This window comes from Cygnus atratus, chromosome 20 (genome assembly GCF_013377495.2).
Source record: "Cygnus atratus isolate AKBS03 ecotype Queensland, Australia chromosome 20, CAtr_DNAZoo_HiC_assembly, whole genome shotgun sequence".
Classification (NCBI taxonomy): domain Eukaryota; kingdom Metazoa; phylum Chordata; class Aves; order Anseriformes; family Anatidae; genus Cygnus; species Cygnus atratus.
The window spans coordinates 4,507,927-4,580,015 of record NC_066381.1 but is presented as its reverse complement, the minus strand read 5'-3'; the positions used below and the strand labels follow the sequence as shown (position 1 = coordinate 4,580,015).

Below are 72,089 nucleotides of genomic sequence, written 5' to 3'. Positions count from 1 at the left end.
CTGATCTTTCAGGAAAACGACACCAGAATTGTACCCAGCTTCACAGTTACGTGTTATGCACATCTAAGAAGATTCGTGGTTTTGTTTGCTCTTGATTTTTCTCTTGCAGCTGGTAAAAATCAAAGGATAGTAAAAAGAAACTGCAAGCAGGCAATTGTGTCAGCCCCAAGTGTTCAAAATGGGGCAAACTGGATGTGGGGAGAGGTGAAAAATGGGGGCAAATGTGATAATTTTAAGAGCAGTGTGAGAGAGGCAGAGAAACTCCTTGGGAGCAGGGGTAAAGTCATCATCACATTAAGTGAGTATTCTCTTACGATTGTGCTCTGATGTGAAATAGAGTGAAAATGATGGGATTTTTTTCCTTTAATTTATTGAAAATGTGAACAGTTCAGTTTAGCTTTAACATATTTTGTATCTGCTTTATTGAAAGTGAGCTCTAAACAGAGCTTTTTGGCTTTGTACTCCTGTAGATTTTGCTTCTTGCCTCACTTGTTGTTTTTGTTTGCTGAAAGTAGAGGCTTGGGTGAAAAGTAGCCATAACATTTCTGATACTAGAAACGCACTAAATTCATTCCTCATAAGCCAGGGATGATGAAACTCCAAAACTTCTCAGGGTCACTCAGGAGGTTCTGCTCATGAGATTTATATCCAAGCTTCTCTTCCAGCCCCTCCTGCATGCCACCAGCTGGGCAGGCCTCAAAGCCCAGAGCTCTTACAGCAGCAAGCCCACTCTTCCCTCGTGCTGGCTTTCAGTCCTGCTGCCCATTGGAGGACATAGCTGCCTGCAGACTAACATCTGAAATGGCTTCATTCGTGAATAAGCAGCACATTGTGGTCAGCTGTGAGCCAGACTACTGCATTCGTGAAGGATGAGGAAGGTGGGTGACTCACGTGGCCCAAGCAGATGGAAAGCGACCTCTGGGCCAGCCCTTGCTGTCCAGCAAAACGTAATCTCAGAGCTGAACAACTCGTAGTATGTCTGGGTCCAGTTCTGAGCTTTTTGGGCAGAAATCAGACTACATGCAGCTTACGGCCGAGTTTGTGTTTAATTAGGAGATTAGCTCCAATCTGAAATGGAGCTGCTTTGGAGCGTGTGAACCAAAGCTAGATAAAGACTCCCACAAACCCCTGCAAACTGGAAATTTATAGGTCTCACCCTGTATTTATTTGCTGTGGCTCAGTTCGGGGTGAAAGGTACAGCTCAGCTGCCACAGCTGGCCTTTTTTTTCTGGTCCACGTTTCTTTCTGTAGCCTGCTCTACTTTGTTTGCTAGCAGATCATCTGCAATCAGATTGGCTGGGGCTGGAATCGCTCTGCTCTGCTCCCTTAGCAAACACACGAGGTCTGAGAGGTGTCTGGCTGCGTGTAATGAAATGAGCTGACTGGCACTTTAGCGTTCCCCTGTGTAGGAGCGTCTTAGGAGTAAGACACTTAATTATTATTAACATTCTAATTGGCCTGTGCGAGTGCGGATGTGCGTGCGTAGCTGCGCTGCCTGGCTCGCCGTTGGGGCAGGAGCTGCATCCCGTGCTTCCCGGCCCAACCGGCTCCCCCTGAACCCAGCAGAGCCTCATGGCTGCTGCAATCCCTATCTCCTAACCTTCTGCCGCTTCCAGTAGCAAAACCCCAAGCAGACTAAATGTGAAGGGAGGGGGGAAGAAAGTAACTATAATAAAGAAACATTAACAGGAAAAGAACATCTTGGTAAGGTCTACAGATAAGAATGGTAAGAATTGTTCTCGCCGAGTATTGTCTGCAGTACAACATGTCCTGTATGCTTTAGCTGCTGATCCGTGCCAGCATATAGGGAGGACATTAGCTCTTAATGGGAAACATTAGGTGTTTAAATCAAGAACGTTTTTCCACAACGCCAAATTCTGTCAGGTGACTGCTGAAAGCCTCGGTTGAGGCTCTCTCCCCGAAGTTACTTCTTTGTTAGAGGCTTGCCACCTAGTGCTGTACTTCGGTACTGCTCTTCTCTTCCTTTTGCCCGGACTTGGTGCTGGAAAAGCTGATTTAAAAATTTTTTATTTAACAGGAGTGGCAGTTGCTACATGCATGGACTGCTTGGCTTTTAGCTTTTGCAAAGAGCACTGTTTGCTCTGAGACGAGCAGCAGTACTTGTTCCAGGGGAAGGTGCTGCTTGTGCAGACAAAGTACATGGGAACAGGGGAGTTATTGCAGTGCTGTCCCTTTACCCTGCTTTGGCAGTGGAGCAGCCTGAAAATGGATGGCTATAATTTATAGCAGGGTGCTGCCTTAGTGTGAAACTGCAAATGACGGTCAGTTCTGCAGGGTACAAAGATTTTTTTGATGCTTCCACGATCGTCTGGCAGAGAACAAACACTATTCTTATAAGCTCACACTTTGGAAAAACATAAAAGAAACTGGCAATTTAAAATAGCTTCCTTTGTGTTCAGACCATCTCTCTGAAAGACATAATCTGACCATTCAACTGTATTTACAGCTCTCCCCTTCTGGTGAGTTATAATAAAAACAGAAGCAAGATCCTTAGCTTCCTGTATCTGCACTTAATTTAGCATTAACACTAAAACCATCCTACTCTTTTATACTGCAAGAATGATTTCTACTGTCTTTATCCTTGTTAAGAACAGCACCTCACACTACGGATTGTTTTTACAAAAATCAGTAAGACTTAACTATTGTTATGGTACAGCTTATGGTGCCACAATTTGACCTGGGGTTATTTTGCTAATGGAGATATCTCTGCTTTGGCAGTGCCGGATTTCTCCCTACATACTGCAAAAAATACTTGATCTCAAACTCTGAAAGGTGCTGAGCAGCTGCGGTTCCCACCAGAGCTGGTGACTGTAGAATATGTTCCACATCAGCCCAGGCTCTGCTCATCATGTTTATTTGACAGGCAATAACCTTTTTATTGAACCCAGCACATTACGCTGATGATCCACCCTTCAGCAAATATGATTGTAATAATCACTCGGTATTTATTTAACAGCCAATTGCTGTCTTTTGGGAAAGAGTCGATTTACATAGTTCCAAATTACAATTAATATATTTTGTAATGGTTATTTAATAAAGGCCAACGTAGGGGAGTTGCCTACTGGTGAGAGGTAAGGATGGGAGACCAGGCATTGGTGTGCAAGCCTTGATTCTGCCACTGCCTTGCTTAATGACCTTGGGCAAATCACTTAGCCGCTACATCCTTTTATTTATTCCCTTGTAAAACTGGTATAATAATACCCTGGTGCCACGAAGCTTAATTACTGTTTGCAAAGGATTTTGACCTCTCAAGCAAGGAACTGCGTGAGTTATACTATAGCTAGCCTGCTGACCCTGAGTGAGGGGAACGTCTGCAGCTGTTTATCTAGAGGAATGCCTAGATAGAAATACATTTTAGGCCGGTGAAGTATCTTTCATTGAAGATAAAAGAACACCTTCCTCCTATGCACTCCACCAAATATCAGAGCTTCCTATTGCTCTTAAGTACAAAGTCTAGTTTTCCCTGTATGTATGTATTCAGGAGCCTGGCCAGCTCCCTGGCTATTGATTGCACGGCCAATTGATGAGGCATGGAGGGATTTCTTTCCTACTGCCTAACTTGGGCTTTCCTCCTGTTGTAGTATCAGACTCCAACTCCTTGTCCTCTTTCTTCCCTCCCCCTCTCCCACTCCTCCTTATAAAATTTAAAGCTCTTCAGAAAGAAGACTAGGTTTGTAATAAGTTACTTTAATTGGATTTTTTTTTTTGTATTGGTATGCACAGGTTATCTTTAAATGATTTACTGATGTACTGCCAAGCACTGCTCATTTAACCTCCTTCCTGCTCTCTTTGTATATGGATTCCTCTAATGATACTGGCAAACAATCTTTTAGAGAGCATGCAACACATTTATGCAATGAAAATCCCAAACGGAAAGCTAGAAGACACTGCCATTTCGGAGGCGGTGTGCCCTGCTCTCATAGGTTTTGGCACCCACTCGCAGACAGCCTTGGTGGGCACCCAGCGCCTGGAGGGTGGGGAGCTTCCCCACCCCGTTCCTGGGAGGGTAGAGGGGAGCCTGCTTTTTTTTTCCTTTTTTTTTTTTTTTCTGCTGCTGCTTTTTTTTTCCTTCTTCTTTTTCTTTTTTCTTTTTTCTTTTTTTTTCTTTCTTTTTTCTTTTTTTTTCCCTGTGATCGTTGAGCCACTCCGACGTGAATTTATGTGTGTAATCATCTGTGTTGTAATTGGCAGCCTGGCATATGAGTCACTAACCAAATTAACTGAAGTTTCCTTTGGGGAAAAATGTAATCAGTTACTACACTGAGATACATTGCACCAAATTAACTCTTACTGTTTGCTGGGTTTGGAGCTAGCGGGCTGATGGTTTCCTTCCCCAAAACAAAGGGCAACCGCTGCGGGAGGGACTGACAGCGGAGAGGGGGAAAAAGCCCAAAGGGTAGAGGTATCTTTCTCGACAGCTCCTGGAAAGTCATTGGCAGTATTGTCTGCCTGAAGAGTTAAACAATCACAAATAAGATCCATCCCAAATCATGAAGTTCAATTTTTTTTATTTTTTATTTTTTTAAGTTATAAGGATGGAAAAATAAACGTTTTGCTTGTTTGGGGGTTTTAAGCCTTTAGAGCTACACTCTACAAGCTTTTTTTTGCAACCCAGATTATCAGACATTTACTTTCAGTGGTAATGAAAGCTGAGATTTTCATGTAATCACATGATTTGAGAAGCTGGGGCTTTAAGAAAAAATCCACTATTGCAGAACTAAGAATTAATTGGTCAGAGTTAGCAATACAGCACTTGATTGTTTTTCTTCTGTACTGAAATCTATTCAGAGCCCAAATCTAAGCAGCACTGTGGAAATAATTGATCTTTTTTTGTTTTGCTGGCTGAATCGAAAAATGAAGAAAAGTTTTGTTTCAAGTCAAATGAAATATTTTGAGATGAAATGAAACCTTTGTGTTCAAAGTTTGTTCAGTTAAAAAAGATACTTTAAAATAAAATGTCCTCATCTCTCACTCAAAAGTATTTTTTTCTGCAAGTCTAGCAAATAGTCCCAGTTGATCTTTATCAGCAATTGTCAGAAAACAGATGCCTGAAAATATTGGGTCATACTGGCCCACTGAGTGCTCCTGGTCCGATGGGTGGCTTGGATGTTGGAAGACTCACGCCCTTTAAGTGATAATCCCTGCTTAATAGTCTCAGGGTCCCAAATACACAAATGTGTAGATGTCAGTATCTTAATTTTAATCTATGAGGCTTTAGTATCTGGTATCTAACTATTTATTTATTTATTTAGAATCATAGACTGGTTTGGGTTGGAAGGGACCTTACAGACCATCCAATTCCAGCCCCCTGCCATGGGCAGGACACATCCCAGTACATCAGGTTGCCCAAGGCCCCATCCAGTCTGGCCTTGAACACCTTCAGGGCTGGGGCATCGACAGCTTCCCTGGGCAGCCTGTTCCAGTGCCTCCCCACCCTCTGAGTAAAGAATTTCTTCCTAAGATCTAATCTAAACCTACCTCTTTTAGTTTAAAGCCATTATTCCGTGTCCTATCACTATACTCCCTGACAAAGAGTCCCTCCCCAGCTTCCATGTAGGCATTTATTTTCCTTTTTACTGCCTGAGGGCTTTTCCTTGCTGAAATATTGGTAGAAGGTAGGTATGTTAACCAGATGTGTAGTAATGCAACGAGGAAGGAGGTAAATGGTACCTGAGGGACCAAGACAGCTTTCAGGAGGACTTTGCATCCTGTGGCCTGGAAGTCCAACTGCAGCTGCCTGGACAATTAAGATTTTATAGTGTCTTCTGTGTAGCATTGAACTCAGTCAGTTGGAGAAAAATGGTGCCTAGAGGAAGAGGGCAGAGGAAGGCTGAAGAAGATAACTATGATGGGTAAAATCTGTAATTTAGGCATGAAAAACCCGTACCGATCAGAGAATGCACTGAAACTGCTGGAGGTATAAGCAGAAGAGCAAAAGCTCTTGGCCCATTCTTGCTCTCACTGAAGTCAATCCGTTAGTGCAGTGCACGTTATCAGAATAAACGATGACATCTGCTGAATGGCAGCCGTTTATTTTAACCTTAAACTGCCTCGAAAAAGACTCTCTGAAAAGAGGTGTGTGCATGGTTTTATTTTATTTTTATTTCTGCTTGGTGCTCCTGCATAAGTGTAACACCAGTGTTTGAGTACCACTGTGATTCTTTGGAATGACTGTTTGACTTTTGACTACTTTAGCGTTTCCTTTTTCTTTTACTTTTTTTTTTTCATATGTTTATTTTAATAACTAGAACAATCTATTTCTGCAGTTGGAAGAGTGCAAAATTCAATTTATCTCACAGAACACCTAAAATTAATTCATGCAGAAAGGGGGTGGTGGAAGATTTAGGTCCTGACTGCAAGCTTTTGACTGGAGTCATTTGTCATTTTGTTTCACGGATTGGAGCAATGAAGGTTTTATAGTGTGAGCCCTTAGAGTGACAGAGCTGCATGTGATTTCACACCGCTGTGTCAGGATTTCCTTTTCCAGGCCTTCACAAGCAGCCTGTACAAATTCACATCTGCTTGAGACCGGTGTTGAGGGGACTTGGAATGGACATGATCCTTCTGTCTTCTTTTATACTTGGCGTGAAGTTGGCTCTCCTGTGCTGAGGATGTGCATGAGGTGTCTGCATCACCTGTGGACTGCTGGTGGCTGTAAGGGGATACAGACATTGTGCACGTGGGATGTTCGTGTGAACCTCTCAGGGGTCTAACTCGGTTCTATAAGATGGTCACTGAAATGTTATTGCTGCAGAAATCAGAGCAAATAGCTACCTAGAGGTGTGTTGGATGCCGGGGCTTGAAGCCAAGCTGGGGATGCATTCAGATCTTCAATCACATGGTTGAAAAATACTTTGAAGGCATTGGGTTGCTCACTACTTCCTGCTGGTTGGTTCCACTTTCAGCTGGTGGTACCAGCTTGCTGTGGCAAAGCGGTCCTGGGGCAAAGAAGCAACATCAATGGAGCCTGGCCTTACTGGCAAGGTGGCAACAGAGGGCTGGGCATATCTTCATGGTAGCTGCCATCAGAAATCCTCGTGAGGAGAAGCCTTGGAAGGGCTGGCTGCAAGGGCTGATTGCCTATGTCAACCGTAGCAGAGCTTCCCTGAAATGCCTTGTCAATGGAAAGGGAAACGCGGAGAGCAGCCAAGGCTCTGATGGAGCGGGTGCTTTGAGGCTGCTGAGGGAGCGGGGAGAGCTGGGTGTGCAGGTTCCTGATCCTTCCTGTCACTTTCCACAAGTCTCTGCTTGTCAACACCCCATTTCCCAAGGTTATTTATCTTTCTGTCTGTTGTTGAGAGCTCTTGGATCCAAACGAATTGAATTACTTCACACCTGCCATATAAACCAGTAATACTGCAGTAAGTGAGTGGGCTTCGCTCCTGAGGGCTGTGTTTCAGGTGGGATGCAGATCCGTGCCCTTCTCTGCTCCTCGGTGATGGAGAAAGCAGGGCAGGCTCAGGCCTCCCCCCTGCTGTGCTGTGCAGAGCTCGGGGATGCTCTCAGTGACAACTTCCTTCCCTGTCTCTTCACAAACCTGCTGCTTTTCCCTCCCCACTGAGCAGTGATGGTGGGGGAGGCAGTGCAGTGGTCAGGTTTGCCTCACGAAATCACAGAATCACAGGAGGTTAAAGCTGTGGGGGACCTCTGGAGGTCATCTGGTCCTCAGCAGGGACACCCAGAGGGGGTTGCCCAGGACCACATCCGGCTGGCTTTTGAAGATCTCCAAGAGATCCCCAACATCCCAATTGCCCCTGTGTCTGCTAACAGTGGCTGACGCCTGGCCCCAGCACAGCACTGTAACACCAAGCAGCACCCAAGTCCTGTCACTTCCAGGCAGCGAAGGGGGCGGAGGAAGAGCTCGGAAGCAACTAGGCGATGCTCGGGGAACGGTCCCTTACTAACACAGCTCTGTCATGTTGCAGCTTTCTGCCTGCCCTGCTCCTTCCCTGTGCTTGCTTATCAGGATTTGTGTGGTGTCTCGGAGTGTCGAGCGGAGAGGAACGTGCCATTTGACTTTGTCCAGAGGGGCTGCCCTGTTTCTTTGGCCTGCTGGTGTTGCTACATTAGTAGTGTTATGCCAAAGTTTGGAAGGATCTTTGAAATGTGCATTATAATCGATGCAAGGCAAACTTTGCACTTGGTGTGGTACAAATAGTGCATAAATATCCTTCTTGCTGTCTGCACTGAGGTGAGTCTTGTCTCCAGAGCTTCCACTGTTTTTATTGCCTTTTTTTTTTTTTTTTCTTCGCAGTACAGAATTGACTGACTTTATCTTGGCACTTTCTGTGTCTTGCCAAAAAAAACAAACTCAAAATAGCTTTCTGGGGTTTGTTTCAGATGCTTTTCAGTGCCAGTGAAAGAAGAGATGGCTCTTTTAAAGAATGCAATTTATTTTACCCACTTTCATCCTGAGTTTATACATGGGCCATTAGCTGCCAGCTGAGTGGTAAACACATAAATGGTGGTGGCTCTGCCTACATCTTAGATCTACTTTCTCCCCCCCCAAAAAGCTTTTCCCTTCTCCCTAGCTGTGGTTGTGAGCGAGCAAAACTCACTTAACCCTTTTTCAGCAGCAGAATTAACTTCCTTCCATTAATGTTACAAGTGCTTCAGGCAAAAGAGCTTTATTCTGTTGCACCTCCTCTGGGATGCCTCCTTTACAGAGCTGAATAGGTTGAATGACAAAGCAGTCATTAAAAACTGTTTGACGATCATTTACCAAGAAAGGGGAGTCTTGTAGCTAAGTCATTTGGGAAGTGGGAAGGCTAAATTCAGCTCCCAACTCTTTAGCAGTCTCTTGGCGTGACCCTGGAATGTGCAATCTCTGGTTTTCCTGACCTTCATCTTTTTTTGTAGCAACTTATTCCTCTCGAAAAGGCTATCAGTGAGCTCAGCTGGGTGAATGGCAGTGGAAAATGTAGTCCTTTATCTCCCTGAGCTCTAACCCTTTGTTTATGAACTAGAAGATAACACTACTTCCTTGTGCATCGTCAGCCCTTTATTTAGAGTGGGAGACCTGATCTCAAACGGGAGTGTAAAGTATAATACAAATAGAACATGTAAATGAATGTCAGGCTTTTATGATCCCTTGCCCATGTAATTGTATAGCTAACTGGTATTGGTAAAGTGACCACAATCGCGTGCTCCACCTCTGTAGGTCATGTTTATGTGCAGGTCTCATTGTATTTCTGCATAGTTGTGAGGTCTTGAGGAAGAGCCAGAGTCCATTTTACTTAGTAATGGAGTAGGTTGTGAGTAGGTATGTTGTTGAAGCATTTATTGTTTTTCAACTTAAGTTATGGTTTTATATAAATAATATATGTAGCTAGTCAATGCTTGGGAAATGCATTCTTTTCCTTGTGAAATATTTATGGACATCAGTGCCTACTTAGTACCCAGTCAATTTTGAGAGTACAGCTCTAGTAAGAAGGCTCGGTTGTCTTTAAAGCCTTGGCCAGAGATTGGCCGAGTGGGACAGGCCTGTTAGCTGGAAGGTGCTGGAAATGTGCCATTTCATCTATCGGTTCCGCCCCCCTCCCTCCCCCGGGACTTTAAAAATGGATTTCATGTTGGTGAAACTTTCTGTACCAGCAGCGCAGAGAATGAAATCTTCCTTATTGCTGGGGGACAGGTACTGTACAAGCAGGAGCAAGGACACTTTCTTTGTGCTCCGTCCTGCCTGTGCCTACAAACAGTCCTTGGAAAAGGTGCGAAGGGGAAGGCTCCTCTTTATGCTCTGTTCAGATCTGGCTCGCTCCTGAGCAGGGCACGGACAGAGCTGGAAACAAAGGTAATTTGTACTGCAAGAGGAATCTGTTGGCATTGTCACTTGTATTCAATCAAAATTATCTGAGTAGCTCCTATAAGAAATTACAACCTCCAAAGTGCTGTCACGTCTCATATGCAGTGCAATTTTGCCCAGTGTGGTATTCCCATATGTGAATTCTGCATTTTTCTAGTCTTCAGGGTGGAAATGAGAATTAATCCAGTTATGGGATTACCAGTACAATAATCCAATGGGGCATGCATAGTGGGGGTCACCTGAGACCTGCTCTGACTTTTCTAGCCTGGTAAGAGGTGGTCTTGGTTCTCACCATAGATGATATTTCAGTCTTTAGATTAACTGTTGGAAAATCACATCCTTTTTGTCACAGGGCTCTTCCTTGGTTTGATTGGATGGCGAAAGTCTTTGTAATGAAAGGGGTATCCGCTTCTTAGAGGTCTGAATTGTTTTCAAGAAATCAGCATGCCAGTTCCTGACCTTAAAACAGGCACTTGGGGCGGGTAAGCAGAGGTGGGTGAGCACTTGGGAGAATGCGGGTTTTATATAGGTAACCAAGCAGGAGCAGAGGTGGCTGAAAATCTTCTGTGATGAAGTTCTTGGTCATGAGAAACCCACCCTGAGCTGGAGAATTTGCGGATCTGTTTAAACTGACTTGAGTCATCTTAATGCAAATAACAATCTTTTCTGTGTCCCGTTCCAAGTCCTACAGGCTGCAAAGAGACGTGCTTCGATGGCCAAGGAAAAGGTGCCCCTATAAAGCTTACTGCAGTTTCCTGCTCGGGTGGCCTATGATGGATGATTTTCTTTTCTTTGCTTAATAACCAGCCCTCATGTATCTGTCTGAAACCCACACTATTAAAGTCTGAACTACTCAGCAATCTAAAATGGTGTGTTTTTTGTTCCCTTACCTACATGTCAAAACATAAACATGAGCTTTACTAATAAATATTTCTATTTTATATGTATATTTTTATGCCTTTGTCCCAATTGTATTTTCAAGGCTAAGGGCTTCAGTATGAGATTCTTGCTGCATGTTTAACAAACAAATAGTGAAAAATAAGATATGCTGATGTGGAGATTATTATACATAAATCATTGAAAAATGCTCGTTTTTAGAGAAGGGAATCGCAAAAGGAGTCATTGACCTGAATAAAAGAAGCTCAGCCATACTCCAGAGGATTTGCCATTTTTGATACGTTAGTGCTTGCTAACAATTGTAATTTATTAATCCTGTTCTCTCTTCTTTTCTTCTCTACTTGCACGTTTGCTTTTTATTGTAAACAAGAATTGTATTTATTTTCTAAGAGTGTAGATTGATCTTGTGGTCACTGATAACCACTAAAAGCTACTTGATAGTCAAAACAACCTCTCAAAAGACCCATAACCAAAATAGGTAGAAAAGGCGTCCTCACTAGGTCATTCAATTTTAATATTTTGAAGAGAAAAAGCAGTATTTGCATCCTGAAACCGAGCCAAGGATATTCTGGACTGATTTGTGGGTCATAACTCTCTCATGGTCTGTTTGGAAACAGAAGCTCCCTGCCTAGTGTAAATTGATGTAGCTCTGCAGCTACAAATGAAATACAGTTTGCTATGCTGATAGATTCCAGGATATAGAGTGGTGATAGTCAGGATTTTTTATGCTCTCTGAAAAACCAAGATACCTGGTTTGTTATTTAAATGGCAGCTAAACTCTTGGAAAGTCTGCTCCTCCTGCAGAGGAGCTGGAACCAGAGTTTAGATAGCGCAGTGAGATTACCGCATGTTATCTTATTTGTCCTTACGTCTCTCGTACAGCTGCAGTTTAGAGGCTTTACTGGCGAAAGGGCTGCCAGGGCTCTGCTCCTGTTATCAGCATCCCAAAGCTTCCATCCACACGCCGTATTTGCCAAACATGTTTATGTCCGTGTTCTTACGTATGTTCATGCCTACCTGCACAACAGATGTGACTCTTTTTCCTCATCTCTGTTTTCCAAATGAGGATACAAGCGTTCAGTGTTTTACATCCCCAGCAACCAGAACCACATTCTGCAAACAAAGATGCAAGAAATTACAAATAGTAGGTAATATTATCTCAGTAAATATCCAGTTCTAATTTGTAATCACCAGGTGTCTGTCAGAAGCACAAGTTTTCCCTCTCCCACTACTTTTTCCAGTTACCTGTAAAATTGCCTGGCTGCACTTTGAATTGAGCTGTAGTCTCAGCACCGTGTTTTATTTTATTTAACAAAGGGTGACTTTTTTAATAAGATATGTTTTCATCCTTTGTCAATATACTCAGCATTTGTCTAAGGAGTCCTTTTGTGCATCTTCCCTGTGGTATGTTGTAAACATCCTGACAGCAGCAATAGAGTACTTAAACGATCATTAGTCCTCCAGTTTCCCCTTCAGCTGCAGCTGTTCTCTTTCTGAAGGTGGGCTGTGATGTGCCTCCTGTCTGTATTCAAGTTTTAAATCTCCCTCAGATACAGTAGGTGCTGTGCAGAGCTGGGCTCTTGTAAAGTCTGGAAATGATTTTTTTTCCCAATTATTTTGGTAAGATGAGGTGCTTGTTTGCTTAAACATACTTTTTTTCTCCTCTCCAATTTATATTTCTCTGAAAAAATACTATTGGGGGAAAAAGATATGACGTAAGCCAGCATGCAAAGAGAATTAACCGAGAAATATATAGTATGTTTGAACCATACATTTTGGTAAATCCTTAATGTGGACACAAGAGTATCTGGCTTTCTAGATAAATTTCTGTATTCTTAGCATTTATTGAATCAACAATGAACCCATCTATTATGTAATGCTAGCAGCTGGTCAGCCTTCCCTGTGATGTACAGTTTCCTTTTCTTCTTGTAGTAATGATAGAATAATGCTATTATTCTTCAGCACCTTTCAGCTAATGCTCCTTGAGGTTGTCATCCAGCTACCAGTTACTTCTATGTAAATACTGATGAGTTCAGTTCCTAATTTAGAAGAAGGATTAGCTCCGAGCAAAGCATTAGTTTATACTGTTGGGTTAGAAAAGAGCTTCTTTTCCAGATGGAAACTGTTGGACTGGTTAAAGAAACAATTGTCAGCGTCACTCCTCCTGTGTGCCCAAGTGCTTTCAGAAAGAGGGTTCCAGTAACTGGCCTTGGCCCAAGAGAGGAACAGACAAGGCTGTATCTCACAGTCCTTCACTACACCTAGGAACCTCTCTGGCCCTCTGAGAAAACCGCTCGTTGCCTCCCTCAATAGCAGGAGGTCACGGTGTTCTTTAGCAGATTATCCTTTCCTCCTTTTTCTCCACATTACCTTGCAATATTTAAGACCACAGTGAGGAGCAGTCGCTAGCTGAAGGTAGTAGAAACCAGCTCTCCGGTAGCTGCAGAGCTGTAGCGAAAAGATCAGCTGACTTGAGCTATGCAAGAGTCTTGCACAAATCCTGCCAGTTATCTCCGAGACCAGGAACGGACAAAGCAGGCGTTAAAGACCAGCACTGGACAGAAGGCAAATCATCAGAACCCTTCACGTCCAATGTGGGCTGCTGCTCTGACTCTTTAAATGATGCTTTATTGTAAAACATGTATCTTTTTGTTTTGTTGTTGAAAACACATACAAACAGTTTCGGGGAGTTGTCAAAAACTTTGGCATCTGATTTACAGTGTATTGTGGTCAATAGAAAGTACTTCTCACTCTCTGTGTGTTGGCCACTTCTTAAAGTGCAGTGGAAAACCCTAAGTCAGGCAGATGTTAAACATCTGGTATCAGACCAAGGACTCTTCCACAAAATGCTGAGTAAAGCTGGCTAGAAAGTGAAACATCTGTTTCAGGAAAAATGTGGAGATTTTAGATTTTTTTTTCTCATCAAAGTAAAAATAGGACCTCTTGGTACAGAGAGAGCAAGTGAACAGAAAGAGGTTCAGCTCTGACTTTTGAGGCCATTCCTGTAAGATGTGGGAAACCAGGATTCAAGTCGATGATCTATACAACATCTCCTTGGCTAGGATCAATCTGTTATGCAAAATTGCTCTTGGTGGATTGGCTTTGACTCATAAAATCCCATTCCTTGGGGCAGAGGAGAGACAATGTTCCATAACCCAGATGTTAGGGCATTTGCAAGGACTGTGGGAAGACTATGTTAAATCCTTGCTCTGCTTTATTTGGAGCCGTGTCAATCTTTCCTGTATCAGATGGTATAAATCCACATCATCGGGGAATGTGCTAACCGCTGGGCTGCTGGCTACGCGAGGATCCTTTCCCAATCAGGTTTTGACCATCCGTCTCAAGTTGGAGTGGAAGATTCTTCCCAGCAAGCATTTTGCTGAAACTGTTGTGTTTCCCACAAAGATTTCCAGTTCTGAGAGATCAGCATTTTCTGTCAAAAAAAAAAAAAAAAAGTTGTTGGAAAATTCCTGACTAGCACCAGGGCTGAGCACTGTTGAGGTCAATTGACTGCTTACATCCTTCCAATGTTTATGTCTTTTTATTTCAAAAGAGTTAGAGAACTGCTCTTCTGGGCAGGAAATTGCAAAAAAGCCAAGGCTGCATTTAAATAGTGCATTCAACTGTAACTTGCACTGAGTGCAATTTTGAAATAATCTTTATATAAAAGATGTTGTCTCAACTACCTATTGAACACGTTGAACCTCCCACAAGCTTAATCTCACTTTGCACAAAACATAAAATTTCTTTCTTAAATACCAGAGCCAATACTGCAAGAAAGAGGCCTTGGAAAAAGAAACTTCAGTAGTATAACCTGTAAGTCCATCCTAACAGGACTTTTGCTGTCAGATGAAGACTAACCTGGAATGTGTATGTTGGGGAGGGAGGAGAAGGAGAGATAAGGGGGTCAGAGAGGGCTAAACAGCTCTTGCATGAGTCTGTCCATAGCAGAAGGACAAAGAATGCTAAACAAAGATTTTATTGGCATTAGAAATGTGATGATTACAGGCAGCATGTATGTGGGGCAACTTTCATACTCGGCAGATTACTGTTCATGTTCCTACCTCTGCTGTTGGTCTCTTGAGGGCTCCTCAGCCAAATAACTTTCCCCTTTGCGCTCTCATTTCTCTAGCTGTAAAGTGGTGTCAGTGACGTTTTTGTTGCCTTTGTAAAGCAGATCTGTGGGCGAAAGGGCTGTCTTAGGGTTGTTATTAATTCAGTAAGGAAAAAAACTGTAAAATTGAAGTTTGAAATCACCCTTATCTTCCTACACTTCTTTTCTTTTAAAGAGGGATTTTTTTAATTATTTTTATTTTTTATTTTTTTCTGTTGGAAAGAACTTAGTGATTGCAAACTGGTGAATTTAGAAGTGGCCAACAGTCTTGACCCCTGAGCCAAGTATCAAACCTTCCTGTGGCTTAGTTGTTGGATGCAGATTGTGCGCACTGAAGAGCTGCAGGTATTTGGAAAGCAATTTACAGGTGGCAGATGGTGACAATTCTCTAGGTGTCCTGTTGCAAAATGTGTTGGGCTGAATGGAAAGCTGGGTCAGAGGCAAGCCGCTGGTGCTGACCTCAGAGTTAGCATCCTTGGCTAGCTGGAATTCAGATCCATCAGCAGTCTTGCACCAGAACTCTCCTGGTGCTGGTCACTGTTTGTCCTGGCATGAAGGCTGTCATAGAATCATAGAATCATAGAATATCCCGCGTTGGAAGGGACCCATAAGAATCATCAAGTCCAACTCCTGGCACTGCACAGGTCTGCCCAAAAGTTTAGACCATGTGACTAAGTGCACAGTCCAATCTCTTCTTAAATTCAGACAGGCTTGGTGCAGTGACTGCTTCACTGGGGAGCCTTAAACTACCTCTCAACTTCATGTAGTTCAAAGCCCCAAGCTGGCCACACAAGGGGTAGCTCATACTTCCACATGGTGACTGTCCTCAGAAGCTTCTAGTCTGCGTAGATAGGGCAGGCAAAAAGAAGTAATGTGCCTTGCTCATGAGTACAACAGGACTAAAGCAAGATACTGTGCATCAAATAGAAACCACACAATATATATATTTTTAAATTTGCAATGTTGCAATTTCCTGTACGTGAATTGCCTGCATTTAGGTCACAATAAGAAATTTTACTGCCTTTGAGCCCTTACCATCTATTGCTATGGTCCTCACAAGCAATCAATAACGCAGTTAAAGCAGCTGTATTTAGTGACTTTGTTCTGCCATTTGATTCCTGAAAAGATTTTTCATGACCAAGATAGAGAATGGAACAACTGACTATTCAAGAAATCGTGTTATAGAATGAGATCCCGTACTCAAGTCCGACAGCTTATTGTCCACATGGAAATCCAGCTGAGAAACCCAGCATTGCTTTATCAGCAAAGTTACAAATATTTACTGAGGAACAGAAGTTCAATGGGAAAGATTGTCTAATCCAAGCTATGTATGCTTATAACTGCCCTGAGCATGAAAACAACTGGTTTTTCTCAATTTTTCTTGCTATATGGGTGGTCTCCAGTGTTATCCATAAATAATCTTTTTTTTACTTTGTACAGGATAAAGAGGATAATAACCGTACCAGCTTCACCAACCCATGGAGAGAACAGCTGAAGAGAGCATGTGAAATTGCTATGATGAATAGCAGAAGAGGGGAAGGTTTCTTGCAGTGAGAGAGATCTGAGCAGCACTTCAGGCCAGGAGACAAACTGAGAAAAACCTTTTTTGGATGTAGCTAGGTAGGTTGCTTGAATCATATTAGAAGTGGCATGTGGTATCAGAGAAGAGAAAACCAACAGGTTTTCCTTTCTCTGTGCAAGAGAAAACCAAAGAAAAATGAATGCAGTGAAATATATAATGGGAATCTTACCTATCTTAAGAAAGGCAAACTGAAATGCTATCCCAAAGAAAGAGCTTGAACTCAATCAAAGAAAAGAGATTCTAAAAAAAATAGTCTGTAGTTTAACATGGTTACAGCGATGAGAATTTTACCTTGCAAAATCAATTACAATTGCTGAAATTGTTCCTCTCTAGGTACATCATGGTATCTAATATTCCAACCAATATTACAGTCTGGTATGCTAGGCACTGTCTGGTATGCCATCATTGCATGTTGCTACCATTTCCAGATTCAGCCCACTCAAAGACTCACAAAAAGTTAAAAAACAACAAACAGTTCAAGAGTTCAATCTTCTGACCACCACGCAGCAGACTAAGGCTACAAATGTAATACAGAACATTCTTAGGATCCTAAGTTCCTAGTGGCTCTGAATCTTTTCTCCTTCTAGAGAAGGTATGAGGAAAGCTTCATTAGGTTCAAAGGAGCTAGGCTATTGTGAAACTGTCTCAAGGGAGGGGAGAACCTTCATCCTCCTCAGCAACACTGACAGAGAAACCGGTATGTATCTTTCTGTTCGAAATGTGTCTTGCGAAGGAGAAGCAAGGCTTGAAACCAGTATGTCTCAAAAATGTTAACTCCACTGTGCTCACGGTTAACTATTGCTTCTTTGAATTTCAGCTGCATGTACAGTAATGCGTAGAAAGGGGGTAGAGATGGTGGCTGGGTGCTTCTTGGGAGCTTGAGAAGCAGTGACCAAGAAGTCTGCACAATTAAGCTGTTCCATCTGTCAATGGCAAATTCATAGTGTAGGTATATCATACATGCAAACCACATCCATTGCATCCAGGCCTCCCCACTGCCTTTAGTATCTACAAAAGAGTCCAAAGGGCTCAAATGATGATTGACCCCTTTAGGTCTAGATGCCTTTGGTAGGAAGACTTGCTAGGCTTTAATCGATGACTCTGACCAGTTAACACACTTATCTTGTGAAGGCCTCAGGCTGGTTTGACTTTATTTGCTACCAGCAGTAGACCAAATGTTAAAGATCAGCAAATCAGATAAATATTAACAGAAGTTCAGTCAAACAGTTCAACAGTAAAATGCTGTCATGTGTTGAAATTGTTTTTCCTGATCTATAGCTGTCACTGGTGTGACTTTACAACACCGGCCCCCTTCTCCATTTCCCTAATGACAGCTGTAAACCTCCTATATCAACATGCTGGCTTAAACCATGACATGCTTGGCTTTGCCCATCTCTCTGTACACTTAGCAAACTCTTCCTTCTTCTCAAAGTGTTTTGTCAGCTCACACGCAATATGGCAGGACTCTGAATCTATTGCTGGCTTAGTGATGAACAGATGTCAGATTCATGCCAATGAATATGGGAAGTTATTCTTCCACCGCAGTGTTGGTGGAGCTTGTGTAGATGAGAATGTGATCAAACTTGGAGTAACTTTTAGGTACGCTGAATGTACCATGTTGCAACCCTCTGAGGAGGGCCTAGGTAAATATGTTATCAAAAATGGTATTTGTATACCATTTAAAAAAATAGCTATGCATTTCAGAAGACATTTGATTTTTTTAAGTAGCTCTTGAATTCCCAAGTGCTGAAATCACTTCTGAAAATACTGACTCTTCAATCAGACGCGTTTGAAATTATTATCCTTTGTGTTTTTGCATTATGTTCCTCTTTGAGCACTTAAGTGATTTTTAAAGGCACTGATCACCCATATATTGCTTTGAAGTTCTGACAGCTTGAATAGTTGGCACCTCTGGAGAAGTTGAGAAGTTTGATGCCTCAGTTCATTTGCCTGTATTTTAAAACTATGGCCTCTGCTTTTACTGACTTTTGAGACAGGTGAAGTTGATAAAGTGAATGAGTATAAAAATGTTAAGTGCAGCAAAGGATTAAAAAGCAGGGAAGATGATGAGAAGAGAGATTGTGGCCAAGATTAAAAGGCAGGATTTCATTGGGATGCTTTCCTTATGTCAAGACCTCCTTTTTATTGCCTTTTTTTTCTTTATATGGAGTTGCAGTGAAAAGGCTGCATCCTGACTCTCCCACATCCCTGTATTTTATCATGGTCAATGATGTACATCCTTGTAAAAAGTAGGTTAAATATTTCTGTGGTTAAATGTCACCTGGCTTGGTGGAAGCAGAAGGCTCACATATAGGGCTGGTAGGAATGAGTCACTTTATAAGTTACAGTCTCTGCTGCTCCCCCTCGTCTGGACCTGTTCTCGTCCTAAACCTAGCAAGGTCTTGTCACTGGAGTCGGTTAAAACTTGGAATGGAGAATACATGCTATGGCATACTGGGCTTGTATCTTGCAAACAGCAGTTCTGAGCAGGGACTGTGTTCCCTGGCTACATTTGCTTATTCTCAGAGTCCTCTGAGGCGTTATAGGGTGTTTCACATTTAATTTTGGAGGTCTGAACAATTCTGCTGCTTGGATATCATAAGTTAAACAGGGTCAGACCTGGTTAGTTCTTGGATGGGGTCACCTCCAAGGAAAACACAGGTGCTAGCCTGCGGGAAGTGTGATGGTGATTCAGAGGTTGCTCGGTTCCCTCAGAGTTAAGACCGAAATGCTAAGTGTCTCTGGTGCCAGAGAGTGCAGCACTGGCAGGGATGACTTCTTCCAAAGGTCAGGGCAGGATGGAAAACTGGTGTCTCTTTGTTTTGTTTGCAAGAACATGAAAGAAAATTCCTGCCCTGCAATTGGGCACGTCTGATGTGATTTAAAAGATCAACAGAATTTTGCTTCTTTAAAACTGGGAACTGACCCTCTGGAAAGATCACATCGATGGTATTCCAGGAGGCTCTGAAACACTATTCCTTGATGTACAAGAGCCCAATTCTTTTACAGCCCTGCTGCCAATAGAGGGTCAATCCTGCTCTCTGTGTTGGAAATGTTTCTCCTTTACACGCTCAAGATACCAGCCCCATTACCAGGATGGGTCCGTATAGGATATGCACAGAGCAGTTTTACAGGTGAAACACATCCAGAAAGTTAAAGAATGCTGGCTGTAACAGCATCTCCATTCGTGCTCCTTCAACAGTAACAGCATGAGCTACAACAATCCTTATAATACTATGGGCTATAGGTAGCCCAAGACTCCCATGAATGGGCTTACACTTTCTGTTGGAACAATGTGAAAGCCTCTTTAGGGCAGAGCAAAGAAAAGTTGCTTCTCTGGAGAAAACTTGCATCAGGTCTCCTAATTTCTCTCCTCCTCTATGACCAGGTAGTCGCATCCCCTGTCCACACGATCACTCTGTACAGTGCTAAAACTGTGAAAACGCAAGCAGCTTCAAAATAGATGGGGCAATTCTAACTACCTTCCTCACTCAGTTTTTCTAGATACTGTTCTCTGCTACGTGCAAGGAGGAGAACAGTTACTGGAAGGCTTTTCAACCCAACCAGAATTAAGACAACTATTCCATGTATGTGGACAATTGTGTCCACGTGTCTCTTGCAAGAGGTCAAATTAAGTAGGAGAGTCTTTTATAGGCTTGGTACATTGTGGTACAGTCTTGTCAGATTTTCACACAGTAGGTTATCTTAGAATGGAGTTCTCATTAAGTTAGAATGTTTGCGCTTTAGTTAATTTGGGTCAAAATTCCTTTGAGCTTAGAACTTCTCCTAAGTTTCTGAGTTGCACCGAATGAGAATTCTTCGTGTAACATATACGTTGCTACCTCTTTGGACCCAGCCATGTATCTGGCTCAAAAATGCAGTTCTCAATATAAGAAATGATGCTGCGGTTCATCCTACTCTAAAGCTGGACAATGATCTTACAGACATCAAATTTACTCATGTGAAATAACACCTTTTTCAATGCTTTCTTATAATAAAGTGCCTTAAGACGAAATCTATCTTTAGGATAGATTTTGACTCATGAAGAAAGAACTTTTCAGAAGAATTATTGTTGTTATTTCTCAATTGCATTGTTAGTCTATTGACCATGAATTTATTGCATCTTTATTTGGGACAGTGCTGAAAGCATACTTAGTTATTAAGTGTTGAGGCACTTTTCATCACTGATTTATTGATGTCCGTAGTCGCAACAGAGTGAAACAGTGCTAAGCATTTTTGAAAGTAAAGTCAAGAGAATGTAAAGCATATGCTTAACATTAAGTGCCTGCTTAACTGTTGTCCCAAAAGAAGGATGGATTTCTCCTCCTTAAGCATTTTGCATTAAATCATGTGGGTCAAAATTCAAGATTCATTTCAGTGAAGCAGTCAACTCAGTATAAATTAGCTCTTTGCTGATCAACCACTGATGGCGCTTTCCATTCAGACCTGCTCTTAGATACTCCATCTCATCTGGAGCTTGTTTTGGTTAGTCCTGGAGTTCTTTATGTACATTTTTGCCAATTGCAGCTGGAATTGTCACTTAATTTTTGAGGGGAAAAGGGGGAGAGCAAGTACAATTTCTAGATTTTTGTGGGTTTTGGCATCTTCATGACAGCTTTACTGAGCTTGCACATATTATGCTCTTCCTGGCATTTCCTCCTTTTGAAGTCATTAAAACCAATTTCATATTTATAAATAAGATGTCCTAATGCATCTAATATTTGATAAGGTCTAGCTGCTGCCTGCTTTTCTTTTTAATGTTTATACCAGGTGCCTCTTGCTATCAAGGAACCAAACGCTGAATAAATTTAACAGATATTTCTTTTAATTAGCCCCCAAAGAGCTAGCAATGAAAAACACTATCAGAAGCATTTTACTGCTTTAGAGAATATAAGATTTCTTCACAAAACCACTCCACAGAATTACAGAACAGCAATAAAATCATCACTTGGATGCAGAAATAGATTGTTTATATAGGGATCTTGTATGAACTGTGCATTTATTAGTATTAACTTCTAATCATGCAAACATTTCCACACGTGCATCTGAGCAGTGCTGTTGAAATCAGTGGGTCAGCTATGCTGCCTAACATTAGGTACATGCATTAAAGTTTGTAGGATTAGGGCTCCATTTGTGTATATTCCCGAGAGCTTTGCCTTCTCTGAGGAGAGGGGAGGAAAACTTATATTCCAGATTGGTGTAATTACTGTAGCACATACGATATTGGCAAACCAGACTCTCTGAATGTCTGCAACATTTCAAAGTACTTTAAGATACAGGCTAAAGGCTGACAGTTTCTTTTTCTGACTTATATGCTGCCCCCTCTGCTTTTGATTCTGCATTCAGAGCTGCCACATGAGTGTGAGAGCTGCAGTAAATATGCATTTATGTAGCACCTTTTTTGAAGTTTTCTAAACACTTTACAGACAGCTCTTTATATTCACAGATCTCAAAGTATTTTAAAAATCTCTGTAAGTATTGTTATCCCTCCTTTACTGAGGGAGAAATAGGTGTGTTTCAAGGGAAGTGACTGAGCCAGGAATCATTGCTTTCAAGTGAGATAAATCAGAATTTTCCTGTGGAAATTTTCTCAAAAAGATCTCAAGTGTGGGAAAACACAGTTTTTATTTCCATGTTGCAGTTAGTCTTGTGTAATCCTGCCTATATCAGCTAATAACTCTCATGTGTGACAATAGCCAGCCTACGAAACTCCTATGGACCAGATACACAGCAATGATCTCTACTTTATGGCTAGGATATTATGAAGAAAATCTAAGAATCCTGACTCCAGAGTTGTTTGTTGTAGTCAGTAGATCATGGGGGGTTAAATTCTGCCCTGAATCCATCCCACAGGTCCGCTTTACGTGGGGCCTTAAGGGAGACTGAAATTACATCCAGGACTTTATTATTTGTGTGTAGTTTATCTGTCTTGCAGTTAAATTGTCCCCAAGATGTACAGATAATGCAGCTGACTACGTGTCCATGCAGCACTGCACTTGAAATAAGCCCCAAACCCAGAACAATGGGCAATGGAGAGTGAACGCATCCATGTACGTCTGCAGAAACTGGCCTGCTCTGATGCATTCAGAGTTACCGTGCCCTTTTGGATGGTAGCTGATGCACTACACTGCATCAGGCCTGTCTGTGCCACAGTCTCTGGCATGTCCAGTAGGATCCATAACGTCTCACCAAGGAGTCACGATCCCTAGGTAATGGAGAGTTCTGTGTACAGGGTCATCCCATTGTATTGATCCAATCCCTGAAATGGCTAGATGAGAGAAAAAGTACTCTCTTCTCTCCCCCAGCTGTATAAAAGTTCCTTAATTAGAGAGCACTAGAGAGCTACAGAAACATTCTCTGCCAGCAAAATATTTCCCATAATGTTGTTATGGGAAATGTCTTAAAAGTGGCAGTCAATTCTTCTTTGAAGTCATTAACAACCAAAAATGAATGCAGGAACTGGTGTGAGAGGGCTGGAAATATGAGAAGATTTAAAGTGTATCTCTTACATGTGCTCCAGCAGAGAGAAGGGAAGAGATCCAATTGCTTTTTTACCCTTGGAATTTCTCTGTTGGTTTTAATCGTGTGATGCCCTAATGACAAACTCCACACACACTCTGGGGTATGTTCTCAACTTAATCCATGGGGATACATGTCTGTAATACTCATTAATGTCAAGAAGCGTTAGGAGGAACATAAATCTTTGCTCACTGAGATGTGAATCTAGACTCTGATGTACACCATACTACATCAGCTGCTGACTGAAGAAAAAGAGGAATTCCAGCACCTAGAAAGTCTACTTTAGAGTTCCTAGACTAAACAATCGATCCAGCCAAAAAAAATCAGGGATGAAATTTCTACTCCACACTTTGGTTCAAAAACACCAGCTGTGATAGAGAAAGATGCATACCCAATGGGCAGTCTCTGGCTCACACAGGAAGTCCATAAAATCCCAATGAATCCCCATTCAGCTAGACAAACTCTCTAGTTCCACCAGAAACCTTAAAAAGCAGATAAACAATGTGTATCCGAGTAAATCTTCAGTGCCGTACGGCTAGGGAAAATATCTCACTATGCATATACATAAAGAGAAATTCTGATGCCAAGAAATTGGGACTACTCTATAACAGACTTCTGATTTGTGATTTCTTTGGCACCGAGCCTAACAAAAAATCACTGTGATTTCCAACTACAAATATTTTTGGAACCACCAGACTTGCTCCCATGTGTATGTTAAATGAAATGAATGTTCAAAACCCATAATAAAACCCCAGAGGGAAGACTCTGATCAGAATATTAACATTAATCTTAGGAAGTCACTAGGAACCATTCAAGCTATAATAATAAATTGCAATACAGAAGGAATATAAGGGCTTTTTCCTATCTGTCTGGTAAGCAGGTGTTACTGTGAATGCTCTAATCTACACAGCACAGAAGTGAAGTGGTTGCCCTTAAATTTTCCAGTTCTGTAAAATAAATAAATGACATTACCATAATATGTGCAACAATCCCTCTTATACTAGCTTAAGTGTAGTTTGGGGAATACTGCAGATACTGAGATAACGTAATGCAGCTATCCAAGACAAGGCTGGAAAGTTTTCAAAAGCAATCCTTCTATCAGCAGCTTCAGAGTCAAAAGCAGGACTCTGAGCTCGCTCCAGATTTATGGTAAGAGCCATTGCCAGTCCATGTTCGTGTGGCTGGCTCCCTGGTCATCCAGCCTGGGTAGCCAAGACGTCAGGACACAACACGATCGCGTTGCTCTCGTACTAGAGCAAGTGGCTGAACCGCGCTGTTCTGACTTGCCACCTACACTGAACTTTGCCTTTGACTGTATTTGGATCCAGACTGCAGTGCCTAAATTTAGGTATCTAAAATGATAGTGAAGTAGCTTATTAACAGTGACTCAAGTTTCAAAACTATTGATCATTTTCAAAAGCAACTTCCTTTAACTAGCAGAAGTCAGTCAGGATGGTTCAGCATTGCCATCTAGATAATACCTATATATGTGCTCAGTCTTTCTAGCACTTAAATAAAACTGTGTTTCTCTGTGTACAATATTTATTTGTAAAATTTAGTAAGAAGAATGATCAGGAAGTGAATCAAATCACACCAAACCCTTTGACTGGATTTTTTTAAGTTTGGAGTTTTGAAATTTAAGTGTTCACATGAAAAGTTTCTCATTTGCCAGATAGACTCTACCAGGACCAGCACACCATTTTACTGGAAATGTCACTGGTAATGTCACAGGGAATCAAGGTGTAGAGGAACTCTTAATTCGATAACAGGTTGCTTTCTGGTTGAGGCACTGGCTCCTAATAGTGGGCACACTTCTCTTGTCAAGGAGAGGTCATTTTTCACACCTGCCTATTCTGTAGTGCTCACTGTATTTCTGACACAACTCAGATTCCAGGAAGTATGGGAACTCCCACAGCACAGCCTCCTCTGCAAATAGCTCTTGCTCAGCAGCTACAGTAAGCTGTTGGTGGCTAATCCATGTTGAACTGTACCACTGAATCCTTTGGGATTCACTCAGTGCTCACTAGGAAACAGGCAGGTTATGTCTCAAATCCTGAAATCCAAAGCACCAAGATACCTCAACTAAGATTTTGGATGACTCGTACAATGCAATTTACAAATAATTGTCAGAACATGTAGAGGTTTTATTGTGTTTAATATGTTCCTATGATGACTTTCCTGCGTGCAGCCTCATAGAATAACAGATTTGTCCTCCCAGGTATCAACAGGACTCTATTAATACTCTATCAGTTGCCTGTAAAAGCAGTGAACGACAGACACTTCAGATGACTCTTGAAAAATGAATCCGTATCTACTATGAAATTGGACCCCAAGGATGGAAACATAAAATACGATGTGGCTGTGTGAGATTATTTTGGGGCCATGTGGTTTCTTACTCTGCTCCTCACCCCTTTTTGAGGCGAACACGTCCCAGTACCCTGCATTTGTTAGAGATTAATACGGGCATGCTTTGTGAGAACACTTTGTTGGGCTATTAGGAATTCTGTTCTCTCACAACAGACAACTGGTCTGGTAATGTTTCCTGACCTGCCTTTGTGGAAAACACTTATGCAGGGAGAAGCTCTTGTGCACTGATTCTTGTCTACATCCTACAAATAAGTTGCTGTCTTTTCTCTTCACCGCCCTGCTTTTATCTCTCATCTATCCTATTTGACACATCTCTCCTGCTGGCTGCTGGTGGGGCCAGCCTGTGATTTGTTCCAAGCAAACACATGTGCAGTTTCCACCATTGTGTGGTCTCATGGTATGAACTTACCTGTGGGTGTTTACTTTGGTGGCATGACCTGGTATTTTGTAGCGCTGTATCTTTTTTCTCCTTCCTTGATATTTTTTCCCCTCAGCCACGATAACTCTTCGTCAGAAGCTGCTGCATTTCTGCTTTGATCGTATAGAACGTACCATATAGCCTCAGGTAACACAGTGCTGCTTAACACAGATGAAATAGCTACAAACCCTCTTAGAAGTAGGGTTTAAAAAGGGATACCAGTGAAATCAGATCCCTCTAGCTGGACAGCAGTCTGATAGGAGAACAAGGGCTGTTGTGGTATTTGGCAGCCAGACAGTCTTTATTGTTATTAGATGAAACAAAGCTTGTGATCTTTAGTCCTTGACCTTAACTGCAGCAGCACACTCTTAATCAGACCTTAATTTAACACCTAACATGGTCACAGAAAGGATCAGACATGGGCTGCTGGTTTAATTACATGTAGCTGATATCATCCAAACCAATTTAACCTCATTGCTGTGTGTTGGGCACTGGATGGGAATCGCCCTTTAGATATAGAACAGAACAGTTTCCAACACACACACACACAAAAGAGCAAAATACGGTTCAAGATTTGTGCATTCACTAAAACAAAAAACAAAAAAACAAAAAAAAACAAAAAAACCCTCCTCTTTTGGATACTTTGCAGGTGATGTGACAACCTTTTCAGGAGAAAGAGGAATCAGCACGATTTGCTAAATCTGTTTGCCCTTTATGCTTTCACTCTGGCATTTTAAGTATTTCTAATCATAGAATCATAGAATGGTTTGTGTTGATCAGCCAGCTCCAGCCCCTGCCATGGGCAGGACACCTCCCACCAGCCCAGGCTGCCCCCAGCCCCATCCAGCCTGGCCTTGGGCACTGCCAGGGCTGGGGCATCCACAGCTCCTCTGGGCAGCCTGGGCCAGTGCCTCACCACCGTCTGAGTGAAGAATTTCTTCCTAATAACTAATCTAAATCTACCATCTTTTAGTTTAAAGCCATTACCCCTTGTCCTATCTCTACATACCCTTGTAAAAAGTCTCTCTCCTGCTTTCTTGAAGACCCCCTTTAGTCACTGGAGGGCCACTGTAAGGTCTCCTCAGAGCCTTCTCTTCTCCAGGCTGAACAACCCCAATTCTCTCAGCCTGGCTCCACAGGAGAGGTGCTCCAGTACTTTGATAATCTTCGTGGCCTCCTCTGGACTGGCTCTAACAGGTCCCTGTTCTTCTTGTGCTGGGGGCCCAGAGCTAAGCGCAGGGCTCCAGCTGGGGTCTCAAGAGAGCAGAGTAGAGGGGGACAATCCCCTCCCTTGCCCTGCTGGCCACCTCTCTGTTGATGCAGCCCAGGGTACAGTTGGCCTTCTGGGCTGCAGGTGCACATTGCCAGCTGATGTTCTCATCAACCAACACTCCCAGGTCCTTCTCCTCAAAGCTTCTCTCAATCCATTCTCCTCCCAGCCTGTATTTGTGCTTGGCATTGCCTCAATCCAGGTGCAGGACCTTGCACTTGGCCTTGTTGAATCTCATGAGGTTCGCGTGGGCCCACCTCTCAGGCCTGCCCAGGTCCCCCCGGATGGCATCCCTTCCCTCCAGAGTGTTGACCACACCACTCAGCTTGGTGTCATCTCCAAACTTGCTGAGGGTGCACTCAATCCCACAGTCCATGCCACCAGTAAAGATGTTAAATAGCACTGATCCCAGTACTGACCCCTGAGGAACACAATTCGTCACTGAACATTGAGCTGTTGACCGGAGCTCTTTGAGTGCAACCATCCAGCCAAATCCTTACCCACCGAGGGGTCCACCCATCAAATCCGTGTGTCTCCAATTTAGAGACAAGGATGTAGTGTGGGACAGTGTCAAATGCTTTGCACAAGTCCAGGTAGGCTACTTAAATTAAATTAATATTAATTCAAGGATTAAACATCTTGCTAATGGGATTCTCCCACATTTGTTGAACAGTTGTTGTTACAGCAACTACTGACTGTGCTGTGTAGCTCTTCCCTGATTTCTTATCAGAGATCAAGTTGAGTAAAAAGTAATATTTATGTGTTTCATGATAAGATTTTCACATTTTGCTGCTTGCCTTGTGTTTTGCTCTTCACAATCTGACACAATATTTATTTTTGACATTGAAATATGAACAGTGATATTTTTACATGCTTTGACACAAAATTCAATCTCTTTCTGAATTAGCATGGAAATCTGAAAACATTCAAAATCTTCCTTCAGAAACAGGAACGTTCTGATTAATCAGATTTTACTTGAAAAAAATCTCACTTTTCCAGCAAAATGCCATCAGCAAACCAAATGCACGACAAACACTGCAAGTACAATATTCTGCATTTTTTTAGTGAAATCACAACTTTTCCTTGAAATCACAGTTAAATACAAAAAGACTGTTGTGAATGTCATGGGTTTGCTTGGGTGAGACTGCCTTGAGTTTGCTAGAGGTAGGTGTCTACTCACAGTTGCTCACCTGATGATCAATGAGGGTTGAATTGTGACTGAGTGCTGGGCAGGGCACTTAAAAATGCTAATGAAAAGAAGTAGCATAAAATGTTAGCAAGCAGCAAGAGCTTGGTCTCTGGGACTTAGAAGACAGAGTCACTGTCACTGGCTTGCTGAGACCTTGGGCGGGTCACGTTCATTCGTCAGATGAACTCTGATTGCTCCAGCTGAAGCAGTTTGAGTCATTACCATTCTGCATCGTCTGTCCCAGCTGTCTGCAAGAAGTTACATGCCTCGCAGCGGGTGTGGCGGCACAGGAGCCGTGGCGGCACATTAGCCATTCAAGTTCGCAGTGCAGCATTTTAGCCCACGTTACCGATGAAGGTGGGTTTGTGTTCAGCCACTGGTCAGTAACCTGCAGGCATTGGGGTGTACACCTTGTATAATTATCGTGCACATGCAAAGGTGAGTGTGGATTGTTACACACTCAGTAGGAAGCTTCTTACTCCCGCTCTGCCCAGGTGTAAATGACTTCACAAGCTGCAAGAATCAAGCCCTGAGACTGGAGGTTGGAATGAATGTAAAACTAAAATGAATCCAAATCCTCCATGTAAAGTTCTGAATGAAATCTGTGTTTTCTTTTGTTGCAGGGGAAAGGTGGACCTTGTCCATATAAAGGGTTTTGCAGTTTATCTAAAGGCCAGGTCACTGGAAATCTTCTGTGGTGAAGATTTCGGTTTGAATGTGAATTGCAGCTGGACTGACTAGCACACATTGTTTCCCGAAATGCAAACTTTGAAAGTAGAACAGGCTATTGTAGGTTGAGTTTTCGTTTTGAATTTGTACATGATGACCGCTGTGTACTTATGTTCTAGTTTACTTTGCACAAACTTTCCATTGCAGACTTCTTACACCGACTGAGCTTCAACTGAGACAAAAGAAAGACTTGTAGTGTTATAAACCTGGGGGTTTGAGGTGAAATCTCTAGCTGAGACGATACTTATACAAAACTGGTATGAACAGCAGGTTGTCACTGGAACTGGAAAGAAAATCTCCATGACAGACATGCCTTTTTAAAAATATTTTGGTTTAATGCTTGCATTTCTCTTGTATAGGTAGCTCTTTCTGGTGGAGGGCCTGCTGAAGTTTTCCCAGGGCTGGTTAGAGGATCACTGTTGCTTTAAAAACTGAATAAACAGTGAGGCACCTCCATGGCTTCAGGTCCAGGAGCCAGAAAAATGACATTTTTCATGAATTCTTCCAAATGAATTGCTCTGTGACCACTATAGACTTCTGAGTGTTTAAATCATGAGAATAGAATATTGTTAAGGCTTTTCTTGAAGTGCTCTGAAATTCCCTTCTTTCACTACCCATGATTGTTTCCACAGCTCACGCAGTGAGCTCGAAGCCCAGTATGATTTCACATACTCCTGTGAGTTATGTTTTTTCTTGGGGTTTGGACTTTTTTGTGATTGAAAGTTTTTACGCGGCTCTTTGTGACCTCATGCTAGGGCAAACACTGTGTTGATTTGAAGGAATGTAGATGGGTCTGCAGAAATGTCAGGGTCTCCCATTAAGATGTTTCTTTCACCTCAGCAGGAGTACTCAGCGTTTCTGTGAGGGTTGTTACTGAGATGCCCTGTAGTAAGTAACACAGCACTAAGCACAATTGCTCTGATGTATTCCAGTAACACGGTGTTAATGTGCAATTGCTGCTCTGTATTTCAGCGCCAAGGTATCACTTCTTTGGATTACAATAACACAGGCAAGTGGACTTCTGCTTTAAGAAAGCAGAGCAGATCAGTCTGTGCAGTAGTGTGCACTGGGACAGTGGGATACAATCAGCACTTTTCACACTGTGCCTGAATGCAAGACACGATCTCAAAAGGCTTCTGAGTCCTGCAAAGCCTTCTTCATGTGCTTGCCTTTGCACTCCATGGACTTGATCCAAGGTTCAGTGGCACACTGTTTCACTGCTTCTGGATGGCTTTGGATCACGCTGGGTCAATACTTATATTTGAAAGGGGCCCCTCTTTCACAGTGTTGGAATGTAAGCATTTACAGCACCAGAGCACAGTGTACACGGTAACTCAGGTAATACGTTTTGACTAAATGTTTCCATTTGTTATGCTGCCATTTGTACCATCTAATGCATATTTGCTCTACTGAGGCACTCAGCACCTAAAAGTGCAATTATATTTTTCAGAAAGCTCTTGACTTAGAAGTTCTCTTTATGAGTAGGTATTCATTATGCTGAGGATTGAACTCTTGCAAAGAAAGCGAAGTCTGAGCCTTCTTGATAAAGAAAAGCAACACACCTTATTCACAGTTCTGATTTTTTGTGATTCTAATCATGTTTAGTGTTCCTAAGTCTAGAGTCCCCGGAGCTAGATGATGCCTAGAGAATCTCAGTTTGTGTGATACTCAAAATAGGAAATTTGGAGCTGTTGTTGTTGCAGAGAACTGCTTGGAAATAACTGCACACAGAAAGCAAATCTCAGGAAGCTAAAAAAGGAACGCAAATTCATAAGCTAAATTAGTGCAATACTGTGGCATACGGAATAATTTAGTTCCAGGTTCTCACTGAGAATTGCTGCTTATTAAGCTAAATAAAATATTTTTAGTTTTATTGCCTTAAGGATATTTAATCTAACATCAAGATGTTTTTGTTTATAAGATTCATTTTCAGTGTCACAAACGTTATATTCTGTATGAAAAACATAACAGACTAAATTTACAGCAAGAGTGAATGTGATACAAAATTAAATATAAGCCTTATTCAGAGGTACCTGTATATCCATGTGTGCACATGGGTGTGAGTTTGTGTCTGTCTTCTCATTATTTTAAAGTTAATATTAGTATTTTCATGCCTGATTCATGATTTTTAAATGCCTGACCTTGGCAACACTGAACATCTGCCTTAGTTGTGGGTGCTAATCTCTTTTGAAATTCTAACCTAAATTTTAAATTTCTGCCATTAAAAAACTCCTAGACCAGACAAGCCACTTGCCAAATGCTGGGCTATAAATTACAGCCATTTCTTTTTATTACTCTGTTGTACACTAAAAAAAAAAACAAACCCAAAACACCTAAACCCACAAATCTAATTACACCAAATGTGCTCTTCATCCAAAGGTGAGCTGCTGAGCTTAGCCTCAGCTCCAAGCAGACCGTCCGGCTGAGCTGCAACCTAAACTTTGGGAAGAACAGAAGCAGAAATAGTAACACAACTGTACCTCTGTTTTACCCCTGTAGGGAAATATCTAAATAAGTAATAAAATTAATGAAATACTATTTATAACCACGGCGTCATAAATGCATTATTTATAAATAAAAGCAAAGCAGGTTAGCCACGGTAAACTGACACAGCTCCGCTGACTGTAACAGTGATTTACACCAACAGTGAATCTGGCCCAGGCTTTTCCAGCATGGCTGTCACTCCTGCTCTGGAGATAAGTTCACGGAAAAGACATCCCTGTACAGTATTGCACAGGTTCTCATCGACTTCCAGCCTGGAACATCCTCTCACCTCTGAGGCCCCAGGCTTGTTCAGCAATACCTGGGTGTGAGCATCATTACAACCAAAGCATAATCAGACTGCTAAACCACTAGCTAACATTTAGCAAAACCCTCTGAATTCCACACCCTCTCAGGAGGATCTCTTTTGTTATTCTATCCTTCCAGGCAGAAATTGTTCCTCGTACCTACCTTAAAATCTCCCATGTCTCACCTGGGAGACCATTACTTACCTGTCATCAATAACCCCCCTGGAATAAAAACTGAGCCTCTGTTCTCTATGTTATAGCATTATTACCAGTTTTTTCTCTATGCCTTGCTCCCTTCAGGGACCTTACCTGTTCCCAGCAGAGCTGTAGATTGCCTTCAGAGCTGAGAAGGACACTGCTGCCATTTATATCCACTGAAATAGCCTGACGCTTTGTGGATATCATTAAGTGCAAAAGGTAACACTGGCCTGGACCCGTGACTTGGACCTACATCTGTGAACTGAGGGGAAACATCCCTGTTCACATCAGGAGTTCCTCCAAACCTTGGAGCAGGGTGGCTCTAGCAGATCCACGTCAGATTTCGAATGAAGCTGCCCAGGACCTGCTGATTATTCCTACAGAAGTGCTACTGATGTGAAAACACCTTTTGTCACTGTTACTAATCCAGGCTGCTGAGAAGGCACCTTGTGACGTCAGCTGGTTGGTAGTCTTCAGGATCTTTAGAGATAATCTCTATTGCTTGGCCTGGTTAAAGAGGAAAAACACTGTGACAGCAGTGATCTAGAGCTGATTTTTTTAGATGTTGGGTAGAGTGTGTAAATATTTCAGGCCTTCTAGGCAGTGCTGAACCTCTCTATTCAGAAATTGCACCTGATAAGATGTTTTCACCTGAGCAGCTGACACTGTGGGACACACATGAGCTCTGAAAAGCAGAGGGGCAGCCGCAAGAGCTGTGCATCCTTTAGGATGGTGAGTACTTTGCCTCTGTCACTGCCTGGGGACAGAGGTAAGGGAATTTGACTTTTCTAATGCAGGACAATGAAGCTGTGCACGTTTGTGTGCATTTTTGCACTTCCCTGTTAAATGTCCCTACAGTTTAAAAAGTTTAGCCCAAGAAGTTACATAAAAAATCAATTGTTATTGAATTTATTCTTACCACGTGAATCCCGTTACAGGAGGCTTTTTAGAGGTGGTCAGTTCAATGCATTTGCTTGCTCTGGTTCATAGCATCAGGCAGAATTTGTGTTTCGTCTACTGGCTATTGACCTGGCATGGCCACAGGGTTAGTTTGCAAGACAGAGAAGAAAAAAGGGGAGGCATTAATTGCTCATTACAAAGAGTGAAAAATTGTAACTGATCATGGCACAGTGCTGCTGCTAATGCATTTGAAACCTCCCCCTACCTCACCAAACCATATGGGGGTTTAAAATGTAAATACAATTTGTAATTGAGAGCAGCATTTTATTACTTTCTTTTAAGAGGCACAGGACGCCTGTAACCCTCAATATGAAATTTCCGTTGGCTAGAAATAAATTCAGCTCCATGTTTTGTTTTTATTCCCGCTGCGACACCCGCATGAGAAAGGTAACGGCTGGTCTGCAAGCTTTCACTCTCTCACTCAGCACTGAGGGCAGAAGTGGCTGGGAGCTGTGGTTTTCAGAGTCACACTGCTGGCTTCCTCACGTTGCACACTGGAGGCAAAAGCAAACACGCTGCAGAATAAATCCTCAGAGATGCTGAGAGCTGCTGAGCTACCACAGCCTCGGCTGGAGTCGCGGAGAACTGCAGGCACTAAGCCCTTGCCTGAATTTTGCTCTCATCTTCAGCGGTATGCTGCCTAACAGCAGCCTGTTCTGCCAATTGCAGGTACTTATTTATCAGCCTTGCAGTAGCACCTAGAAAGCACCATCGTGGGCTCAGATTCCATCCTATTAGGTGCTGTACAACTGCACAACAAATAGTTCCTGCCGCAGCGAGCTGGAAGGATGCGTGAGACAGGTGACAAGAAAACTATACCAAAAAAGCAGTGTGGGACATTTTTGCTTCTCCTGTGATATGGGAGATATCACAAGGATTTATGATTTAGAATTAACTCCTTTAGGAAATCAAATATTCAGGCTGTATTAGACTTAAAGAGTAACTCCTGAATAATACCATAACATAAAGGATTCACCTTTAAGGATTTTGGCTGATCTGGGTATCCAAAGTTCCTATATGGAGATGGAGGCCTTAGAGTCCCACTGCCAAGTAAGTTACTCGTGGATACTTCTGTCAGCATGGAAATAATCCTCCTCACCCTTCCTGGCCTCCTCCTCATATTTAACTTCATTTTGTCTCATTAGGCACTTTTCTGTCAGCTGTATGTCTGGGAAGCAGCATGAGAAGAGTTGCTCATAAAGAGCACAGGAACTCAGCCCTTCACTCTGAGTAGGGAAAGGAAAACAGAAAGTTATTCACGCTTTGGCTGGAAGGACTGGTGATCTCCACGTGCACAAGTCAGGAAGGTCTAGAGCACTGATGAACAATGAAGAGGGAGAGATTTAAAGAAAGGTGAAAAGACCTCAAGTTTTTAAGGTAAACAACTACACCAGCTCATGTGCTGGTCACTCACCAGCAAAACCATGTGGTTCAGGGCAAAGTGGACGGTTCCAGGAGAACTGAAAGGAAGGATTAAGAAACTACCCAACAGTGGGTATCCCCGGGCTGCTGAGTTCACAAATCTGTTAGAATTATTAGAATTTATTTCTCAAGAAGATAAATCCTGTCCCATATTTCTGTTATAGGTAGAGAAAATAATCAAAATAAAACTGAAAATAAGTAAGGCTTTGAATGAACTAGGCAGGTATATTTGCCTTCAGTGCAAGTTCTGGGAGTTTGTTAGGTGTCCAATGCCTCAAAGGGTTTAACTCATCAAATAGTATTCACTGAAGAATCAGGAAAGTAACAACTATAAGACTTAAAATGAAGGCATCTATTCCAGTGCATGCCACTTTAGCGAACAGAAACTCATTCTGCTACTTCAAGACTTCTCGGCTGAATTAATGTGTAGGACATAATAATAGCCATGCTGAGAGTGAAATATTCCCTCTCTCATTAGAAACCACTTCTGTTCTTGTTGAGCTGTATCCTCCTACCTTCATTTGCTCTGGGTTCTATCCAACATTATTTACAATAATTGTATCCACCTTCACTGTTGGATTTCTCAAAGGAATTGTGGCTAAGAGGGATAAAAGACGTCTACACACTCAGTGGCTTTTTCCTCAAACAAATCAGGAAGTCAAGCATGGTTTACACTGAGAAAGAACTACTTGAAGTGCTCCGAGGTGCTTTTTTTTTAGCCTCTTAACATTGCAGGACACCTAGACATCCTATCTTATACACGAGAAACTTAAATTGTACATTCTGTCAAGTAGATAAGTGAGTTAATTAAAAAAATCTTCATAGCCATGAGCTCCTACTGAAGTCTGAGAAGAGATTCCTTGACCTAAAGGCGGGAATAGGGTAACAGGAATAATCTACCCCTAATGTCCTTGTCTTCAAGGGGTCCTTATCTTCCAAGGTCTGTCAGCTTACTGGTAAGAAGCAGGCAAGCTGTCCAGAAGTGAGCCTTACGTGTAAAGTGTTGACTGGATTTACTAAAGTTACTTCTCTCTGCACCTCTGTTAACCTCGAATATTAGAGTGTGTATTTCCTTATATGAAAAAATAATAAATACTAAAAGGGAAATAACAGGATGACAGACAGCTGACACTTCCTTGTATACTAACTGTTTTCATGTCCCACTGACAAATACCCATCTCAATGATGATGTCCCTTTACTAACCCATGCTTCTCTATGTGAGTTTCTGCACAGTGCAAAACCACCGTGGTTAAATGAGTGAACAGAACATCATCATATATAAACAAACAATAGATTAAAATAGGGTCTAGAATGGCTGTACACTTGCACACCTCACTGAAGTGCGCACTTGGTAGGCAAAAGATAGTGTCTGCCTTAATGAGCTTATGAAAACGGGATTCCTCTTGCCTGGCATAATAGAGAAAAAAACTTAGGCCAGGAGTTCACAACAGTCTTTCCTGAGGAACTTTGTTTTCTTCTGTGCTCTCCGTGACTGAGCCATACATGTGATCTGTAAGTTCTGAATGGTATCCTTATGTCTGAAAGCCAACGCAGAGAATTTCCTGGGTTATAATGCATTTTTCTCTCTAATAGAGCATTAATTCAATGTCTGTCATTGGTGAGGGAGCATTACTCAGTCTTCATAAGAGAATTAAAAGTAAAAAAAAAAAAGTCTTTTCCTTGCTTCTGCATTTTGAGAAGCTTGTTTTTGACTTGCTGTAGAAGGTCGTGGTCCTGCCCCTGCAGTTGCTGCTGTTACCTATATGCCATTTGTTCCTGGAAGTTAGGCTGAGAGCTGGCTGGGAGCCATTGTTATTAGTGATAAGGGTCCTCCAGTTTAGATTCCAGACATTTTTTCCTTCCCAGTGCACTTTTTCCTTACTGCATCACTCTGTACTTTTTCAGCGAGATGGTGCATCATGTCCGCAATTATGCTGAGCAGTATCACAGCAGTGTCAGACCTAAGTTCATGCTGGGGATAGATTGTATGCTTGGTGTCAGCCCTCTGTAGGAACCTGGCTTGAGCTGACAGTGCAGTTGCCTGGGTTTCAGCATGGATGATATGAGCCAACAGCAGTCTCTCCTGTACTTATTTACCTTCATAGAGAGAAGCTTTCATGTCTGCAAAGGGTACAACAGAGCCTGTAGAGCACTGTCTCCACATGCATACACTGACCTGCAACTACCAAGCAAAGGAGGTACCATGAGCAGTTTGCTGCTCTTTCTTTCAAGCAAGATTTTTTTTTCTGCTAGAAACCTGAGGCTTGAGTTCTGCTGAAAGGTAAAATGTAGGTTGAATTTGTTTCTTAGACGAGTTCACCCCTCTGTGCATTCAGAGCATTTCGGATTTGTCTGTTCTCATGGCTTGATATCAGACCTCATGCTGCAGGGAGTCTTTCTTTATGGCCAAGATGCTGGGTTCATGGCCCACATTTCTTTCATGTGTTTTTAAACCTCAAAAATGCTCATTAGAGGTATTTCCTTCACAGACTAGCACCTCAAGGAGTGTTTCAGCCCACCTGAGATGCAATTCCTACAATTAAGCATTATTCTTCAAAACTTCTGTCCCCTAAAACATGACTTTTGTGGTGTTGACTCATGATTTCAGGGTACTTGAGTGGAATAGGTTGGAATATGATGATATGTCTGAATGTGGCATTTGCATTTCCTCCTGTTTGAGTGCCTGTACTGTGTATTGTCAAGCCACCATGGGGTTTTGTGTTGCATTTCTGAGTACGTTGGCTCACATGCATACATAACTAATGCCTGTTTTGAAGTGCCGGGAATGTAAAACAGGTTAGCGAGCTAACCGAGCTGAGCAGCAGGTCGAGACATGTCGCAACAGTATTAGTCAGCCGCCAGAATGAGCATAGCTTGAGGGGTCCTGAGTTAAAAGAACACGATTAGTCTCAGCTCAGGGTAAAGATTACTGGCAAAGTCAGGAGTGGAGACCTTCAGCAATGACTTAGGGTCACAGTTCTTCAAGGCTTTATCTGCTGTCACCAAAATATTTAGGAGCTAAGTCCCAAGTGACCCAGTCTGCGTTTTCAAGTTGCTTAGCCATCACTGTGAATTTGTTTCATTGCTTGTTTTAATAAAATTGGTACGTGAGGTTCTCAGCTTGTCTCACAAGTGTTCACCGCCTGGCCAGGCTGGGTCTGACCCTGACTCCCTGTGCTGCCAGGACGTGCTGTCACCCACTGCAATTGGAACTCTACAAAGAAAAATATGTTGGCCTGGATTCCATCCTCAGCCATAAGATAGTAAATCCCAGATAACCACACTCATTCTAGAGAGATAAAAATGGATTTTTGCTATTGTTTGGGGGTCAGAATATGGCAGCTTTCTGCTGCGCTGCCCTCCTATTGCTTTTCTTAATTTTAAGCCTGGGTGATGTGTGGGTTGTTTCTTTAGTGCAAACAGGAGGGGTTGCTCCTATGCCATACGATGATTCTTCTCTAATGATGCTTTAGAAAAGTGCCAAAGGATTGAATTAGGGACTGGTGATATTTACAAGGAGTTGTTAAATGCCTTTGTGGGCCATAGCTTTTATAGCTACTTTGCTGGTGGAATATGGCCCTATTACCACGTCCTACACTCAGTGTCTGCAAGGCAATGCCAAGCTGTTCTAGTCAGAATTTCCAGTGAAAGTGACTAGTTCAGCTTGTTTGTCACTGACTTAAATTCCTGAATCGTCTCTCATTTGGCAGTGTTTTTTCTAGTGCTCTTATGGGTGGCATAGCCTAAAATCCATGCTGTACTCAGAGGTGGTGTTTCTGCCTATCTTCCATTCAGATGTGTGTGTTTGTGTTGTAACCCGCAATGGAACATAAGTGGCTCCAAACCTCAGTATGATGTGATCCAGCATACTCTGGGATTCATCTGCAATTAAACTACAAATACCTGGCATGAATTTAGCCACTGGGTCAATATTCAGCTATTATTTTCTGTAAACAAAAATCTCTTATGACCTTGGCTTTTGCTATGCTGGATTTTTGACAAAGGAGGCAGAACGTTATATTTTAGCACATCCTGATATAGTTGGGTTTTAGGTGAAGAGATCGTATTGTTTCTTCTGAAATTTTAGGAAGCTTCATGTCATACATATTACAAAACTTTTCAGAAATTACACATTTGTATGTACAAGTAGAAGTTATAAATACATCAGATTAATTTAGAAATGTCGATTTTAGCCTAACAGAAAAAGGCATGGTAGATGCCAGCAAAAGCTAAATAAAAGATTCAAACAAAATTTCTGACAGGGAGAGCCATTTGTCAAGTGCTGGGCTGGCTCCTCCATCCTTTCAAGATTTTAAATGAATATAGCCTTTCTCTCTCTGAATGCACATGACCAAAATGTTAGTGGGTGTCGAAACCTCACCTGCCTTCCCAGAGCTCTTCAGTTTTTCTCCAGCCTACCTCACTTTGTGCTTTGTTAAACCCAACTTCTCAGAAGTATCTTCCTGCCAGACAGAGCAGGCATTGTCAGAGGAAACTAATTACTTTCTCATCAAATACTATCGTGCAGCAAAAATGGTGTGATCTTTCCCACTGTTTCCAGTCCCTCCCAGATAATTCCAGTACAGGTGACACTTCTTGTGTGACCAGTGGTCTAAAGGGGTGTGGAGGATAGTCACCATCCCTGAGGACGTTTAAGGAAAGGTCAGACCTGCTGCTTAAGGACATGGTTTAGTGGGTGACATGGGTGCTAGGGGGATGGTTGGACCAGATGATCTTGGAGGGCTTTTCCAACCTTAAGGATTCTACAATTCTATGATTCTAAGTGCAGAACAGTGAGGACAAGTCCATTAACCAGACTGGGTTGGAGACAACAGGGCTGAATTCTGTCACTGAAGATGCCATGGCTTGAGTTGCCTTGGCCAATTACTACCAGCATAAGATAATAATAACAGTAACATCAAAAAGTATGTTTTAGCTCAACCAAAAAGCATGTGCTTGATACAGCAACTGGCATATAAAATGCTGTGGCCTGAAGTAGATATTCTTCTGTTAGGCAGAAGAGGCTAGCGATGGTTCTTTGATTGTTTAATGTATAAAACTCTAGTGGAAGTTAAGGCAGATTTCACTACAATCCACCAGATTGGTTATATTGGTTACTGTTGGTCTTGGTCTCTTCTCTTTTGGTTCTCTTGGATGGAGAACAGGGCAGAGCTGTCGCACAGGGATTCAGTGCAGGACCAGAACATTCCAGCTTCATTATTATTATTACCTGAGCTTTACACAAATATGGCTTATGTCTGCTTTTTTCCACTGGGGAACTGGGCAGGATAAAGTAGCCAGGGAATGACAAATTAGGACTTAATGCAAAAGGAGGCTAGGATTCTGCTGCCTTGTGTTCTAGCCTTGCCTGTGGCAGACTCCTTGTTGGGCCCAAAGTAAGAGTCCTTTTTGTGCTTCTGCTCTCTGTGTATGAAGCAAGGAATAACAGTGTTTTCCAACCTTGCGGGTATGTTGGGAAGACAGATTCAGCCTTGGTTTTGAAATACACATATACTGTGGTAATTAGAACAATACAAAAGCAAATAAAAACAGGAAGAAGAAAAGTACCTAACCCACAAAAGGATTTGGTTGATGTGCAGCAAATGAGATATGGGACCACAGACTATATAATGAAGTTAAAAGAAATATTGAACAGCTGCTTTGCTACACACTTTTACAAAATGAAATGACATCCTGAAGGAAAAATAGTACAGGCTCATTTACTACCCAAGAGGGCAGAGCTAAGGTTACAGGGACTCTAACAGTGTTGTCATTTCCTTACTCCCAGGAGCTGCACTTTCCTACTTGATAGCTTTCCTAATGTAATTGCATTCATGTGATGATTTTTAGAGCCTGATCCTTACGAGTGTAAATCAGGAGGCACCCCAGCAAAGGCAATGAAGTGATCCCACTGCAAAAACGATGGGAGCCACAGCAGAATCAGGCATGCTCAGTCCATAACCTCCTTCCCCGAATTCTGCAACAAATGCTCCATGCTGGAATAGCAAGTAAGTGTCAGATGAAAACACCAAACAATGACAACAGTGCATTTTTCAGTAGCCACATCATATTATGTCATTGATGTCATGTTGAGTTATATTAGTCTGCTTTTCATTATGTTGTGTTATGCCTTTTGACATAATGCAACACACTGTAAGTAACATAAAGTGACCTCCAAGTATAAAAGAGAACACAGTTTTTGTCAGATTAGATAGTGATTATGAATTCTTAGGAAGGGAGGGGGGAGTCAGAGAAGGAGAGAAGGAGGGTTGGATTCAGTGTCCTGAACAAATGCACAGAACTTAATTAACAAATACAGCAGCCCTGGCTGTTTCCAAATAGGTCTGTGTGTCTCTGCTCAACAGACAGAGATGGTTCTCAGTGGGACTTGCACTGTTTGGTTTATTTAAAATTCTGCAGAGGTATCTGTAATAGCTCTTCCTGTTCTGTACCTGAACTATAGGAACTGCATATACCTTGGACATAAGACTAGCTTTCCTGAGACTCACAGTGTTGCCAGGCTCCAAAATACAGAAATCAGACAAAGCTCAGCCAATGGACTTTCTGGGCAGCACTGTGTAACCTGTCCTCTGTATCAAGAATTTAATCAGCTGCTATGAGAACTTCTGTAGGGACAAAAGAAAAGGGAATCATCCTGGCTCTCAAAGGAAGGGGAGCTCCTCATTAATTTAGGGTAGTAAAGGAAAAGAACCAAGCTACCTTAACTTGGTAGTTCTTGCTGGTGGATTAGCTGGAAGAAGCTCGTGTGCTTGCACCAGTGCCTACTTGAGAGGCATTTGGTCTGTACTCCTGATCCAGGGTTGGCACACTTACCACAACTGGTGAGGCAATGCTCAGCTTGCTGGTTTGCTGTTAATTCCTATTTACATTTGGATAAATCACTGAGCATATCTGTTCCCCACCTGCAGAATAAATGAACATCTGTGATTTAGAGGATGTTAGGAATACATAGCAGAGAGCAAACAGATGACATGGGCAGAGAGCAGTAGTAGCTGGCAGTCCCTCAAGGCACATTTTGCCAGAGCACAGTGTCAGGATGGGGCTCAAATGAGTCCTATCTTTACGCAAGTCTTGGCCTCACCTTTAGCCTCAGCACCAAATTAGGTATCAGACGTAGAGATGGTCAGTGCATAGGAAGTGGAGTCCTTTGGCATGAAGGCTGAGATACATGTCTTCTAAATGGTTGGGAATCGTCCGTATCTACTGGCAGCATATGCGAGGTTTCAGTTCCCAAATATGACTAGCTGGGTTCCCAAATATGATTAGCTGTCACGTGTCTTCTTTGGAAGGCATGCCATTCAAAGACAGGAAATAAAACTATCTGAGTGCAGCATGAGAAGTGAAATGCTGTGGAGTGGAGATGATCTCAAAACTCAGTCTACAATAGCTGGAATACTTACAAAGGTACTTACACATTTCCTCTATAACATCCAGAATTAGTGGCTTTTTTCTCACCTCACTGATTTGGGAGAAGAGGCTGTATTCCACTTGGCTTCCCATCTCACTGCAAGAGTTGTCACTACATCCTGCCCTCTGCGTCTTTTTAAGAAGTGAATGATATAAGGAGCAGAAACATTTTCATGACCAATTTTAAAGATATAAGTGACAGAGGCACCTGAATATATTTGATGTGGTCTTCCTGAGCAGTAATAAATGTGGAATCTGATTTTAAAAGTTTTTTTAAGGTTAAAAATTAATATTGCTGACAGGGGGAGAGTGTAGAGGTTTGTTTTTTTTTTTTTTTTGTGAAGAAGGCTCACAGATGAGCAGTTAGAACAGCACATGATTTCAGAATCCAATGTGAGTCACATGCATTTTCGCTATCATTTCTCCCTCTATAAATGTATAAATTAGTATCTACTTAATTTCCAGGCCTGTAGCAGTTCTTTAGGATGTGTATGGGATGCTGTCCTTGTTCATTAGGCTATTAAATATTAGAGGATTAGCAATTATTTCTTCTGAGCAGTGTGCAATAAACCAGCTCTGCTCTCCATCCTGCAAAGAGATCTGTGCAATCAGACCCCTGTGACACTGACATCCACAGTGCTCTGCATGAGCGCAGGGATCTACCTTTAAGTATCATTCTGCAACATCAGAGACTCCAGAATTAAACATGAAACATTCTGGCAAGTATCATTAAGATCACAAAGAAAGCTGTTAGCCTTTCCTTGTTAAATTTGTAAAGAAAGCTGTTACCCTTGGTGGGACATCGAACCTTGCTTACGGCCAGAGAGACACAGGGACTCAACACTGTAAAATCTCACTGAGATTTGCAGCCAGGCTGGATCTCAGGAGACTTCCTATTATTATTTTCTTTACTAATAAATCATTATGTTGTCTCCTTCACAGCACACAGAGTTCAAATAAACCTGTCCCTGTGACAATCTGATTTTCTAAAGGAGTGTCCTGTTCTGTTGAGTCATGTGAGAGGAAAATACAAAGAAGTAGAAAGACAGATCAAAAAGGGGTAGCAGAAAGGGCCCTGGAGGCAGACTTAAGTTTGGTATTTAATATTTCAGGTAAAATATTCACTTAGCATCAATTATCTTGTTGGATTCTTTTTTTTTTTTCTTTTTTTTTTTTTTTCAGATGAAATTGCCTTCTGAATCAACCAGCTCTCTAATTACCAGATTGAATGATTGAAATTTTTAGGGCAATTAAATTCAAGCCTTTCTTTTTCAGTCCTTATGTTATTCCCCCCTTCTCTCCCTCCCCTTTCCAGTCTGGAGCCTTTCTATAATTTGGAGGCAGTTGCAGAAGCAAGCAGACCTTTAAAGCCAAGATGTATGTCTCCCTTAATTCCTCTGTGGATTTGTTTTATAGACTAAGCAGAGAGGGTTCTGGTCTCTCAGCACATGTGCATTACAAATACACAGTATTGTGTGGGTTTTATTCTAACATGTCATGTCATTTAAAAACAGCTTGGAAGAATTCGTTTAATGTAGAAATTCTGTGAAAAGACAAAGATCAATGTAGAAAATACATGCACTATTGGAAAATGCCTGCAGATCAAGCTAGAAACTAAGGAGAAAATTGATGACAATAATGATGATTGATGATACACTAGATAAGAGAAAGCAAAACTCCCAAGGAAACAGTACAAAGCATCTGTTAACAGAGCTGTTAGGACAAACTCATGAAATGGATGGATGAAAAGACAAGTGTTCTTCCAAAAAAGGGCACAAAATTCACAGGATGGAGTCGTGGGACCAGTGAACTCAATGACAAAGCTGCTGCTCATTTGCCTGTCTTGTTAGGTTTACAGCACTGATCCTGCAAAAGATGAAACCATATTATAAAATGTAAGTACATGAGCTATTAGATTGATTTCAGCGGGTCTATTTCTTCCTTAAAGTTAAGCACAGGCCTGGATCAGCACCTGAATAAGTGAACATGGTGGGTCTTTTCCTGCCCACACAAAACCCATCAAATTCCCTAAGATTTTCCCCAAAATTCCCTTTCAGTTTTTCAGATTACCAAACTCAGTCTAATATACAAACACAACTGCTGGGCAGTTGCAGGCAAGTGGACCGCGGGGTTTATTTTTGTGCTGCATTACACGAGGTAATGGTATACTGCCACTGAAGTCAGAACAACGAACACGAGGCTAACTTCCAACTTGCATCCAAGACAATTTTGCTAAAGCCGGAGGAATTGTGTTGTGCTTATTTATTACTTAGTTATCCCTGTAGGTGTTCGAGGTACTTCACAACAGCTAAAACAGTCCTTGCCCTGAAGAGCATGCAGTCAAATCTAAGATTAGAGATGACAGCACTGCAAGGGGCTGGACCTGGGGAAAGAACAAGGTCTTTGTTCAGCTAGATACTTAAACGGATGTCTGTCTCAAAGTTCAGTTAATTGGTTAACAACTTTCCTGAATCAAGGTCAGTGTGACTGATGCAGACATGTATTTCAGATGCCAGTGCATGTTCCTGAAATACCTGGTGTCGCTACTGTTTTTAATGGACCAGTTGTCCTGTTTAGATACTCTCGCAGACACATATTAAACCTTTAGGAAATACGATTTCACTTCTGTGGGATTATGCCAGTTTGTACCGGTTAGTGTTCTGGCTCATTGTTATGTAGAAATCATATATAAATCAAACAGGATTAATGAATCAGATGGAATGTGTATGCATTAATGGCCATGAGCATTCCCTGGGAGACACAGCCCTTGTGTTTCCTCTGCTGCCGTCTGTTTTCTCCTGCTCACAACTCCATATGCATTGCTACATAACTTCTTTTCATGCTTTGAAGTCCACGACTGTCCATCAGTTTGCAGTAGTAGCTTAAGATCTAGACCCTGAACTTTTGGACTGCATGATAGATTGAGGGAAAAAAGGCTTGATCTGCCTCTCTTTATTGGCACCTGCAGAGCCGTGCTTTCCAGCATACCTCCCAGTTCCAGCTGCACCTATACAGAACCTCGGTCATTTTTCTTGAGCTCTCAGTGCGTGCACCGTGCTCTGGAGCACCTGGGTATCATAGTGCCCAGGATTTACTGCTAGTTTCTTCTGCATTTTCTCAAGGTGTGCATTTTTCTTTCTACTTTTTCAGGATGCCGTGTCCACTTAAGATCTCTGCATGCCCTGTGCTCATTACTTAGAAGTACACGGGAAAGTCCCTTCAGCTGTAGCTTATTGTAAGCGCTGTACAAGTGTATCCCAACTGCCAACTCTACTTATCTGCTGCATTATTTCTGTGAAAGCTAAAGCCGTGCATGGAACAGATGCTTGGAATGGTATTGGGATCCAATTACTGCACTTTTCCAATCTTACATCTATTGTCTAAACTTGGAGCAGGCATATTTTTGTTCCTTGGTGACACTATATAAAGAGACAATTGGCATTGTGTTTGCTGGCTGACTAGTTGGCAGAGAAGGAACGGAAGGAGCAGCAGCAACATGGTAGGTTTTTTTCTTTCCGTGTCTGTCATTTTAGCGGTTTGTATTTGTTTCTGACTGTAGCAATTCTACCAGAGCAGTAATGATCACACTGGGCTCCGTGAAATCTCACACTTGGTATTGCATCCACAATGAAGGTACATCCAACAGAGTGATCTGTGAACTTCCAAAGACTTTTCTGCACATGTTTAACAAATGAGTAAGGTAGGGAACATAGATGCACTTGGTAAAGGGAAAAGTTTGTGCATCTCTTTCCAAGACTAATTCACTAGGGCAAGCAGTGATTGGCATGGCTGGTGTTAATTAGTGCTAAGGTCTGCTACGGCGTGATGGGGAGTAAGGGAGAGGGATATCTCTATAATTTTAATTGTATTGCTCTTGAGACAGGGAGAAATAGGAAGTACTGCAGAGATTTCTTTGTTTTATCTTTGCTTTGCTCACTGTTGGCTTTTAGCTCGGACTCTAGCAGTCACCTCTGCACCAAAGGTGCATTTGATGTGATTCCGAGGAGCAAAAGATTCCTGCCTAAGGGACAGCAGGTAGACTGGGCTCAATCTTTGTCTTTTGCAAATTCAGACGAATGACTACAATATTAAAAAAAAAAAAGTGATTTTCTCTTATTTTTCTTCCTTTTGCAGGTCCTTTTCAGGTTGTCTTAGAGTAGTGCTGCCCAGTGGCTCCCTCAGGCCATAGAGTATTTGATTCTGGAGAACACTGGAGAGGGAGCTGTATATGAAAAGCTTTCTCAAAGCTTAGTTCAAACCTGATCCTATTTAAACAGGTGACAAATGTGATCCAAGTGCTGTTCTGAGCAGGATAAAACCACGTTCAAAGTTATTTCTGAAATACACGCACAAAACTAGGATCCAAGTTCAATTTGTGCAATCCTAGTGTAAATGGTTTCACGCTGACTATGCCAGTCACTAATCATGTTTTTTACCACTGTTTTAGAAGTGGACAGTGTCTTCTTCTTCAGTTGTGGATTTACAGGTTTCCTTTTAATCATCTTTGGTAAAGTCTATGCCGTCTACTTTGTGGTGGGGGTGGGCAAGTGCTGGGTCTTTTTTCCCCTTCTTTTTCTTTCTTTCTTTTTCTCTTTTACTATTTACCAGTTCTCTTCCCTCCTGTTCAGTGAAACAACACACCACACTGCTTGATGTTTTAGGATATTTCAGGACATTCTGTGGTGAAATTGCTCAAGTTGGGAGATGTCAAAATGCAGTGAAAGACTATGCTGTTTCCTCACTCCCAGTTCAACTGATGTTTCTCTGTGATGGTTCCTTTCATTGTGCCTTTTGTTTTGGGAAAATATCTTCTGAGGTACCTTACTATACAGGGACACATGAAACAGATTTAACATGGAAAGAAAAAAATAGCCTTAATGAAAGAAAGCTGAAGAATATCTTTACATAAGGAAGTGATCATTTTTTATTAATCAGAGGGAAATGTATATGTAATTATGCTAGATGAACTCTGTGGGGAGGTTTTTTTTCTCTCTTTATGATGTCTTAAGGGATTTATAAATATTACAGAGGTTTTATAGCATCATAATATTTCAGATGTGCAGTAAAGCTACTTTCAAAGGATTAGTGCAGACAAAGCAGCATAGTAAAAAATAATTACAAGTTAGCCAGTGCTACTAGGCTCTGACATACAGGGCTGATGAGAATGAGAGAGGCAGGGTTCAGGGAGATAATTTCTAACAAGAGCAGACCACACAAGTGTTATGGAATGGAGTTCTGAGAACTGTCTATTGCTCTCCGCTAATTCCAGGGAATTTCAGTGAAGTCTAGCCTGTAATGTTTCCACATGCACTGCGCTGATGGAGGGAAAGGAGGGAAGAAGAGAGACGGAAGGAGGGAGAGGGAAGGGTTTTTCATATTCCTGAAACATTCTGGTGTTTATTCAGTTCAAGTGACACCTTGCAGCAAATTCAGTATGCCGAAGGGAACTTAGTACCCAAAAATAGATTGCGTTCTGATCAAGTGTGTTTTGCAGCTTGCTCTGCTGTCTAGAATGTACCACCTGTACTGAAACAAGCACTGACCTCAGCGAAGCAATGCTGATTTCACTAGCTGGAAATGTGGCCTGTTGTTTAGCTGCTGAAGTGTGTGCGTATGCATCTGCACATGCACGCTCCCATGCGTGCACGTCTGTGTGTGCCTGCGAGCGCAGGGGACCGTGGTAGGGAGGGACTGCTATCTGTTTACGTGCAGGAGGGGGATATGTGTATGCCAAAGAAAAATTCATAGGGTGGGGAAAGCGGTTGGTGAACTCTGGGTCGCAGAGGTTGAGCAGTCTGCAGCTGGAGAGGTTATCTGCTGCTCACAGAGAAGTTTTGGGACACGCCACATCCTCCCTGTGTATATATGCAAGGGGAAAAAGGAGACTGATTGGAAAGGGATTTTATGTGGGGCAAAGCAGAATGCTTCAGTGTGCAGGAGCGTGAAGCCGGGAAGATGCAGTCCAACAGATTTTTGTATCTAGCAGGGATCAAAGGTGTGTGTGTGTCTGTGTGGGTGTGTGGGAGGCCGGGACTACATACACAATGGAGTGAGGATGAGAAGGGAGGGCTCTGTCTGCCAGTGCAGAGTAGGCAATAAAAAGATCTGGTGTTTCTCAGTTCTGATAACGTGGGTTTTTATTTGAATGATCTGAGGCTGTTGCCTGTTTGAAATGCAAATTGTGCCCTTAGAGCAGTTTATGTTGCTTACTCCTCTAGACTGTTCCCTGAAAGGCATGCACTTGGGCTGCCCATATGCTGCTCACCTGCCATGAAAAGGACTTAAACCATACAGAAAAAAAAAAAAAAAAAAAAAAGTGGCTTTGCCATGGCTGGGGATTTGGTGCAGATGCAATGTAAATTATTGCAGCAGAGCAAACTGGTGTGACAATAATGACAACAATCCTGTCCAGCGCTGCAAAGATCCCTCAGATGGGTTTAAAATGTAACTTTTGATTCGGAATCTGTATTCAATGATAACCAAAATTCAAAGACAGGAAATGTCAGTAGTGAGATTCCAGAGCAGATGAAAAGTAAGGCGAGATCATGATGGATGAAAAAGTAATAGTAACTCGGAGTTAACATCATACTGTGGATCACAGTGGGGGACGCAATCTGAGTGAGATGATGGATGAGTCTGTCTTTTCTGTAGTCACGGATGTAGTTGCCAAGGAAGGAAGTATAAAATGAGAAACAATGCAATTTAAAGCTGTTAATATTTTAAGTCTAGTTTGCCCTGGGCTGAATGAGCCCATAAAGGTACAAGACAACAGAATCAGGCTCTTAATAGAGAGCCGCTGGTTTTCTCTGAAGAACTCCCTCCCAAGAGACCTGCCTATCCACCAGTGGAAAGGGTTGGTGTCTTCTTTGGTAAAAAAAAAAAAGGAAAAAAAAAAAAAAGAAGACAATAACCCAGTAAGTTGCTGAGTGGGGAACTGTTTCTGCCTGTTTTTTTTTTTGAACTTAGGCTGTCTGGACTATGAAGCTGTGTCGTCTTTAGTTATTTATTTTCTGAGTTTTTGAGGGCATGGTGGTCGAAACAAGGAGCTGACCTCCTCAGAGGTCACAAGGGGCTGTGATGGTAAAGTTCTGCAGTAATTCAGTGTCACTTCCGTTGTATCTCTGGTGTTGTGAACTTACCATAGCTCCAGCCTTTCGTGAATATATCAGGGTAAACAAGGCCTCATGTTCTGAAGTAAGAACCAAGTATTTTCAGCTCTTTCCTCCTTTTCATGCAGAGACATAAAGTGATTCTCTGTCAGCTTCTCTTTGTAGGTTACCCTGAAATCAAGAGATTTCTTCACTCTGATGCACTTGAACATAACCCTTGCCTCCCAACAACAAATATAAAATGAATCCCTACTCTTCTATCCACAGAGGCAAAGGCAGTGTGCGCTCCTTGTTTCTGCCTGCCCGTGTCACTGCACTGTCCTTGTTCTGCCTAGCTCCCTGGCACTGCCAGACAGGAGAAATGTAAAGAACCTGAGTGAAGGAAACTCCACTCAGAGCCAGTGCCTGGTTAAAAAGAGTTTTCTTGGGACCAAATTTTGGTACGGCTCCATTTGTCATTTAAGTATTCTAAAAAAAAACCCTAAACATTAAAAAAAAAAAAAGACCCTTTAAAATCCAGGCTAATTGAGAGAGTGCTAACATTAGTAAGACAAATGAGTGATATGCGACAAGCCTGCGGTTTCTCTTCTGAAGTGAAGTGTTGTTTTCTTCACAATGGAATGATTAATACACTCAGGCAAGAATATTAATAGGCTTGTTCAGTTGTTGCAACATTCTTCCCACTGCTGTGCTATTGAGGCCTTGGAATCTGAGCCCAGGGGACCCTCAGCTCTTCAGTTTCTCATCTGGCACATTTTGTATGTCAGTCTCAAAGCACATGTTGCAAAGATAGAGCAGCTATCATCACAAAGTACCGCTCAGTACACTTTGCATTTTACAAATGGGGAAATCAAGGCAGACAGCAATCATGCATCAGTAACCCACTTGCTCCTCTGTAGGTCACCTACTAAATCCTTGACAGTTTAGAAACCTTATTTGCTCAGTTCTGTGTTGTCCTTTTTGCCATATAATTCTTTAAGAGAGATACTCTAGGCTCGGAATCCTGGTTCTATTCATTAAAAATTTCTGGAGTGTCTGGAGTTGTCAGGCAGCAGAACAGAGCCATTTCCATTCTCCTAGAGCTGTTTGTAGTTTGATCCACCAGAGCAGCAGTGGCAATGTACTCTTCTCTGTGCCTGTACCACCTCCTTCTCTCTCAACCTTCCTCTTCATGCCACCTTCACCAGTCATTCAAAACCAAGTTGCAGTTTCTTTCTGTGATTATGAACTCCCAAGGTTTTAGAGCAGATAAATTACATTCCCGACACTGCATATACAAAAAGATAGAAGACTGATAATCCAAGATACCAAAATACTTAGCTTGAAACCAGTGATGGAAAGCCATTCCCATTTGACAGCTGTTTGTTGGCTCCTGTGAAATGTATTGGTGGTCTCAGCCCCATTCCACAAGTGAGTAGATCATAAATAGGATCCACGCCCAGAGCTTCAACAGAAAAACTAAAGATAGATCAAGCCACATGGGCACTGGTCTCCTTTATCATCCCTGGAGATGACTAACCAGAGAGAAGCAACGAGCAAATACCGTGCTGGGATGAATTTCGCTGGGTATGGTGATTGTCCTCTGGATAAATAATCTTCAGTCTCTTTTGCCTTGAATAGGACTTAACTAATTTAGAAAAGTTTTGGGGTGTTTTTTTGTTTTTGGCAGTCTGTTTCTAATAGATAATGAGCCACAGCTTTTGGGTTTGTCTGATCCTTTCTTACAGCTACAATACTTGCTTAAAGCCTTACAGCAGAGAGAACCCATTAAGCTGAGGAATAATGGAGGTATTACCAGCATTTGGCATTTCAAGTTAACAAAACCCGGAGCTGCAGTCCACTGTCCTTCATCACAGCGCTAGTTTAAAAAGATGCAGGTTGCTTGCTGTCACGGGGAGTTTGTCGTGCTGGATGTGGATGCTGTATTTGGTCACAGCAGAACAGAGCATGAGAATGGTGCAGCATATTTTGTCTTCATAAAGACCAGCTACATGACCACAGGAGAAGCGGTTTTACTACCCCATCTGTAAAGGCTGGGGCCAGCCTTGTGCCATGTGGTCAGTTCCCCCAGACAGCTTGCAATACATTTCACTGGGTAACATCTGCTTCCTTTTTACCTCGGGGAACAAATACATTGTAAATACTTAGGATTGTCCTTAATATTTCCAGTCAATCTGGAAGTGCTGAAAACCTCCAGTAGGCACCTCACGTTATGTGGATGATTGCCCATTACTGCTCAGAATAACACTTATTTCATGTGTGGGAGGAGGAGGGAATCTGTTTATTCCAAAATCAATATTTCTACGTTCATTAAATATTCCACTTATCCACTTTTTTTTTTTCCATGTCTGTGGTGGCGTTCTATCCTTATTTTTATCCTCACTACAAACACTTTTTTTTGTTTGTTTTTTAATTCCCATTCCTATTTCCAGATTTTACTGCTTTGCATTAGCTGATTAGAGATTGACAGGTCTGGAGTGTGGACTTGTGGGTGAATGTCTACCACAGCCCTAATTTTCAACCTGGGATCTAAAGCAGGATGGCTGAGTGCGGAAATCTGCCTGGCAAATTAAATTGATCAGACAATGTATACTTCAAACAGAGTCAGGTGGGAATACTTCCTTGAGCTGCTGTGCTCCTCAGGATATTTGAAATCAGTATTGAATTTGAACTTTCATAGGCTTTTTTATTTTGATGAAAGGAGACAGTAGAAGTTCCCTTCTGTTTCATGCAGAATAGCCCAAACTAAGTAAGACTAATTTTCCATGACAAGAGAACCAGGTGGGACTATGATGATGAAGTTTAAAAGTAGGAATGATAAAGAAAAGAATAATCCATCTGGAAGGGAATTCAAAAGGCAGTGTAGTTCATTATCTTGCCCCAAGTAAGGATAATGCTGTGGTTAAAACATTTCTGTAATCCGTAGGAATCACAGGTTTTATTCTTCGCTGCAAAACAAAAACTGTATTGTCTTAGGCAAGCTGGTTGGGCCCTTTTTCAAAGATACATAATGATGTCTGGTTCTGACTGATTTTTAGTGAGCATTAGATTCTTTGATAACGTTGTAGGGCTCCCCAGTCTCTCCGTGTCTGTGTCTTCTGACTATAGAACAGTGATAAAAGCAAGCCTTACCTTTTATTGATGATAACTATCTTAAATAGTATAACTGTATGGGCTAGTAAGGCAATGTAGTGCAGTATCGTAGGTTGGTGCAAGTATATAGACTCTTCTCCAAGTGCAGAAGGCGTTCCTACATAGGAAGAATTTGCTCAGTGTTGGTCCAGACAGAGCAGACTTCTAAACTTTTCTGTCAGTTGGAATCGATATCATTTCCCTTTATTGTCCCTGAGGTGACTCTTCATGCAGGGCCTAATTTTGAGTCTGGCTGCTCGTCCCCACATGGGAATTGGGAAGAAGGAGTTCATACGGGGACTTACCTGAACTGTTTATATTTCTTGAGAACAGCAGGTTGGGAATTTACCTTATATCTCCATGGGAGCCTATAAGCTTACATCAATCCTCCCATAGTGTGGAGCTCTGCAAAACCAGTACAGAAGAGGGAGTAGTGTCCTATGTCAAATGGGCTGGCGCAGGTGGCACTACCCAAGGAACAAGCAGTGGCCCAGCTGTGTTATTCAGAGTCACGCTTTGGGTCCCTCACCTCTTTCACGGCAGCACAGTGACAAGCTGTCCTTGCTTATACAAGCTCTCAGGTTCCAGGCAAGAGCACGGAAATGGCAAAAACCCTCAGTGAGAGATTCAGCTGTAACTAAAGCAGCATATTTTATCCCATTTTTTAATGTATATATATATGTTGTGGATTGAATTTAAAAAGAAAAAAAAAAAAAACACAAAACACAATCTTCTTGTATTACTTGCCTGCATATATTTTACCTTCTGTTAAAAATGGAATTTGTTTTCATGGGTGCTTAACAGACAAGGTAATGTATATTTGATCTTATTTGTATCACAGGCTCCAAAAAAGGCAAAGAAGAAGATAGAAGGTGGTTCCAATGTATTCTCTATGTTTGAACAAACCCAGATACAGGAGTTCAAAGAGGTTGGTCACTGTTCTGCTGTTCTCTATAGTCTCCTGTCATTGCTAATGAATAACATAGGTTCTGTTTGTAATCCTTATTCAGTTCTCCATCTGCTTTAATAGAACACACAGTTGTTTTCTGAATCATCTCTGTGGTTTTGGCTAGTATATCATTTTCCTTGTGTTTGTTCTTCCCTTCATTCTTTCTTTCAGTCTTTCTTTCCTTCATTCTGTCCCTCCCTCCCTCTCCTTTTTCAAGTTCTAGGTTTATTTGAGAAACTCCTGAGCACTAAAAAAAAAGAAAAAAGAAAAAAAGAAAAAGAGGAAGAAAAGAAAATTATTATCTAATCCACTTTAGCCCTAATTCAGGAAAACACTTGAGCACATTTTTAAAGTTAAGTTTAAGTGCTATTTTAAATAAGAATTGTCTTGCGTGCTTAAGTATAATCCTGAATGAAGATGTTGTACTGAACCAGGGCATTAATTAGTGGACTGTTCCACAATAGCAATAGAAATATTCTTCTGTGCCCATCTAATACTGCCCACAAACTAGAAACAAAAATACCAAGAAGCCCTCAGCCAACTTTCTCCATAAATGCCCATAAACCAAAACAACATGTTGAGGTTAACTAATTAAGCATCTTCTGGCTCCCCCAAAATTTGATATTACGATGCATTATGGATTCTTTGATCAGTTACCTGTGATGAGGCCAATCTAATGGGCATAAAAGCTGATGCATAATTGAAGAGGGATAATTTGCTTGATGAGTTTAGGCTCTATTCCTGAGTGGGCATTTTAGAACATCTGTGAGGCTATCACATTTTCCACTGATTTGTCCTTTTAATTACACTTTTTTTCCTCATTTTTTGCTAATTCACATCTCCAAAGCAATTTCCAATGTGATACACACTGTTTCATTTTGTGCATGTGAATTTCAAATGTACTTTTCATGAGGATTCTCACAAGTAAAGCTCAGTGGTGAATGAGACTAAAAACCCATACAACGTATTGTAGATATGGCCCAGGTAAATTAATTGAAACCACTAACCTTTTCCCAAGTTAATGGGAACATGTTTATTAACACTCTTCTCCCACCTTTTACCAGCATCCTGTGGACATCCAGATTTATTCTCTTCAAGGACTACTGTTCAAAGACCTACCATTAAAAAAAATTGGTCAGAATGCTGGTTTTGAACTAGTCTAAGTAAGCTAATACTTAGAACATTTCTGGGAGAATGGAGGCAGAATGATGGCAAAGTCACAAGGCAGTGGAGTGGTCCAATGAAATCCAAGACCATGTTGTGTCTAAAGACTGCCTACTTGGAACAAATTTTGGCTAAAAAGTTGTTTTTTATCAGAACAGTTTTACTTAGAGATTTCAATCAGCTCACTAGAAAATGTGCATTGCCATTATTATGTTATTTTAAGTTCCTTCATTAAGATACAGAGCTAAAACTCTTCCTCTCTTCTGTGAGCTTGTTGGGCTCTGCTTTGCTCTTCATATTTCATTCTGTTTTGCTTCCAAATTGTGGGGATGCTTAATCATTGTTTAAAGCAAGCCTCCCCCCAAAAAGGAAGGAAAGCAACTATAAAGAGTTGGGCTTAATTTTTTATTAGGTGATGGCTTGGCAGGTAAATGGAGGGTTATGAACATGCATGCTGCAAGTAATCACATGGGCAAACTGGAATGTGAGCAGTGGGGCTTTGTAAGAAACTGGAGGTAAAACTGAATGAAGATATGTTGATATAATGTGATCATGGAAAGAAGTGCAGCCTATAGAGCAGTGGATTTTAAAGCTCTGAAAGTTACTATAGCTGCAGTGGACTAGCTGTATTCTAAGGAGAATGTTGTTTTTCATAATAATCCTGAAATAAAAACGATTCCTGATCATTGTAAAGATACAGTTTCCTATTGATGTGCATGTCCGATAACAGTTTCAGAGACATGCCTGGTTCTACTAATACTTCCCATAGTATATACAGGCGAATTTTAGGTCATTAAAATCTTTCAAAATCAATGAAACATTAAAAGTGTAATAGCAGCAAATAGACAGGCATGAAAATAGGTAAATAGGCAGATAGGCAGTTAGCTGGCTGGATAACAAATGTTTGTTTGTTTGTTTTTTCTATAAGAAGTTAAATTTTGCCTGACAAGAAGTACTTAAGGTCAACACATCAAGGTCAATCTGAAGGATACCATTTATTGGAAAGGGAAACAAACTTTGAATAAATAATACTAGGAAACATACATTTCTCTGTGCTTCTGAAAATTGAGCTATCTCTGTATGAAGGATCATTCTGAGGCCCAGAAGAAATTGAATTTTGCTCAATAGCAGAGAGATACCTACAGTAATTAAATGTTTTACAAAATATGATAGCTGCACAAAGGAATGAGATATGAGAAAGGACTAAAACCTCCCTAATTCAAGCTTTTATGGGTTAAGGCCTGAATGGCTGGAGCTGCCAGCACTGGCTTCAGCCCAGATACATGCTGCACTGAGCATTAATTTAGTAAGAAGTTTGGGTGGGTTTAATTAAGCCCCTTGCCAAAATACAGTAATGTGTTGAAAGTGAGGAAAGTGCAATGATGTGGCATGTTATGGAAGAATCAAAGGAAGTTAAATATTCTTTACAGCATGAATATAACACCCCTCTGTATTGGTATGTGTGATTGTAGCACTCTCCAGTGCAACATGACAATGGCAATACATTGCCCCTTTTCTTCCAACAGGCTTTTACCATCATGGATCAGAACAGGGACGGTTTTATTGACAAAGCAGACTTGAGAGACACATTTGCTGCCCTAGGTAAGCTGGTAGTGATAATGAAATACCTAAAAGAAATGCAGTTTACATTTCAAGCACATAACAAAAATTTGTGTTAGATTTACAGTGAGGGAAGTAATGAGATACATAGAAGGCAAAAGGAAACCTGTTCAGTTTGATCCTCCTCCTTTATGGTAGTTGCTGTCTTGACGACATAGGTCCAGCTGGGAAGTCTCCTGAGCAGCCTCGTTCAGATGCTGAATGAAGGTCTCTCTGGGACTCACTGGCGGGTGCTACAGAGCTATGCAGCTGGCAGCTGTCCAAAGGCACTGATCCCTCCCCTGCAAGTATTTCATAAAAAGCCCACCCAAGTAGGGGTCCATGCCAGGCATTTCTGATTAGCCTCTGAATCCACGCTTCACAAGCTGCACCTTTATTATCTAGGAGCCATGCAATATCTACCAATTAACGTTCTTGTCATGGACTAGCTGCCCCTCTGCCCACACAAAAGTAGGAAGACTTCATGTGAGGTTCTGTGCTGTTGTGCATTGATGTGGGGTGGAATGCGCATGTCATGAGATTAGGTATTGTCCATTTCATGTGCCTTATAATCGTGATAACATCAAGCAGATTGAAAAAAATCGTCCCAAGAAAAAGGAAAATCACAATGCTCAGGAGCCCAAACCTGAAGCTCTATCCATGTTGCAACATTTGAGGCTTGAACAGTGATGTAGGCATTTGGGCTTTTGCCATCTGGATCTTATTAAAAAGAGTTTGATAAGAATCTCTAGTGCTCCCTGGGGTGGAATCAGACTGCAGCAGAGTCAGTGCAAAGAGCAGAAGCTCCTGAACTCTTTATTGTGACAAAGGAGTTTGCCAACTTTGGCCTGTAGCTACTGTTACCCTGAAATATTTATTTCTTAAGGCCAAGTTCTGCTATCCTTCATGTTCAGTGAAGCCCTTCAATGCCTATAAAGTACAGTCACAGCAAATTACCACTCAATTTGAGTAGAGATGCCAGGTTCTAAATTCTCATCAGTAGTCCAACACAAGGATGGGGAGGGGATAGGACTACTCAGCTCATCCATCTGCCCTCTACGCACAAAGGCATCTCAATATACAGGAGGGCAAAGTCTGAGACCTTGGATCCACTTCAGTCACTTGGAACTCTGCTATATTAATAACAATGGGGTCTGTATTTCACCTGAGGTAATAAAAAAAAAAACAAAACCAAAAACAAACAGCAAAACAATTTATTTGGAAGTGGCCCCTTCTTTGGTCTGCTGCTGGCCAGGTCTGTATCATTTATCCCTCTTACTCCTTCAGTCACCCTTTGATCTTAGAGCCAACTCTGTATTCCAACTCAGAATACATTGGAGTACTCTGGAGTTGTGTTCTACCTTGTTATTAGCAAAGTTGCACAGAGCCCTGAGCTCCCCAGTGGGAGGAGATGAATGGGAATAATTTTTTGAAACACAATTTGTGATTTATTATGAAAAATGATCTCTGCTGCAGGTCGTTTGAATGTCAAGAATGAAGAGCTAGAAGACATGGTAAAGGAGGCGCCAGGTCCTATTAACTTCACTGTCTTTCTTACTATGTTTGGGGAAAAGCTGAAAGGTAAGTACCTTTGGGGGATTGGAGAGGTATCTGTCAAAGATCCTAAGCACAGAAATATCTCAGCACCTTGCAAATTATAATAATGTATCCACAGAACAATGCTTAAAGGCAAGGAGTGATCTCCATTTTTGCAGACAGAGATAAAGCATGAAACGGCTGAGAGACAGTCCAGAGGACAATTCAAAGGTGTGATTTCAGCTTGCATAAGCCAACATGAAAGTGGCAAATTGAGGTCTAGAAGGTAATGAAATCATGGCAGCCTGGAGCTCACTGCAGAAGAGTTATTCACCATCTGCAGGTTCTAGGCCGAAGTCTGTCGCTCATGCAGTGCTGGTATTATTCCCAGTGTTAACTGGTTTAAAACTATCTTCAGTATTCTGCGAAAATCTTTCTGAACTCCTGTGACTCATGCGAACATGACCTCTGCACTATCCTTGCAGTTAAAGGCCATGAAGAAGCAACATGGTCTTCCCTCATTTTCTGTTACAGTAGTAACCCAGTAGCCCAGGGTTGGTTTCATTTGAGGTCAATGGTAATTAAGCTATTGGCTTAAGCTGAATGAAGATTTTGCTGAATAACTCCTAATGAATGGATAAATTGGACTAATTTAATCTCAGTGGATTTAGAATGATAACAGAGAGGAATTTGGCCCATTGCCACAGAATATATATAAATGACTGTAGGGAGTTCAGAAATTGTAGGTACTAAATTCTGTGTGGAAGCTAGTAATTTAGTTATATCGTTTATATGGCTGGAAACTGCAAAACAGGGAGTGTGAAGCCAAAAGAACCCTCTAGTCATCTTCCTGTATGAATTAGAGATAGGTGAAAGCCTTGACCTTCAGAGCAAGGTAGTTGGCCTTAGCCAAGCACATTCCAGAAGACTGTTAAAACAACTAATATTATGTGATTCTCTTTTCCCTCTTTACTCTTTCCTGGGGTTAAAATTATGAAGATAACACAAATAAAAATGAATAGAAAAAAGGAAAAATCTGATCACCTCTTCTTAAAAAAAGCATTTATTGTATTGCTGCTGGCCTCTGGCTTTATACTCCTAAGCACAATTTCAAAGAAGGGCTTTTTACCCTTGGAATAGAAAATAGAGAGGTCTGAAAGGAAGAACTGATGTAACTAGTCCTCAAAGAAACTCACTATTGATAAGGAATACAGCATGTCTGGGAGGTGACGGGGAAGGTTCTAGACTGACATTGAGGTGCAGATTTTATTACCCAGACATTGATCTGTCTTGATCATAGTGGTACCTGCACCTTTACATTCTGAATATCATCTGGCAAAGTAGGTAATGTCCTTCTCCATGCTCTTCTGTTTCTGATGGGTGTTCCTGTGGGTTTCTAAAGGGGTGCCCTGCTGCATACTGCTGTCTATTTGTGTTGCTTATGGTTGCACAGAGCATGGAAATGAGCTGTTCCTCCATCCCCATCTTTCCTCTTGTCTCTTATGATTGCTGAAGCTGGCAAAGAGTCCAGACCTGCCGATTGTGTGGCCTAAAACCAGTGCCAGCACAAGAAGGTGAATGGTAAAGCATACCCCTGTTGTCTGCAGATTTCCAGTTGACTACTAGCAGAGGAGGAGTTTTTTTTTAATTTCCATTTGGTGAAGGGAAAATCACAGCTGTGCTTGTCATGCCCTTCTGGTTGGGTTTGTCATGCAAAGGAAGCAGAGCCAAAAGACTGCACATTCCCAATCAAAACTAATTGGGATGAAGAGCCTTTGTAGTGCAATTAGAAAAGGAGAAAAGGCTAGAGGAAGTGGATATGGCAATTTTGCAACACTCTTTATTAGCTAAGTACCACTCAGAGAATTTGGTGAAAGGTGCTTTCTAAGTAAAATTTGTTGTGCTATAATTGATTTCTGTCATAAAGGGGAAGCTGGGATTTTTGGGGCGAGCTTTAGCTTTGTATATGGAGATTATGATGCCAGATGAACAGCTAACAAAACTCAGTTTATGTTAATGCCAACCACATGGAGCTGTTTCTACAGGGAGTCAGAATAATACAATTTGTACAGAAAACAGAGATGCCGCACATCAAAGAAACCACTTTATTTACCAGCTAATCAATAAAGAATGCCTGCTGCATTGCTTCTCTTCAAAGCCAAAGTCCAAGGATATGACAGAGTAGAAAATGTAAAACACAGTAAGGAGAAAAAAAAATCCCCCACACAGTGGTGACTATTTAAAATGCAGACCTTTCCTCAGAGCTGGGAGAAGTTTCTGTTCAAAGGACTATCAAAACAGTCATTAAATACCAATCCTCATTGTGTTGATCATATATTCATTGTAGATTGAATACATTGCTTACAGGTTGGCAGAAAAATATACACGGCCAGTGTATAACAAGAAGGAAGCCATATAGTCTTTGGTTTATTGACCATTATATCCCCTAGGATACTAGTACTAATCCCTATGATTACAAAGAAAACTAAGGAGGTGTAAAGAATGTATATACTTGTTAGAGCAGAGAACCTTGCCTGGGTTCTGTTCTGGTTCTCTCTGTGTCAAACGTTGGAATATAAACTTAAATACTAATGGGATTCTTCCAATAGTTACCCTTTTTTAGTCACACTTTCAACACTTCAGCATCCCAAGTAACCTCATGGGTCAATATACTTGCTTGTAAATTTGTTTTCCTAAAGTTATATGATAATGGTTTGCATTGTGGTACCATAATGTTTTGAAATACTGAGGAATAGTCAAAAAGAGAGTAAATAGGGTATCTTTCGGTGTGGGTAGAAACTGATTGTGATTAAGAATACGCAGAATCTGCAGTATTACAGAATAGTCAAAAATCCCAGCCAAAGGCACTGTGAAAGCTATTCCCTGACCCAATTTTTTTCCCAGTCTAAATAGATGGGACAGATAAAGGATGGAATAAAAAGAAGACTGTTACTATAATTTTATTGCTGGGAGCAGAGGAGCAGAGAAATTAAAGTCATACCAAAAGTTTGTGGCCCAGCTAAGAGCAGAAGCAAATTCTTGAAGCAACAATATAGTGCTTTAAACCATTCTGTTTCTATAAGTAACACTTACTTAATGAACATATACTTAAGTGGGAGTGTGATACAGAATATAAGCGCAAATCACCATTTTACATTGATCATCCTGTTTCCACTGTGTTCCATTGACATTCGGATTTTTATGATGAGCTCCATTTCCTTTAGTGAGGGAAATAGCCTCTTCTCTATATAGCGAAGAACAAGTAACATCAAAAAGTGTTTTTACAAGGAACGTACAGTACAAGATTAGAGGAAGCCAGTGAGGGAAACAGTTTGTTATATTTTCATTTCTGAAAGCCACTAATCCTCTGGGTACTGATATTGGAGACCAGTTCCTGGAAGTTTTCTCTCCTGCAGACACAGAATAGATATGAGTTATTATTTTTAAGCTTCTGAGCATTGAACTATTCACCTCTATTGTTTATCTGACATGACAAATGTTGCTGACTTAAGGAACCTTTGTCTTCAAACCTCCAACTGCAGAATTCTCCATTTTGCTCTGTTTTCCAGTGAACGCAATTACATAGCAAGTATTCGCCAGCTACAGAAATACACCCTGGCTTCTAAATTATATTTCATTAATTTTAGGCACGGACCCAGAAGAAACCATTCTGAATGCTTTTAAGATTTTCGACCCAGAAGGAAAAGGCCACATAAAGGCAGACTAGTAAGTTTACCTAAAATTCTTTTATAATAACAATAATCATATAATAATAATAGTAGTAGTAGTAGTAGTAGTAGTAGTTGTAATTGTACAAGTTTAATGAACTCCTTAAAAGCTATATTTTTCATAGGATTTTAAGAGACAGAGGAACTGGCAGGCTTTGTAAGCCAGAGTTAAAAGACTAGACCATTGTATGATTGTATTTGTATACCAAAAAGAGATGTTATTGTCTTCAGACATTGCAAGAGGCAACGGAAATATAATCACATGTAGGCCATTAGATAGCCTTTTTTGAAGATCTGGATATAAATCAACACATGACTCTTTGTAGATTAACTCCATATGTAAAATTAAAATGAATGTCTGGTGCCTAGCTCTCAGAGAGCTTGACTAAAATGGGAAAGCTATTCCCCTTAAAAAAAAAAAAAAAAAAAGTGATCAATTTAATTAACTCGGGGACATGGTTTTAGTAAGAACATTTTCCTTGTTACATGTTTACTGTTTGAGCCTTATGCTTCTAGACAACAATTTGCTGTAAATTTCCACTAGATATGGTGGGAGCAAAAGCAAATAATGCTATTAATAATATGACAATTATTATCAATATAGCTATTCTTTAAATAAGGAGGCAGGACCTAATTTGTATTTGTAACTTGTTACACCAACAGAGCAGGGTAAAAAGACTTTAAGAGCTAATTGCACAAATGTAAATCCTCATTATACTGTCCAAATGCTGTAAGCAGGCCTTCAGGTAAATGAGATAAATGATACTAAATCAAGGCAGTGGATGAGGAGGTCTGACCTATGGCTCCAATGAAATGCTTTATGTGCCTAGATTTATGCATATGATGAAATTCCTCGGTGAATTTGGGGTCTGTACTATTAATGTAGCAGCCAATTCAGGTAAGTTTTCTAAAGCATAGTACGTATAGCAAGCTTATTAGGGAACCATGAGTTACAAAGCTGTATTTGCATCAAGAAATTCTGCTAATGTTGTGATAAGGTAAAGGAATACTAAGCCTGTTACCAGAACCTCTGAGGTGGAGTTTTCCAGGACAGTATCTGCAATTGCTAATGTCTCATGAAGTTAGTTAAAAATAGGAAAGTCATGTACAATATATTTTTCCATTACCAATTTGCTTTTCTATGGCAGTGGCACTTAATTCCCAGTGGGTATGAGAGTCCTATTATGGTAAGCAATATGCTCCCCTCCCCCCCCCCCCCCCCCAAAAAAAAAAAAAAAAGCCAAGTTCACTAAAGAACTTCCAAATTAATTAAATCAAGATACAACAAGTGGATGTAGCAAACAAGTGGGAGGAATAGAGAGTTAATAGTTTTTCTGCTTGCTTTGGGGTTAACACTGTCCAAACAGCTTGGGAAGAACACTCAGGATAATACATCAAAAGTGACTCAAACATTATCAGAATAAAGTTTAGCCTGTTGCCTAATAGGCCAGATCACACGGTAGTGAAATCACAACCATGAAATACAACCTTCTGATGATACAAAACCCATGAAATGTTATATTTCCCACCACTGTCTGTAACATCGCACCAGATACAAAATCTGCCAGCTTGCCACCCTGTGTCCAGTTCTACATTCCTTGGATGCTGGAATCCAGTTGGAGTTTGGGGAAAATTAGGAATGCAGTATCACACTCCAAAATAAAGATGAGAGAGAAATACATTTTTTTTTCCTTGATGGAAAAGGTCAACCTTGTTCCCACCCCCACTGCACTGCTAACATTAGACAATTGTTTTAGTTCATCACCACAACAGAGCATAATGTTTACTTATTAGACCCGAGGGTAATGTTGATCATTACAGAACAAACCATTAAATCAATTCCGTGAATGTCTTTGAGGTTTAACTTCTATTCATATGTTTCCAAAATTTAGGCATTTGAAGGTTTTGAAATAATTTTTATGTTGGCTCATGCAGCCCTTTCAATATGACAGTTAATGTTAATAAATAATATTTCTCCGTATTAAAAAATCCTGGAACGTTCCTCTCCAAAACCAGCCATGTTGACCTTTTAATCAGAACTTCTTTTTATGTTCATGGAGTTAACATCCTTCTGGGGATTTTTATGTCTCTTCCCTCTGCGTGTTTTCACCTCTAGTCTGGAAATGACTCACTTAGTCCATCTGATGGTAGCTGTGATGGAGTCTTCTAACCTTTCCAGAAGCTCCAGGAGTTTATAACTTAATTCCAAGTTCAATGACAGACTTTGTTTGTCTGCATCATTATACCACACATAAACTTCTTCCTATAGCATGATGTCAAAAAGAGAAAATGCTTTAGGTCAGATTCTCAGCTGGTGTAAACTGGCATAGCTTTTGGAAAGGTTAGATGATTCAGTCCTAAATGCCATTCATTGGACAAAGTGAGTCAGGCCAACTTCAACTGTGTCTAATGCTGATGCCAACAAAACTTTACAGATTTGTACCGGAGGAAAATGGATCCAGAGAGCTTAAATGCATTCTGGACTTTTAGAGATTAGTTTGACTGAGCTAGTGATGTTTCTCATCATAGCTGTAGAGAACTGCTTATTGTAAGTCACCTGTGGTGTTTTTTTTTCTTTTCTGAGAAAACAATGTATGAAGGGAAATCCCAGGGGAATAACAAAGTGTCCCAGAGATTTTACAGATAATTTTAAAAATGTTTTGAAAATACAAGGAGGCAACAAAATATTTGTTTCTGTAGAAGGAACTGATGTCAGGCAGGACAAGAGATAACATTTAGACACCCACATCAAGGCAAATGATTCTTTTTTGCCCAGAAGACTTTGTTGTTGTTGTTGTTGTTGTTTGAGAAACAAATAGTCTTTAAAAAAGAAAAGATACATGAAGAAAGAAAAAAACACATAATCTCTAGCTTTGGAAATAGCGAGTGTTCATTTCCCTATAAAATAAATAATGGAAAATGTGCATAGATCCTTAACTCAGTCCTTCTTCCTTGTGAGTGTGCCAGAGCCTACTGGGATATGCATCAGAAGATTATAATTAGATATTTGATCTTTTCTTTTCCCCTAAATACTTTAAGCATGTGAGTAGAGGACACATCGCGCCCAGATCTCTTTTTAATTCAGTTCTGTTTCTGATGAAGCTTATTTGTGACTTCTGACAAAATTGCTGTAAGTGCTTCCTTCTATTCACCAAGCTCCTTCCTGTATCACACTTCCTATTTACATTTGCTAATGATGTTTGTCCCAGTGCACATACATCCAATAATCAATTTATGCTGATGAGAATGATCTCTCTACTCCCCCAACCAGAGAGCATCTGAGAATTCCACTTCAAAAAATGCAGTCACGTAACAAATGACCAGAGTAACAAGACAGAAATGGCAATATGAGAGAAAGAGGTGAAGAAAGACTCTGCTAAGTATAGAGTATGGGAAAGTAGTGCAAGGAAAACATATACGAGAGCTTAAGCCCTGTCTGTGAGTTCAGACTATTTCCCCAAACTTGCCTGAATATTTCCATGCTTGTCCTTGTGGGTAAGGTCCTCATTCATTACCCATAAACTTCCTTTTTCAGTTTTCCCTTTGTGTCCTTCCAAGTGAGTACTTCACATCAGTAAGAAAGAGATTCAGAAGTGTATATGCCTCTTACGCAAATGTCTTTGTTGTAGCTTTTTACTGGAAAAAAAATATGTGTTAGAGATATGAGGAAGTACAGTTGTAGCTTTGCCATCAAAATTACACTTTTATCTGTGTGACTTGTTTCACTCAAGATGCGTGCTGGATGGGAGCAGGAAGGGAAGCGTTACTATTTTGCCTGAATATCTGCATCCACAGTAGGTGAATTTTACTTGTATGAAAGTGTTCCTGTGCAGGCATGATTTCTATTTAAGTAGTTATTTTTAAATATTCACTTTAAAAAACAGAAAGGGCTGTCTTCAGAAGAGCTATTGTACTCTCCCCACACCAAATCGTCAAAAAAAAACGGCCGTTTTTTCCAATCTACAAACTAAAACAGATTTCTGTACTTGTTTCAGCTTTTGTTTTTGTACATCAGGCTGTTCATTTGTCATCACTGATCTATAATCTGTTTTACTGATCTGGAAAAAGCCCTGGTAAATACCTTTGATAATAACAACAACAACAAAAAACAACTGTGTCTTTGCAATGTGAATGCAAAATCTTTTGAATTAATATAGGAATTCTCCTACAGAAAGGAGAAATTATCAGTGCAAGTGGAAGGGATGATTATGTGGTATCAGTGAGTTGATACTGGTGGACGTTTTCACAGATTGTACATACACTGCCCTCAGTATGTGAGTAACGGGGTGAAACGTAAAGACATTTTATGTAAAGGGGTTGGACTGGAAGCAGTAATTGTTCTTCTTGGCTTTTCTATTCACCTATACATTTAGGTAAAAAAAAATACATGCTATACTGACTTCCTACAATGGGTTTGAAAACAGAGTGTAAATCAGCTGAGGATCTGTCCCAAAAATATTCTCTTTGATGTAATTGCATAAGATGCAGATTGTGTGTGGGATAAGCTCCTTGTTACAGTTCTGTAACTCCAGATCAAGATGTTGTACCATGAAATACAACAGGTCTCACACAGTTTCACAGTCTCCTCTGGGAATGACTGCATGCAAATAAAGGGATTCTCAGATGATGATTTGGAATAGCTGTTGGAGTTCTCTTTCAAGTCCTCTTCCTCATTTCATGCTCCGTTCCTTTCATCCTCCGATTTTACAGAAAATATTCTTTCTTTTGGTTTTGTTAAGTGATCCAAACTTTAAACAGCAAGTGAGAAAACCTACCATTTTAGGTTAAGATAAGCATACAAAATTGCTGTATTACAATTAGGGTAATAACCTTAAACAATTTTAAACCTCTATAAAATGTCACAAAAGCAAAATAAGTTGGCAGAGCGAGGCATTGACACTGATGGGTGCCCACAGAAAATCTCTTACAATATCATGTAAGGATTAACAGCTCTAATTTATGCAGTCACACAGATTTTCTTTCATGCAACTTCAGGAGGGATCTTGCCTTCTGAATTGTCATGTGCCATTATCACCCTTTAATCAGGTTATTTCATTTTATTTGAACAGCATCAAAGAAATGCTTATGACACAGGCAGACCGGTTCAGTCAAGAAGAGGTAAGGACCTTTTCTACCTTACTCAAAATAGGAATGCATCTCCAGCTACTCCTCAGCCATATGCATTTGCCCCTCTTTAAATGCATGAAATCAGCTCAAATCCAGTCTGAGAGAAGGTTGATGCCAGCTCTAGCAATTAGGAACAATTCAAAGCATCTCTTCTGAATAGCTCCATGGCTAAATCAAAGTCAAACAGATTCTTTGGACTTCCATCCAAGTGTAAGCGTGGCCTATCTCTTGCTGTTCTTTCCTATGGTGAGCTGGGCAATGAATTTACTAGAGTTCAAATGCGTTTGGGTGGGGACTGTGATCTGTTTTCCATTTCTGTGAGAGTTATTTTGTTTGAAATCCGAAATGAGTTCTGAAATTAGGTACTGACTTTGTGGTTTGTGTGAGATTGAACATGGATTCTGCTGGCTGGGAGGAATTTAGAGGGACTTTCTTTTCAAAAGAAGAGATTGAGTGGAGTTTGTTCATGGCAGGAACAGACTGGAGTGCAGACTGGAATACAATATTTAGTCAGAGCTTACCTGGACTTTAGGGAAAGCTCTTTCTGATAGGGAACTTTTGGGGATTCTATTAGGACTGTGTTAACCAGTTTTGTCCTGGTTCCTATTTCAATTTTAATGAAACTAGGGAAAAATTTTCCTAATGGTTAATGAATCAGGCCAGAAGGGAGCTGAACTGGGTTGAAATTGAAAAGCAGTACATGTTGCTGTCCCACAGTCCTACGTTTGTAACACTTATCTCCTGTTCACTTGGCAGATCAACCAGATGTTTGCTGCTTTCCCTCCAGATGTCTCTGGTAATCTTGACTATAAGAACCTCTGTTATGTTATCACCCATGGTGAGGAGAAAGACTAAAATGAAAGCTGAGCTCCTGCGATGATGCACCAAGTTATTTCATTATACTTTTCTGTGCAAGACTAAGGGCTAAACATTCAGTATGTGAAGTCATGTGGTCATCAGAAGAGAACCAATAAAACAATTGAAATTAGATTAAAGTTATTTAATGCTCCTGTTTTTATAAAAGATGAAAATACCAATTTTGTGAGTTTTTTCCCATCCCTTTTTTTTTTTTTGTGTCAGTGGTTTGAAATGGAATTTTCTTGATGAACTGATGCTTTCGTGATTTATTGACAATCCTAATGTTCACCAGATGGTCCACTGGGCACTGCAATGTTGCTTAACCTCTTGTCTTTTATACATAAGCTCCATGTGCTAATTGAGAAATCCTCTAACTTACTGCACTGGGAAAAGCATTTAGTAAATCGAATTCTGTTCCATTTCCCAGCCCCATGCATTGAAAGTGTAAATAAAACAATATTAAGCTCTTGCGAATACACCATATGCCTTCACCATCTCAGTGATGTGTCCAGTTTCATAAGCCACTTCTCTCATTTGCTTTGGTGCAAAAGAACAGAAATAGTGGAACAGTGTCTATATTTCTCATAGCAAATTTTACCTAGGCATTCTTAGAAACCAGCAATAAGGAATTTCCCCCTTCAGAGGTATCTTTATATCTGTAGGAAGTTGTCCATGGAATAATAAGGGCTTGTTCATTCACCAGTTGGTCATGATCCTTGTTTTAAAGGTGAGGGACACGTTGGAAGGATGTGTTTTGCCACACAGTCTAGGGAAAATACAAGAAGAAAACTCAGAAACTGTAGCCCAGGGTTACACATAAAAGGAAACTATCACTTTTATAATTCAAGATAGCATAGCTTCTAAAATGGGCTACAGTTTCTTGTATTTGGACTTCTAGGAATTGGACATATTCTGCCTATGTGGAATACTGCACGAAAACGTCCTGCGTGGGAGTCAGAAGGACATTGCAGCCAAAGTAAAACAAGCTTCTGCTGTTTTAACAACTAATGCAAATGGTTTCCTTTTGCATCAGTGTTGTTGGCACAACAGTCCCATAGACATGGAGTAACAAGCTGCTTCTTTTCTATGTCTTATACTCTTTCTAGAAAGAGAACTTGAGGACAAGAGGTCAAACTCTGCCCTCATCAGGAAAGGCAGAAAAGTTAAATGAAAAAGCTTTAGCATCTGCATGACTTAAGGAAGTGACATTCAGCCCCACCTGTGTTTTTTTTTTTTGTTGTTGTTGTTGTTCTAGCAAAGCCCTGCACTCAGTGCACATCAGTAATGTGGGAAAACTAGAACAAAAAGGCTCCTGGCAAGGACATGCCCAGAGCTGGCATAATAAATCTCCCCCCTCGCACCTATGTTCAGAAGCACCACACATGTTCCTGTAGTAAGTGTTTTTCTAGTGAAAGTAGGTGAGTTAATTGTGTCTACGAAGAATTAGATTGCTGCCAAATATTGGTGGACCCAACTAGAACCAAAATTTGACCCTTTTATGCATGAGTCTTGCTGAAGATGTGGAAAGGGCTTTGACACTTCTTGGCATATATTCTTGTAACATTTAAAACAACAGTGTGCTCCTCCAGGTCCTCCCTACGGGGTGTGCAGCTTGACTGGGTTTTTGGGACTAGTGAAACTCCATGTAATGCAATGCATAATCTCTTTTTCCACCTTCTGACTTATCTGCCAGAAGCTAGGCTTTCCTGTACAGGCACAGCTCTTACCTCTGTTTCACGTGATGACACTTTTCTCCCCAAAATGTGTTTTTATTTTATAAGTGTGGGAGCACCACTATGGGATGAGATTACAGCTAGGCAATGGGAGGTCATGGAGGTATTTTCAGTGGCAGAGTAGAAATAAAGGTATTTGTAAGCTTCTGCTTTGTACTCTTTTGTGGACCCAAACAAGTGACCACACTTCTCAGCAGAGAAAGGAGCTGCTTATAGGAGAGAGAAATTGATGTTTCCTTTGCAGATTTAATATGGAAGTTGCTTGAGCAGTGAGTCTGGAAAATGCTCTTCTATGGCACAAACATGTACAAATCTAGTGCTGCATTGTATGAGCTCCACAAAATGATATACCCCATTGAGTGAATATTGACTGTTCCACTAACAGGAGCTGCAGTCACTCAGGCATCAGATGTTGTATGGTGCTTACATTTTTTGTTCTGTTTAAAGATTTCAGAATGAGATTGAAGAGTAGATAAAATGGCATTAGGGCTTACCTTTTGCCTTCTATCCAGAGAGTATTTATTTTTCCTTGTGTGAGTTGGTAGACAAAAACTTTGAGGACAGTGCTCTTGAAAGATGAGGTCACATATTTTTCCATCAAAGCATACACACTTTTTGATGGATCATTTTTCATCTGTTATTACCTAGTTACATGACTTCTTCAAGTGCAGCTCTGGAGTGTCTTAAACTGATGAAAGTCTGCTGCACTCTGCCCCTTTCCAGGTTGCACCCCTCCTCTCCTTCAGGTCAGCACTTGAACTACACTGTTGGGCCTGTGCTTCTCCTTGGACCTTCCTTATCACCGTGGGCCTTCCCACCAGCCACTGAACTGTGTCTGGCCCTAGAATTGTCACTGGACCTGATCCTGACCTGCAGCTTGACTTCTCAGCTTGACCTTGGACCTCTCATTGTAGACTTCCATGATGATTCCTTCTCCTTCCCTTCCATTGATGACTTCCCTAAAGCAGAAGTTTTTCTGAAATTCAGTCCAAATGTCCTCCAGCTCCTAAAGGGGACCAAACCAAGGTGCGGGCTGTACACTGTGAGGTCCTCCAGCAGATACCAAACATTAATGCACCACCACAGTACCCTCAACCACCCAGAGCTCTTGTGACACTCTGAAGCAGTTCTTGGGCTTCATAGAGGCCCAGGTTCCTTAGGACCCTGGTTCTCCTTCCTCTTCATTACACTTTTCTTTGTTCAAAATCCATTTCACCTTTTTTTTTTTCTTCTTTTTTCTGTCTTTTGCCCAAGGATAACTGCACTTAGTCAGTACAGCAGACACGTGCATGTTAACAGGTTGCTTGAAGAGACCTTTGGGTTGGATTGTACCATTAAGCTTGTTGTTCATTTGGGCTTCTGCACCTTGGGCTCTTGGGCCATCACACAACAGAATTTGAAGATGTAACCCTCCCCTTCTATAAGGGAAAAGGACAAATGTTCAGATTAATGTGATGAAATCATTATGGACTTATTCTAAGAAACTTTATCAATCCTGATTTCATTTTAATCCACATTTGGGGAAATGGAGCTGTGCTTACAGGTTTTGGATGCAGATTCAACTAAGTAAAGGAAACAAAGAGCTGAGGTTATTTCCACAAAAACCAAGATTCTCACCAAAGCATCATTAAAATGATCAGATGGGAATTGAACTTGTGTGAACTCCGGCAGTTGCTCTTTAGTGTCAGCCCTTTCACAAACAATTACTATTTGGATGGGAAGAAAACAAAGAAACAGTGAAGAATTGATAATCTGCTTTATTGACACTTAAAAGTTTAACACTGTAAGCCTTTCTGAAACCTTGTGAAAGGGTGCAGCAACATTTGAAATATACTGTCATAAAAGGCAGAGGAAGAAAGATTCTTATGCATTCCCTCTGGCTTGTTGTTCTGCTTGGAGGCATGGTTGTTGTTAGAAATATTTGTTTAATCTTTCTAAACTTTCCAAGTAGGTAGCCTCACGTCCAAAGCAAGCCTTATTCAAGTGCTGGCCTTATATATATAAATATATATAAATATATATATATATGCATATTAAATATGTATGCATACTAAAAAAAACAAAAAACAAAAAACAACACAACATATCTATCTATCTATCTATATGAGCATTTTTCCCCAAACCATCTAACCTAAATCTGTCTGCAAATTAAATCATTTTCATCCTTTCTACCCTCTTTGTAATGAACGTTAGCACACTGGAAGACTGCTTAGTTTTCTATTTTTCAATGTTATTTTCCAACTTCTCCTCTCAATGATCTCTTCTACACTTCTAATTCTTTTTCTCTTTATGACTACCTTAACTTTGTGTATATTTTTTTCTTAAAACATGATATATCAAGTTGGACAAATATTCCAGCACCAGCCAGAATGGAATATTTATTGTAGGAGTTATCTGTAAAAAAACAAGGAAAACAAAAACAACAAAACAAAACAAAAGAGCCCTGTGATGCAGCAGCAGTGAAGTTTATGTATTTTTCTAGGCAATGTGGGGAAATGTTTATTCCATTCCTCTCTTTCTTAGTAGCTGCTTGCTTCTGATCCCCTGTAGCCTGTTCTTCCTATCCCAGAAATTTCCTTAGCTTTGATTCCCCTCTGTCTCTGTTACCTTGGTAATGTGCCAGCATGGGTTATCTGAGGACATGTCTTGAATTTTCACTAATGTTAAAAAGGTGCAGATTGTCTGAAGTATAAGTTGTCTGTGTAAAAATACAATACCAATACAGTTTTAACATTTTCATTAATGAGCTGGATGATGGGACTGAGTGCAACCTCAGTGAATTTGAAGACTGTACAAAATTGGATGGAGCAGACCAGGTAGTTGTGCTGCTGTTCAGAGGGACTTCAGTGAAGTAGAGAAATGAGCAGAGAGGAATCTCAAAGTTTGTCAAAGCAAAATGTGGAGCCCATCACCTGGGGAGGAATAACTCCTCCCCAGAGGAGGAATAAGACCTAGTACAGAGACCAGAGTACAGGGAAAGACCTAGTGGCTAACAAGTTGAATATAAACCCGTAGTGTGTCCTTACAGCAAAGAAGGCCAACAGCATCCTGAGCAGTATGAGGAAGAGCATTATCAGCAGGTCAAGGAAGGTGAGTCTTCCGCTCATCACTGGTGAGACACATTTGGAGAGCTGGGTCCAGTTCTGGGCTCCCCAGTACAAGAAAGATGTGGACGTACTAGAGCAAATCCACAAAGGACCATGAAGATGATTAAGGGATTGGAACATCAGGGAAGTGGTTGAGTCGCCATTCCTGGAGGTCTTTAAAAGACGTTTAGATGTAGCCCTTAGTGATATGGTTTAGTGGAGGTCTTGTTAGTGTTAGGACAGAGGTTGGACTAGATGATCTTGGAGGTCTCTTCCAACCTAGACGATTCTGTGATTCTGTGATTCTGTGATACAAGGAGAGGTTGAAAGAGCTGCTATTACTCAGCCTTGGGAAGAGG

The 72,089-nt window shown here is 41.1% G+C and overlaps 1 protein-coding gene across 1 annotated transcript; it reads left to right on the top strand.

Annotated features, from left to right (window-relative positions):
- Positions 1 to 44,896: 44,896 nt before the first annotated feature.
- MYL10 (myosin light chain 10) lies at positions 44,897 to 66,957 on the top strand. Its single transcript, XM_050714758.1, has 7 exons — positions 44,897 to 45,043; positions 52,792 to 52,878; positions 55,590 to 55,665; positions 57,139 to 57,243; positions 60,846 to 60,924; positions 65,996 to 66,044; positions 66,810 to 66,957. The coding sequence occupies exons 1-7, from the start codon at positions 45,023 to 45,025 to the stop codon at positions 66,906 to 66,908; spliced, it is 516 nt and encodes a 171-aa protein (XP_050570715.1). The 5' UTR covers positions 44,897 to 45,022; the 3' UTR covers positions 66,909 to 66,957.
- The last annotated feature ends 5,132 nt before the right edge of the window (positions 66,958 to 72,089 follow it).

Excerpts from the sequence above, each read along its gene's own strand:
- MYL10 (XM_050714758.1), top strand. The coding sequence starts at position 45,023 with ATGGAACAGATGCTTGGAATG. Across the intron at positions 52,879-55,589 it reads AGATACAGGAGTTCAAAGAG|GCTTTTACCATCATGGATCA; the intron begins GTTGGTCACTGT and ends TTCTTCCAACAG. Across the intron at positions 55,666-57,138 it reads AGACACATTTGCTGCCCTAG|GTCGTTTGAATGTCAAGAAT; the intron begins GTAAGCTGGTAG and ends TCTCTGCTGCAG.